General features: G+C 37.8%; 5 protein-coding genes and 1 pseudogene across 14 annotated transcripts; 2 read left to right on the top strand and 4 right to left on the bottom strand.

Annotated features, from left to right (window-relative positions):
• The first annotated feature begins 9,473 nt into the window (after positions 1–9,473).
• Positions 9,474–14,985, top strand: LOC122057829 (annotated as a pseudogene).
• Positions 14,986–26,219: 11,234 nt separating this feature from the next.
• Positions 26,220–33,683, top strand: LOC122072254 (ABC transporter B family member 15-like). Its single transcript, XM_042636840.1, has 7 exons — positions 26,220–26,608; positions 26,695–26,749; positions 26,834–27,012; positions 27,706–28,163; positions 30,392–30,932; positions 31,029–31,952; positions 32,052–33,683. Exons 1-7 carry the CDS (start codon positions 26,381–26,383, stop codon positions 33,438–33,440), a joined length of 3,774 nt encoding a protein of 1,257 aa, XP_042492774.1. The 5' UTR covers positions 26,220–26,380; the 3' UTR covers positions 33,441–33,683.
• A 6,539-nt stretch (positions 33,684–40,222) lies between these two features.
• Positions 40,223–43,265, bottom strand: LOC122057754 (disease resistance protein Roq1-like). Its single transcript, XM_042620001.1, has 5 exons — positions 42,817–43,265; positions 42,478–42,589; positions 41,598–41,922; positions 40,961–41,013; positions 40,223–40,870 (listed from the first exon to the last, which is right to left on the bottom strand). Exons 1-5 carry the CDS (start codon positions 43,263–43,265, stop codon positions 40,223–40,225), a joined length of 1,587 nt encoding a protein of 528 aa, XP_042475935.1.
• Positions 43,266–50,091: 6,826 nt separating this feature from the next.
• On the bottom strand, positions 50,092–51,926 carry LOC122057725 (disease resistance protein Roq1-like). Its single transcript, XM_042619952.1, has 3 exons — positions 51,784–51,926; positions 51,238–51,645; positions 50,092–51,004 (listed from the first exon to the last, which is right to left on the bottom strand). Exons 1-3 carry the CDS (start codon positions 51,924–51,926, stop codon positions 50,092–50,094), a joined length of 1,464 nt encoding a protein of 487 aa, XP_042475886.1.
• A 2,328-nt stretch (positions 51,927–54,254) lies between these two features.
• On the bottom strand, positions 54,255–60,081 carry LOC122090048 (disease resistance protein L6-like). Of its 7 annotated transcripts, none has more exons than XR_006143398.1 (4): positions 58,071–58,615; positions 57,668–57,962; positions 56,709–57,569; positions 54,632–55,186 (listed from the first exon to the last, which is right to left on the bottom strand). XR_006143398.1 is itself a non-coding variant. In XM_042659901.1 (3 exons), the coding sequence occupies exons 1-3, from the start codon at positions 59,822–59,824 to the stop codon at positions 54,301–54,303; spliced, it is 807 nt and encodes a 268-aa protein (XP_042515835.1). In that variant the 5' UTR covers positions 59,825–60,081; the 3' UTR covers positions 54,255–54,300. The 7 variants fall into 7 exon arrangements, 3 of the variants coding, with proteins under 3 accessions (XP_042515835.1, XP_042515842.1, XP_042515819.1); XR_006143403.1 differs by having other exon boundaries at positions 54,638–54,773; XM_042659901.1 differs by lacking the exons at positions 56,709–57,569; positions 57,668–57,962; positions 58,071–58,615 and adding exons at positions 54,255–54,545; positions 59,343–60,081 and having other exon boundaries at positions 54,694–54,773.
• Positions 60,082–64,577: 4,496 nt separating this feature from the next.
• On the bottom strand, positions 64,578–69,667 carry LOC122090024 (disease resistance protein RUN1-like). Of its 4 annotated transcripts, none has more exons than XM_042659863.1 (7): positions 69,012–69,667; positions 67,783–68,893; positions 67,296–67,583; positions 66,481–67,205; positions 66,317–66,411; positions 66,079–66,154; positions 64,578–65,030 (listed from the first exon to the last, which is right to left on the bottom strand). In XM_042659863.1, exons 1-5 carry the CDS (start codon positions 69,470–69,472, stop codon positions 66,318–66,320), a joined length of 2,679 nt encoding a protein of 892 aa, XP_042515797.1. In that variant the 5' UTR covers positions 69,473–69,667; the 3' UTR covers positions 64,578–65,030; positions 66,079–66,154; position 66,317. The 4 variants fall into 4 exon arrangements, with proteins under 4 accessions (XP_042515797.1, XP_042515788.1, XP_042515809.1 ...); XM_042659854.1 differs by lacking the exon at positions 64,578–65,030 and adding an exon at positions 65,517–65,862; XM_042659875.1 differs by lacking the exon at positions 64,578–65,030 and adding an exon at positions 65,571–65,862 and having other exon boundaries at positions 66,317–66,393; positions 69,012–69,665.
• Between the last annotated feature and the right edge of the window lie 1,573 nt (positions 69,668–71,240).

Below are 71,240 nucleotides of genomic sequence, written 5' to 3'. Positions count from 1 at the left end.
CCAGTATACCATGTTACGTCTTGTGGAGGTAAACTTTTGATATTCAACTCGGGGTGTGACCCGAATTTAATTCCTTTATACGTTTCTCTATTGGCTAATATGTTCTCATGAGAAACAGGAAGAGAATCAAGATGGGACCCATAAGATATCCATCATAACACGAGGCTGCTCTACCCATCCTCGGCCGCGTTGTCTAACCTTCTCCATTGTGTTCCCATTGTCTCGCTTCTATATTAAGTCACCGTTGAAATGATTTTCGTGGACAGGATTATCTATGAGGACTTTTCACAACCGTTGGATTAATGTGATTTACTTATTTCTCCTTAGTTGTACCAATCCGAAGGGTGAGGAACGTGAAGTGACACATGCCAGATCAGTATGCCATGTGATCTTTTAGAAAATCTATTGTGGTCCCGGTGTGACCACTCATGGAGAAAGACCTTTTGATCCTAACAAATAGATTAAAGGGCAAAGAATGTGGCATGGTGCGTGAAATTACCAATCACCCCCAGTTAAATAAAAAAATTATATTCATGTTGATGCCTTTGTCCACATTCTTATTGGCTCTCGCATTGGTGCAGGTGCCATGCAACCAAGCAGCAATCGTTTACCCTAAATTAAATAAGGTGAGGAGGATCGACAACTGTGAGTATAACCTATGTTTCCCAATAACACAAATGAGAAACCTCGACATCTATATTAGAAAGACTATATTAGAAAGAGAAGGACATGGGAGAGAAAGAGAGAGAGAATGTGAGAGGCATGTGTACAATATTTTTCATTGAGAAAAAAAAAATTACCTGAGACATCGGGCAGGGTACAATATCTCCTCCTAACATGAAATGATCTTGTTGTCCTCCAATGTATGATGTTGTTTTGTTGTCTCTCATTAAGGTACTTCTCTATGCCACTTCATCATAGAACCATATCCATTTTTCATTAAATATTGAATGGCCATAAACCTAAAATTTTTCCCATGTAGCATTTAAAATGGGATTTCTACAAGGCATGCATAATTTTGTTATATGCAGGAGTGATGTGGTAAATCTCACCATTGGATTTAAGGAAGGGTTTAATAAACCATATGTCAAATTTCAATCTCAAATTCAATCATTAATATTCTCATGTATATACATGCGATAGTTTAATGACTTTCTTAGTTGTCCCAAATTTCTCAATTTTTATATTATCATATGGTTAACTCAAGTTGGCTTGAACCTCAGGGTCTACGTGTTAACCCCATTTGGCCTAGGTGCCCATTAGAACAATCTAATACTTGAATTCGATTTAAGAAAACCAAGTCATTAGTGTAAAATCAAAACAAATAGGTTGACATTTTTTTGTCAAAAGAAGGTGGAGAAATGCCTCCACTAGGCGAATTTATTTAAAAAATGAGAAGAACGACTTTCTACCCGACATAAGGGTATGATTAACAATAAAATAGGCGGATGCACCCACCACACCTTAGAGATCTTACAAAGAAGAACGAAAGAAAGAATATCATTACTAATAAGCCTAATTCCGCATAGCAATAAACCCATTCAAGTAGAAAATTACACTCTTAGAATTAGAAAATATAGCTATATGATCCAAATCCAAAAAATCTTGATTAAGCCCAATATTTGAAAAAAGTTTGCCCACTCCTTTTTTTTTCCCTGTAAATTGAGCAAGATTTTTTTTTCATGAAAGGTTTATAGTCAACCCTTTAATAAAAGGGAGAACAAATAGATAATAATATCCCATACACACAATAAATGTACCACATACAAATCTCATCTCTGCCAAGATATAAAAAATAACAAGTTGACTTAATTCACTAATTAATTAGAAGTTCAAAAATAAATAGTAGGTTCATCCAATTTAAAAAAATAAATTGATGTTAAAATAGAGGATATCTATGCTAATCAACTTTGATTTCTCTTTATTGCGAATCTATCTTCCTTTAATCCAATTTGATCAAATAGTCTCGCATTAAATAAATAGACTCACATGTTACATGAATGGAACTATGAACAAGTATTAAATGCATTTGTTTGTTAAATTTAAATTATACCTAAGAGAGCCTAAGTCATTGGACCATAAAGGTAATATTTTAATACAAAAGTTGATAGAATTAATTGTTTACAAAAATAATAGACATAGTATATACACTTGTGCTTCAAATTCAATTAGGAAGCAATAAAAACGAGTATATATTATTTGCTTGATTGAATGTTTAAATTAATACCTTTTAAAATACCAATATATCCTCAAGTTAAAGGTTATCATTTATAAAACTATTAATTAATAGAATATACTACCCAAAAAAGAGTATAAACTAACAGAGTAAGACAGTATGGCAAGGGTTGCATGGGTATCCCATGGGATTCTCTTCCCATATGCTCCTTCTCTTTAATACTTCCCAAAAATCCTCTTCCGCGGTTCCCTGTTGACTTAGCGTTGGCCATCAATTGTGACACAAACCAATCAAAAAATAAGTCAAATGGGGTGTTGATTTTTTTGTTGGGGTAAAAATACGATTCATAAAAACCAGAGGTCGATATCTACGCTAAGAGAGATTTAATGTGAGTTAAGATGATTTTAGACTCATACATCTTATAAGTCATTTTATAAGGTTGATTTTTTCAAATGGTCATGTCAAAGCAATCAATCATCAATCCAAACTCTCGAAGGGCAACCTTGTGAGGGAGTAATACTGTTTGATAAGGGATAATTTCTCTAATTTGAGTTTGATAGTCATTTAGTTTCAGAAACAACGTTTTGTGTTAAAAATATAATTTTTAGTTTATGTTTCAAAATGTTTTTAAAACAAAAAAAATAGTGTTTGATGGACCTATTTCAAGAACAATTGCCCATATTATTCACTTTTTTGTATTTAGAACAAAACTGAAATGATAGAATAAGGTTTTGTCGTTCTATCATTTAGCGTTTCTAGCATTTTTTTTTTTCCTTTTTCGTTTCAAAATAATCGAAAAACACCAAGTTGACACGAAACGCTTTATTCCATTTTTTTGTTCCTATAAAACAAAAAAACATCAGAAACATTTTTCTGGATTACTACTAAACGCAACCTAAGTAGAGAGACCTTGGACCTAGAGCAAGTGAAGCCACCTCTTAAAAATGGCTACTTGATCCATAGTAGACCATTGTAGACATTGATTTGAAAGCATAGTGGTTTGTTATGATCGATCATGGTTTAAGATTATAGAATCAGTCATGGGATCGGGTAGGGTAGATACTGATTCGATTCTGATTATGATTTTGATTCTGATCGGCTTGTATTGGATAGAAATAATATTGGTTTTAATTATTATTATTATTATTAATGTTTTCTTTTTTAACACTCTCTTACCCTTTGTTCGTACTAATCCAACGATATGAGATTGACCAAAAAATCAAGATTTGACCAAATCAAAATCTATTCAATCTGATCAATTCAAGCTAATTCAATCCGATTCCTCCAACCATGGTTATGACTCATGATTCCATATTAGTCATACTGAGAACTGAGATCAAGGCCATGGCCCACAAGAGAGTGCACAAGAGAGTATTTATCAAAATAGCCACATCATCTATCCATATAGTAGGTGCATAGAAAAGATTCCTACAACCTAATTTTATATTTACAAAATCAGTAAATTACGATCCATATGACCCTTTATAATCAGCTACAGTTGTTATTACCTTTTAGGATTCAGAAGGGTTGAAGGTTGGGAAAAGAGAAAGAATGAAATAGAAAATCCATACCACGAGACCAACTAACAGATTACTTTCTTTCCAATAAAGAAAAAGAAAGAAATAAAGTAAACCTTCCAAGATCCTTCTCCGGCCATTGGGATCTCTATTTTGGAAGGATCCCAATCAACAAAGAGAAGATATCAATCACTAATTAAAAAGAAACTTCTAATCCTTCCACCTCTAGCCATTAAAAATAAAGAATAACTCCTGATGCTTAAGATGGGTGGCGAATCAACCTTATAAAGATACAAAATCGTAATCTGTGATTGAGGAGTGGGAATCAGCATAAGATCAAGAATGATGGGATTCGTCCATTAATCCAGTTCTACAAATTTGTGAGTCCCGTATTGTATGAACCGGTTTGACCCAGATCTGATCCACCCATCACTCGGACATCAAGGCGGATGTATTCGACCAGCATAGAATCGGTCATAGTTGGAATTAGAACCGATTGATTTGGATTCAAATCGGTTGATTTTACTGAATCGATTTGATTTTTTAAACCACGAGTAAATAGTGGTCAAACCATTTGACTCAAACCAGGTTCGTGGTTGATAGATTTGAAGTTTATCTATATATGGTGGACATATGATAGTGATACGCCCTAGGATTTAGTTATTGCTTTCCGTCTGGATTGGATTGATCATTTTATTCTTATTTTTCAAAAAAAGTATATTTTTATGGTTTTACCATTGAAACGATACTAGTAATCTTTCTGAACCAATCAGGTATCAATATTGGTCTCGGCCAATTAATACATATATATATATATATATATATATATGATACAGCCCATCTAATACACATACTTAGAATCATGGATATGCCAGCTCTCCTAGTGAGTGTAATTGAAGTAGAACTGAACCGATGTGATTCCAAGATCTTAAATAAGTGATAGAGAATGTTACCTGTCACATGAGCATGGTTCAAGTAAGGGGAATCGGCAATGGAATTAGTGAATAACTGATTCTAATTCAATCAGGAATTTGGTGGGACTTGACTTAAACCTTAAAGTTTCAATATGGATGGATCGGAATCATGATTTTCTCTAGATCTAGTGGAACAGTCTTGAACCCTTATTTGTTGGTTTTTTAGGTGGATCAATCACAAAAAATGCATCTCAAATGAATTCTCAAACAAAATCCTTGCCAACTTATTGTTAAGTCATGGGAGAAGAAAAGTGCACAACCACAAAGTCTGGGATAAAAATCGTCTGCAATTCCTTATCCGTGCAATACCGTGCAATACCCTCTTCAAATGGTGACACGTGGATAAAGTGATTTGAACGGCTCAGATTAATCCTACATTGATCCAACTTCAACTCACTGGTTTGGAGTTGGATCAATATAGGATTAATCTGAGTCGTTCAAACCCCTTTGTCCATGTGTCACCCTTTCAAGGGAATATTGTACAGAATTGTACAAGATTATAATTGCAGACGATTTTTATCCCAGAGTCTGCTCACATAATGAGACATGAATCCACGTTGACACTCCTACACATCCATTGATGTGGTATGCATATTCTTTCCTTCTTTCTCACTTAAGCATCGTAGGAAATCCTCACTCATAGATTATATATGCACTATGTCTAAATACTAAACAATCTAGATCCACGGTGTGAAATTGTTATGAATTCATATTAGTCATATAGAAATTGATCTCATGCCGATACAAAAAGGGTCTTGATGTGGATTGATATAATCTTCCCTCACGTCATAAGTTGATTTATAAAGGTAATGTTCACATCTAATAACCAATCCAAACCATGGACAGGAGAACTAATCCCCACGTCATATGTCTATATGATAGGTGTTTAGGAAAAGTTCCTACAACCTAATAGATGCAAATGACACTTTATAATCAGCTACAGTTGTTATTGCCTTTTAGGATTCAGAAGGGGTGGAGGTTGGGAAAAGAGAAAGAATCAAATAGAAAATCAATCCTGCGAGGCCAAACGACAGATTTCTTTCTTTCTTTCCAATAAAGAAAAAGAGAAAAAGAGAAAAAGAGAAAAAGAGAAAAATAAATAAAATACAGCCTTCTATGATCCTTTCCCGGCGATTGGGATCCCTGTTTTGGAAAGTTCTCTCAATCAAACAAAGTGAAGATATTAATCATTAATTAATAACAACTTTCTATTTAAAATAAACAATTCCATCAACTTGTAAAGATATAAAAATCGTATCGGTGGATCAGGAATTGGGAATCAAAGATTAGATTATTAATGATGTGATTTGTTCATAAATTCAGTTCCGTAATTGTATGAACCAGCCCGAACCACGAAAGATTTAGTTGATTCCACCAATTCAAATCAAACTCCTAAAGCCATCCACACCATTGTAGATCTAGTGGAACAATCTCGAACCCTTATTGGTTCAAAGACCCATCAAATGATTTCTAATGGAAATCATATTAATGTTTGGTTTTAAGTTTGATTCCTTTTATTTTTTTGGAGCCACTTACATGGGGAGTGTTGAAAGTTGAATAATTCATATCCAATATTGATATGACTCGATCATGCGGTTGTAGGGTTCGTATGAACCTGCGGGACTAGTCAAGCTTGGATATCCGTCATTAGCAAAATAAATAATAAACATTGAAAAATCCTATTGAATTATATGGTGGATAAATCGTCAAAAAATGCATCTCAATACATAATCCTTACGGAATCTAATATTAGGTTATGGAAAAAAGTAATGCACGAGTTGAAGTGTCGATTCCAACATGGACCCTCACATAATGAGATCCGGCTCCATGTTGACACTCTCTTTCTTGTTTTGACCTATGTGGTTTTCATGTTGATGATATTAACTCTGCACAGTTATTGATGTACTGTGCAGATTCCTCCCTAGTTATTAATGTATTGTGCAGATTCCTCCCTTCACTAACTTTTCCCCTAAACCCACTCTTAGGGGTGTAAGTTTGGCCTTAACGGCTTGAATAAAGGCATGGACTAAGATTTTTGACCAGAGGGTAGGTTAGGTTTGAAAAACACTGACCTAGTTTATTTTGAACATCAAAATATGCGTCATTAATTCTTATGGTGAGGTGCCCCAAACATCTATTATTGTGTTGTACTTCATAATTTTAATTGTGTATTGATCAATTTATCTATTGGTATTCTTTACATCCTAATGAACTACCCAAGGGACTTTACTTACGCACACTAGGGGGGAGGGAAGGGGAAGGGAATGCATGTGACAGGAGTCGATCCTTAGGCCTTCCACACTCCTGGCGCCTGCTCTACAAGTAAAGTCTGCAACCAGTGCGTTATGCACTGGATCCATGATAAGACACAAATGACAAAACTATGGTCAATCAGAATTAGCCCTACCCTAGCAAAAGTCAAGGACGATCTGGCCCAATCAAGGTCAATTAGGATAAGGTTGAGTTGTCATGAGCCCGATAAAGTTGGGCCTAAGTATGAGTCTGACAAGATTAAATTGGGCATCAGTTGAGTTTTAGGGGCATAGGATTGGGCTGGGTTTTCAAGAAACCGAGTCAATCAAAACACCAGCTCAACCACCCCTAGCCATTATGGTCTAAACTCTAAACGTTAAACTAGTTAAAGGAAAACACCCACCCCGGGGTATTAAACTGTTTGATTGAGAATTTATCTTCTACCATTAGGGTAAAACGGCCTAATCGCATTATTTGTTTCTTTCTCTGGATCTAAGCTCATTTTACCTTTTACACATGGCACCTTGATATGATAATGCATTACTATAGGTAACTACTACATCTAGTTAGAGTTAAGGAATTGTCCCATAAACTAATCCGAAAGCTGGGATTACCCACTTAGCCAGTGAGACAAGTTGGCCAGATTTTGGGATGGGCCAAAAAAAGCCCAGCTCAAGCTGCGGGAATATCGCAATCCTTGGGCCTAATTTTTTTTTGGAGACGAGTCTGAGAAGATTGAATCGGGGTCAGGATTGGAGTCATCGTATTAGGCTGATACCGATCCAATCCTGATCAACATGGATCGGATAAAAATACTCGTGAATTCAATTCATTTTTTTAACTGTTTTATACTTTGTCTGTAGTCTGTACCGATCCTTCAATATGGTATTAACCAAAAACATATTGATCTAATCCGACAGATTTAGGCTGATCCAATCCGATTCAATTCCTTAAACGATGGTTGGAGATGCCAATCAAGTCACCCCTTAACTCTTCGCTTTTGCTTACTACATCATCGATGGTTAGGTACAGGTAAGCCCAACAGGAAAGCCCATCTCATATTAAGACTATTACACTAGCACACTATCAACATCCCATATGTACTTCATTCGAGGCATATTTCACTAGCACATCGTAGATAAATTGCAATGTATACTTGATCTCTATTCTTGGTCCAAGGGGTGCCAAATGCTAGCCCGCAGTGGTAGGCCCATGAGACCCAATCGGTTAAAACTCGATACTTGACTGATCAATCAATAAATGGCCCGGCCCCTGGTCTAGTCCCATTATGGAAAAGGTCGGTAACAATGTTTGGTTGTATACAGATGGATCTGACTGACTGTTTATAGTCTGATTAACCCGTGTAAGCCCATTTATGTCCCGTTTGAAGCCTTAGAAGCTTGTTCAAAAGATCTAGCTCCTCTCTTGAGCTGTGATCGCCCAAGTCAACTGATAGTTACCTGGGCAAGTGACACGTATTCAAGCAGTGATCTAACAACTATGATTCTACCAACTAGAACAGAGACGCCATGCCAAGAGCCTTTGGAGCACTCCTTGGATATTTATATAGCTATGGGCAAGACCTGAGCGATCATCAGTCAGGATATGAACGAATCATGTTTAAAATGAGTCTGGATTCTCTGCCCACGTAGGTACCTTTCCGCATGGGTAGGTACCAATGAAATGGAATCTCCCTTATTTATAATTATGAACTTTTCTCGTGTTCTTAATTCTTAGGGAAAATTACATCCCCCTCCCCTATAGTTTGCCGAAATTACGCGTGGATCCAAGGGTTTGAACGAATTACTCCCCCTCCCCTGAAGTTGACGCTGTGAGGATTCTGTTAAGTTCAAAAATATAAAGACTTAAATACCCTTTAATTAATCTAAGTCTTTTGCTGAGACTGAGAGTAGGGGTGTCAACCGGTCGGGCCGGTTCGGTTTCGGTCGGGCTTAATCGGGCTTGAAGACTTTCAAAGGCTACACCATGTCCGCCCATTTAATTAATCGGGCTTAGTTATTGAGGGCATGGTACACTTTATATTCGGTCGGTCGGTCTCGGGTTATAATTGGGCCACCTTAATCGGGCTTTAGTCGGGCCTTAACCGGGCTATGGACATGTTTAATGTTAAACGGGCTTTAACCGGTTTTTAAACGGGCCCTCTTTAAAATGTGCTATTATATTCCGGCCCACTTATGCAAGCCCAAAAAAATTACAATAAATCAATAAATGATACAAAATATAACCATTATTTAAAATGTGAACATGTCTTTACTTTTTAGTTTTTATTCTTTAATTTGGGGGGTAAAATAGGTATTCTACAATCATTAAAGGGTCGGGCCAAGTCGGTGCACAATAGGCCGGTCTCGGTCGGGCATTATTCGGTCGGTCTCGATCGGGCGTCCGACGGTCCAAGTAGCAAAACCGAGACCGACCATTTATAAATGGGCCGGGCTCAAGCCCAACACGTTTAATAAATGGTCCAGATAGGACCGGTCTATAAACGGTCGATCCCGATCGATTTAATCGGGTCGGGCCACTAATTGACACCCCTACTCCTCTGTTTGGTCTATCTTGTTTAGGTATGGAAGCAAATTAGTGATGTACCATGGTGGGCGTGGAGGAACAGTATTCACTGTTGGAGCCTGCATCATCATTGGTGGCATGTAAGTCTCTATCCCCCTTAATCATGTGTCCCTGCATCAACAGGGTTGTTGGATTAAATAATATTTATCAAAAAAAAAAAAAAGGAAAAATTATATGATTATTTACTTCTAGGTTTCCTCTTACAAAATTATCCAACAAAAGTTTTAGTTAACAAAAATACCTAAAATTAAATTTTTCTTTATAAAATTATCCACTTAAAGCTTAAGTTAACAAAAATACACAAAATTAAGTTTGAGTTTACAAAACTACCCACTTAAAGTTTCAGTAATAAAAAAATACATGATTATATGTGAAGTGGGTAGTTTCGTAAACCCAAACCTAATTTTGGATATTTTTATTAACTGAAACTTTGGGTAATAAAAAAATACATGATTATATGTGAAGTGGGTAGTTTCGCAAACCCAAATCTGATTTTGAGTATTTTTGTTAACTGAAACTTTGGATGAGTAGTTTTGTAAACCCAAACCTAATTTTGGGTATTTTTGTTAACCAAAACTTTTTGTGGGTAATTTTATAAAGAAAACCAAAAAGTGAATAATCATGTAATTTTTCAAAAAAAATCTTAAGTAATAATCTGATATTAGATTCTGTTTCTGAGGCCATGATTGGTTGTCAATCAAAGACTGAACCGAACTTTTGAAAAATTTGGACCATTGTGAATGGTTCCCACTTTTAACTTGCAATTAAACAACTCAAAATAGTGTAAAACGACCCACCACTTTAAAGTGGTTTCCACATCTTACGTTATTTTGTCATGATTCCATTTATCATGGCTCTTTCCTAATTTGTCTTTTTTTTTTTTTTTCAAAATAAAAAAATTACATTATTTGTAAGGAAATCTACCCATGTGGGGGTGTCATCCCACTTGCTAAGGGCCAATCAAATGGAATTACTCCACCTTTCACATGGGATGTTCCCAATAAACCGCAAAGTAAAAGAGAAAGCATGAAAATAAAAAGAAAAGGGTGAAGGTTATTAGCCCTCTCCTTTATGAGATTTTGGCATTTCTCTTTTGGAAAGATTGAAGGATGTATATTTTCGATTCTTTTTGCTTTTTTGATAACATTTCTGATTCCTCTACCCTTATTTAACAATTGATTTTGGATCGTATAATTCTATACATATACAAAAACTAGTAAGGGTGCCAAATTAAAAAAAAAAAAAGTTAAGCTGTCTAAGGTTGATTCCTGTTGATTCTATACTGATTTGGATATGATTTAGATCAAAATCAGTAAGAATTGTCCTAGATCATCGGTGCTCGTATTATTTTAGAGGTAAAATAATAAAAAAAATTATATATTTTTTTAAAAACAAGGACAAAAGTGATCAATACAGAAATAAATCCTTTCCCTCATAGTCATCCTAATTTTTTTTTTTCTAATAATCAGCCCTCGGTGCTACATGTGACTTCAGGAAAGTCTAAGGTGATGATGAAACTTTGGAAATTTGTTTTTGAGTGTCATCCCACTTTATGGTAGGGTCGGTACCCTATGGGGTTGGAAATACAAGTGCTTTAATTCTTTTGTTGAATGTATTAGGGCTTGGGCTTACGTCATTGGGTCTTCCTCATGGAGACGTCATCTATTAGGTGATGTGTTTTTATGTTGAAAATCTTGGTAGGAATGAAGATTGGTGATAAATAATAATAAAAAAAAATCGTAAAGTTACTATTCTTTCTCTAACTATTTTGGGTAAAATAACATAATGATAAGTCCTTTTCAAATTATTTTGGAACCCTTTTCATCTCTATATTAAATAAATCTTGAGAATTAAATAAAAAACAACAAAAATAAGGTTACAATTTTAGTGACAATGAGATGCACCCAAAAATGCTTACCAAGGTTCTCTGAGCAAGCAACATAGAGGAGTGCATCAATGAGGTGTGAAAAAATGATATCATACATTAGAGGGCAACAATTTCATTTCAAGGGAGGTAAAGAGAGATCAATATAAAGGTGCTCCTGAGTGGCTCAAAAACCTTTTTTTTTTTTTTTTTTCTATTAACCAAGGTGCCTGGAACCGTGTGCCTATCCACATAATTTTCAATTTGTTCTAATCATTTAAGCAACCCATGGATCCTTTTTAGAAGAAAAAAATCCAAAATCCCACACATACTGGAAGAGTAGGTAAATTCACTGTAAGGCAGAGGGCTGGACCTATGGTACGTAGGGATTCAATTGGGAAGGAATCCACTTATTTTCCACTAAAATTCACGAAAACCCCCTCCAGCCGTTGGGAAAATTAAGGCATGGACTGAATGCATGGATTTGTCAACGGAAATCCATGGGAAAATGAACTTTCAAGTGAAAATTAAAAAACTGAGATAAGTGAATGTTTACTTATTCTGATATCGTTTCTTAATTCCTGTGAACCAGATCAATGGGCAGTGGGTTTATGAACTTGAAGAACCTCTCTGAAGCCCGTGCTGCCGGAGAACGTATAATGCAGATAGTAAAGAGGGTACCAAAAATAGATCCAGCTAATACTGAAGGCGATATTCTACAGAGCATTTCAGGAGAGGTTGAATTCAAACACGTGGAATTCGCGTATCCATCTAGGCCAGAGAATGCAATTCTCAGAGATTTCTCACTCAAAGTACCAGTAGGAAGGAAAGTTGCATTAGTTGGAGGGAGTGGTTCTGGGAAGTCTACAATTATCTCTTTGTTGCAGAGGTTTTATGACCCACCTAGTGGAGAGATACTTCTTGATGGGTTCAACATTGTTGAACTTCAGCTCAAATGGCTTCGATCTCAAATGGGTTTAGTGAGCCAAGAACCAGCTTTATTTACCATCTCCATTAAAGAAAACATACTCTTGGGCAAAGAGGACGCCACCATGAATGAGGTAGTTGAAGCAGCAAAATCTGCGAATGCTCACAGCTTCATATCCCAACTGCCACAAGGATATGATACCCAGGTTTGTTTTTATCAATGCTTAGCTTGAACCATTAATGTCAATAAACACCAATGAAGCAATTTAAATAAACAGAAGCTCACAAATTGAATTTGCACATGTTGGTGAGGGAGGCACTCAGTTATCAGGAGGACAAAAACAGAGGATAGCAATAGCAAGAGCAGTGATTAGAGCCCCAAAGATCCTTCTATTAGACGAGGCGACAAGTGCATTAGACTCAGAATCTGAGAGAATTGTTCAAGAAGCCCTTGACAAGGCTGTGGTAGGCCGAACCACGATTGTTATGGCTCACCATCTTTCGACAATTCACAATGCTGAGATGATCGCTGTAGTTCAGAATGGGCACGTCATGGAATCAGGATCACATGAAGAGTTGATCCAATATGAGAATGGACTGTACTCTTCATTAGTTAGACACCAACAACATCAAGAAGCTGAGGAGAAAACCAAAGAGGAAGAGAGTCCATTTCCCCATCATCATTTCCCCTCACAAAATATGATAAGATCAATGTCACCAAGCACAAACTCTCTTCAAAAAGTAGATCCAACTCTGCAAACTCAACAGCAGCATCAAGTAAAGTATCACAAGGGGGAGAAGGCAATGCTGAACAAGAGTTACCAGTGCCATCATTTGGAAGATTATTGCTTCCAGAATGGAAACAAGCAATATTGGGATGCGTAAGCGCAGTATTGGTGGGCGCAGTGCAGCCCTTGGTCTCATTCCTGATGGGTAGTATGATATCAGTCTATTTCTTGCCTAGTCATGAGGAGATTAAGTCGAAGACGAGGATGTACTCCTTCTTATTGCTTGGCTTGACTCTATTCTCATTCATCGTAAGCTTATGTGAACACTACTACTTCGCTGTAATGGGTGAATCCCTCACGAGGAGGATCAGAGAAAGGATGTTATCTAAGATTCTTACTTTCGAAGTAGGGTGGTTCGATCAAGAAAGCAACTCTACGGGAGCAGTCTGTTCTAGACTCGCAAAGGATGCCAATATGGTAAGCATTAAGAAACCCTCTCTCTCACACACAAATACAAACACATGGTGAACAATAAAAGCTTTAATCATAATTTTGGCAAATTCTGTAGGTCAGGTCACTTGTTGGGGATCGAATGGCGCTTCTCATACAAACCTTCTCAGCAGTAACCATTGCATGCACCATTGGTATAATCATTGCATGGAGGCTTGCGATTGTAATGATGGCCAGTCAACCCCTTTTCATCCTCTGCAACTACTCCCGACTTGTTCTGATCAAGAAAATGTCAAACAAAGCCATCAAAGCCCAAGAAGAAAGTAGCAAACTTGCGGCAGATGCAACCTTAAACATCCGAACAGTCACAGTTTTCTCCTCCCACGGTCGAGTACTAGATTTGCTAGCCAAAGCTCAAGAAGGTCCACGAAGAGATAGCATTTGTCAAGCATGGCTTGCAGGAATTGTCCTCGGCATCAGCCAAGGCCTCATATACTGCAGCCGAGCCTTCGAGTTCTGGTATGGTGGAAAGCTCATCTCTGAGGGTTACATTACAGTTAAGGCCTTCTTTGAAACTTTCTTTACCTTAATTATCACCGGCCGTATCATCGTCGAAGCCGCCAGCACGACCGCCGACCTGGCGAAAGGTGCTGACGCCGTTCACTCTGTATTTGCAGTGTTGGATCGGAACACTCGGATTAAACCCGAGGACCACAAAGGATATCAGCCCGAAGGGTTGATTGGTCAGGTGGAGCTCCGAGACGTTCACTTTTCATATCCAGAAAGACCCAATGTCGTCATCTTCCAAGGGTTCTCACTTCGCATTAAAGCCGCAAAGTCAACGGCGTTGATGGGCCAAAGTGGTTCGGGGAAGTCAACAGTCATTGGCCTGATAGAGAGATTCTATGATGCTTCGGAAGGAACGGTGGAGATCGATGGAAGGGATATAAAGGCGCACCATCTTCGGTCTTTTAGGAAACACATTGGCCTAGTGAGTCAAGAACCAACTTTATTCGCTGGGACAATCTAAGATAAGCCTACGGCGCCTTTGATGGAGGTAACGTTGATGAGGCAGAAATCATAGAAGCAGCAAAGATAGCGAACGCTCATGATTTCATCGCGGAACTTAGAGATGGATACGATACATTGTGTGGAGATAGAGGAGTGCAGTTCTCTGGAGGACAGAGGCAGCGGATTGCGATAGCCCAAGCCATACTAAAAAATCCGGCGGTGCTGTTGTTGGACGAAGCGACGAGCGCGTTAGACAGCACGTCGGAGGAGGTGGTGAGGGAAGCACTGGAGCTTGTGATGATGGGGAGGACGAGCGTGGTGGTGGCACATCAGTTGAGTACCATACAGAAATGCGATGAGATTGTGGTTATGGAAGGAGGGAAGGTGGTGGAGAAAGGGACCCACTTAGCTCTTTTGGCTGTGGGTCCCACTGGTGCTTAGTGCTTACTACTCCCTTGTTATGCTCCAAAAGACGCCTAATACTGAGAAACATCTTTGATTAATTTATGGGCTTGTTTATTTGGGGTTTCCCTTTTTTCTCTAGTTGATCCCTTTGTTTTGTAGTTGTGACGGTCAACACCAACGTTGAAGAGGAACTCTATTATAATTAATTGTCTCTTTTTTTTTCCACTTCCTTTCTAATAAATTTACCAATATAAAATCTTTGACTAATAATAGATGAACGTTGTTTCATATTCCAAGAGTGTAAGCTGTTCTTTCTATTGAAAAGAAATAAAAAATATGAACTAGAAAATCCGATATAAGCATTGCCACCTAGGAGTCACTGGCTTGAGTCAAGAAATAACCTCTACTCAATGTGATGGTAATTAATATTTTCTCTGTTATAATCCTCTCCAAACCTCACTCCTTTTGAGGAAAAAAAAGACATTTAATAAGAAGATGGGATTGCTTTCTTGCCTTAACTTTAAAATTTTGGTTTGAATGAACAAATTAATGAAGTGGAGGATAATTGCTCCTGCACCCAGAATGAAGAGATCACCAATGGTGATGGGACAATTAACCCTAGATTAATACTGTGTATAGAGAAGAAACTAGGTTCTTGTGTGGATTTCAGCTTACATTACTAATATAAATGCTCCATTGATTTGATATTAGGCAAGGAGATCGCTTGTGTCCTCTTATCAGTTTTGTGATGAATTTTCTTACGTAAACAGTCAAACACATGTCACTTGCCGGTTTAGAGCAACGAACACCCATGCCAACTCGACTACCCCTTGGGGTTGAAATCGTCTGCAATTCCGATCTTGTACAATTCCGTGCAATACCACCTTCAGACGGTGACACGTGTATTAATACCAATACAATGGTCCAGATCTGGTACAACTAATAAAACATTAAATCAGTGAAGAGGCATTTAAATCAAATCTGGACCATTGCATTGGTATCAATACACGTGTCACCCCCTGAAGGTGGTATTTCACGGAATTGTACGAGAACGGAATTGCAGATGATTTTTTTCCCTACCCCTTGAGGTTCAAACTATGGTATTTAGTATTTAAGCAATGTTTGAAGGAATGTGAGGAAATTTTTTGATTTTGTTTTTATCTTCAGAGTGGAGAGTTTGGGCTCCTCTCGAATTTTTATTTTGTTATTTTATTTAAAATCTTCAGAATGGAGAGTTTGGGTTCCTCTGAACAAAGCCCAATATGATTAATTAGGTTGTATTCCTCTGGAATTGAATCTAACAACCAAAATTTGGAGGACCATAGCAAAATAAAATTTTTGTTTTTGCAATTTGCAAACATTTTTTTTTTCCATTTATATATTCATAATCATCAAATAAATAATCTCATAAACTGGTATTAAATTTATGGAATATTCAAATAATAACAAAAGCATATGTTAATTACTATATATTTCTCAACGTAATAAAAGTAAATTAAATAAAAAAAAAAGCATCCAATAATATTCATGAGATGCAAAGGACAGCATTTATGACCACAGTAATAACAATTTAAAGCTATTTATGAATTGATGATTTGATTGTAATAGAAATGGCGAAATTGGTCCAAGAACCTTAAGAGAATCGGCCATCAAATCTGAAAACTCACCGAATCTTTAAAGCTTCTTGACATGAATCAGTCCTATCAAATCAGTCGAAATTGAGATTGGCCAGAGGTGTGAAATTGGGATCGACCACGGCTCTTCTTCGATCTGATTTCCAATTTTCGAAACCGTGGAAGAATCTCCTAATTAGGTCCCTCTTTTAGTAGAAAGAGATTTAGGTCTGTAACAGCATATCTCATAGATCTATTTTCATGGACATATTCATCAACATGATTTTGGTCTACCTGTAATATCTCAATGACATCTCCCCATTCCAGCTGAAATCCAAACCAATCAAATTCTTTGAATTTGTGAACTTGTTCTGTAGCTCCATTTATCAATGCCATGTCCTCAATTATCAGCTTAGTTTCACAATAGCTTGTTTTTGGGTCTTTGTTTCTATGGAGAAAGGTCTTAAAATTGAGAGTGGTATCCACTGGTACACTCCCTGACTCAATGAGTACATTCTCCGATTCCATAACTACATTTTCCTCCACCACTAGTCTGTCAAGTATTGGATCAAATCTGCAGATCCTCAGAGAAATGTGCATAATTAATCTGCTACAGATCTCATAATCAGGAACCAGGTATTTACCTCTCGGACCTTCATGTATCTTTAGCAAAGGTACCCAAGTTTGTCTCATAACTGTGTCACCTGGTCTAAATGTACCTGGTTCATATGTTCCCTGTAGTAGGAGGAAAGGAAATTAAAGAACTGTCCATGATCATCAATTTAAGAAAAAAAAAATCCAGACAACCTTTGCTGCTACCAAGGTTGCAGGGACTTTCCTGCTACTCAGACTCTGCAGCCAAAAAATGGAATTTCGAAGGGTAGCTTGAAAAATTTATGAACCCAAAAGGGAAGTGAATTATTCCATTCTTTGGCTGCGAGCCTAGTTAACTGCAAAATTTCATTTAGGTGGAGCTAGCTAGCTAGACAGAAAAATAAATTAAGGGCATCTCACCTGGCCATGTGTGAACCATGAATAATGAACAGAGATCTCATCCACTTCACCCAGTGGTGTTAGCAAACTGAATTCCCTGTCACTTGTCTTTACGACGCCTAATATGAACTGCTCCGCCTTTACCCACAAATATTTAAGGCACAGTAACTCCAACTTTTTCATTATTCCAAATGATTTCAAGTGAGTATGGAGAACAAGAAGTTCAATTAAACTAGAGGGCAGCTTTGGTATGTTTTGAAGCTTAGCACAATCACTAAGGTGAATGCAACGCAATGACATCATATTTTCCAATGACCTTGGCATATCCACTAGCCCATCGTAGTGTGAAAGATCAAATACCTCTAGCTTCTTTAACAGTCGAATACTACTAGGCAATGCTTTAATAGTTGCGTAGTCTAGGGAAAACTCAACCAAAGATTCTTTTAGATCACCAATGGACTCAGGTAAATCTTTGAGTGAACAACATCTAGTGAGAATGAGCTTCTGGAGAGAACTCAACCCACATCTATTGTTTGGGAGTTTCTTGAGAGAATGACAATCTTGCAAGTTCAAGTAAAAGAGTTGTTGGAGCTGCCCAATGGATTCATGCAAGTTAACCAAAGATTTGCAAGAAATCTCTCTTAGTGAGGAACTCCTGAGAAGTCGGGAGACTCATACAAATGCAAACACTTACTGAGTTTAAGAACTTTCAAATGTTTAAAAACCTATCAAAAACAAAGATATGAATATAAAATTTTATTAACGTCCAATAATAAATCAAGTTAAAATGATAGAAGAGAAAACAAATACTACACACCTTATTTTCAAGCCAGTTATTCCAAGCTTGTCTAAACAAGCCACGACTTAAGTTGAGGATAACTAATTCTTCATGATAAAAATTGGTAGTTATTTCTTTCAATGGACATCCGCATTATCTGAGAAATTTTAATTCAGAAGGAAGACACTGAAAGCTCCCCTCCAAGGTTGCGCGGTCAACTAGTAGTAATCTTAGTTTGGGCATCTTCTCAAAGACTTTAGTATGCAAACAAATGTTTTCATATTGATGCCAGAAGTTAAGGAAGAGACCTTGAACCATTTCATTACCCTATAATAGAAAAATAGTCCAAGTCAATAAAAATTGATAGATAAACAAAATCTAGAGACTTTGTCAGTGTACTCATACTTATTCTGTTTGGTCCTAATGCACTTTATTTTAATATCAATTTATTTATATATTAGGATCACATGCATATCTAGATTAAGAGTAGAGAAAGAAAAAAAAAATCATGTAATTAGCTCCTTTACCTTATCACCATTTAATACCATCATGCTATTGTTAGTAGACCATAACCTCGTGTGATAACAAGGTTCCATAGGCATCTGATTATAGGAAATTCTCTTTCCCATGTCTCGAATTTGGTCATGCATCTACAATACTTTTGATTTGCTCCTCCATGACTCTTTCGACTCAATAATCTTTAAGATGGATTTTATTTTGAGAACTTTCATACGGTATCTCGGTTCAAAGCCACAAGCTTCCAATATAGAAATTACAATTTTTTTTCCATCCTATGAAAAAGTATGCAACATCAAGAAACATAGTTTTCTCAATTTCATTTTGTAGATTATCATAGTTATTTTTAACTTTTCATAGACATCATCATGAGGAATTTGTTTCAACATCCGATGCATGCTTTTCCATACTTGTTTATCTTTGTTGATAGATAAATCAGAACCCAAAACCTCCAAGGCTATGGGCAACCCTCCAGTAGTATGTACTATATCAATTGAAAGCTGCATATAATCATCAGGAGGTTTGTCCATTGAAAAAGCATAAAAACTGAAGAGTTGAAGGCTTTCTTTCTCATTCAATTCTATAGGCTCGTATATTTTTCTATTATTTTCAGGTTACTCTACCTGGAACACTCAGATCTCTTGTTGTTACGATTATTCTACTTTTAGGACCAAACCAATTGAGATCACTAGCCAATGCGTCAAGTTGGGTACGATTGCCCACATCGTCGAGAACGAGAAGAATATCTATTTTTCTAAGTCTTTCTTTTATCAATCTTAATCCTTCTCTAGGACTGCATATTTTTATTTCCTCTTGAAAGATGCTATAAAGAAGTTTCTCTTGCAAAAGAACTATGCCATCCGGTTGTGATGCTTTCTCCCTAACATCGTCGAGAAAACAACTCTTGCAAAAGTTTCTAAAGATGCGATTGTATACAACTGTCGGAGTGGTTGTCTTCCCAATACCACCCAAACCACATAAACCTAGAGACTGAACATCCTTAGAATTGGTATTTGATAGTAGAGAACATAGATACTAAACGGGATTCTAATCCCACAGGAGGCCTAACATCGATCAAGGGGACCATATTCAATCGGATCCAAGCTTGTTGAACGACTGACTGTACTAACTAACACCGGTCAACATCAAGATAGGTCAGGGGTGCGTCGGAATGGTCGGTAGCTGCTTAGTCTCACCCGAGAGTCCAATCTCTTTGTACTGCTTTTGTGTTTTTGAGTAAAAAGAAAGAAGGGGGTCGATTTAGGCTCCTTCCCTTCCACTGCATAGCTGCGCTAGCAAGTACTACGAGCCCTCTGTCCCACGCATCTAACTGGCTCACGTGGTTCATTGGTTCCACCGAAAACTCTCATTTGTTGAAGCGGAGCATAGTGTGCTTTAGGTGTCGAGCGAGAAACGTCTCTTCTTTCGTTTCAGTTTATTCACTGATCTGAAACGGAGCACTTGTTTTCTTTTTGATTCCAGAGGCGGCGGCGTTCTTGAATTCAGTCTATCCGAATCGAATTAGCACTTCTCAGATCAGGCTAGGCCTCTCCAGCTGAGCTGGGTGCGGGGGCCCTGGATGCGCTAGATCGAAGATTTGTGATTCGGTCAGTTCACTCGAATCCACTGACTTCATGCACGGAGACTCGACCATCAATCCTTTCTTCTCGTGGTGAGCTTGACTGGCGCGCCCCAAGGCCGTCTGTTTTTCTAAGTTGAGTACTCAGTGGAAGGGCATAGCGATTCCTCACCGATGTAAGTGGACACACCACATATTGACCAGTTCGTGCCTACAAAGCGAACACTCCTCTGAATGAAAGTTCTGAAAGGTGACAGAATGATTTGATGTTAGTTCATCGAAAAAAGGGAAATCACAACTCAAAATACAATTAGAAGTGAAACTCAAATCCTATCCTAAAAAGGAAAACTGATACTTACTCATAATCAAAAACCCATCCATTCTTATCTCCTACCACTCGCAAAGCTTCCTACCATCTTCGCAGAGTTTCACATTTCTCCTTGCCATGCCTCTGAGGCGAAATCTCAAAATATCCAGTTTGATTCTTAATATCTGATGTTTTAACATTGAAGAAAATAGGAAAAATGATTTGACCGTTGATTCTGTGACATTCCAGCATCTGAGTGAGCTCCCAGAGACACTATTTGCTTTCTGCGTATCGTCCACTGAAGACAGCAATCGGGAGCTTAGAGCCTTTTATTGCTCCAAGAAGCTCCCCAATATCTTCTCCTTTCCATAGATTTTTTCTGTGCATGAAAGCATGGATTCCACGATCCTTTAGTGCTCTATATAGGTGGCCGATGAAGGTATTGCGAGTGTCTTCACCTCTGAAGTTGATAAATAAATCATAGCTTGAATATCCAACCTGTGGATCCATGAAGATTGCAGTTTCAGATAAGAGAGATGACTAATAACGGAGAAATTGATGAGGAAACCACACTAGGCTGAAGGGTAGTCAAGCATGGTGGCTGCATGGCTCACAGAGGAACATCACAGTCAATGGCGAACAACGGAAACATATATGCAGAGACGACGAGAGGCGGAACGAAAGTGAAATTAATTAAAGAAATATTTTTTGTACAGAAGAACTGGGAAGCTTTAGTGGTTTTGACCGACGGTTGGTTTTCACTTGTTTGGCATGAAGGTCCACAGCCTTTTAAAAATTTCTCTTGTTGGGTATGAAGGTCCACAGCCTGACAGCGCCTGAGCCGGTTGGAATATGTACACATGCAGCAAATAAGAGAGGTTGGGGTGTCTTTCCAAGGCATCCTGTGTCAACCCGGTGGTGGGTAGTGTTTTTTTATAATGTTCTATTTGAGTCAGTATCGTAATTAGAGTACAGCTGTCTATAATTAACAATAAGTGAGGAAAAACTAAAAGGCACAGTTGACAACGTTCTTACACGCGTGTTTCTACGTTTTTCTATTCATAGAAAGAGAGTAAGAGGATAAAAACGTTTGATAATCTTGTTTTGTTTCATTTATTTTTAGAAACATAAATAAGAATTTATGAAAATTTATATTCCAAGAAACGGTTATGACAAAATAAGTTATACTTGTTTCATTATTTTTAGAAACAAGTGAAAGCAACAAATTATGAATTTATGCCCCATAAAAAAAGTAAAAGTGAGAAGCATGATTCTTTTCAAGCTCAAAAGTAATTGAATTTTTTAACATCAAAAGTGAGGAACATGTTATTAAACAACAATGTGTGCACAAGTTGATCTAAGAAACAGGTTTATCAAATACTCAAAAATCTGTTTATATTCCTAGAAATGTGAAAATTCGTTTCTGCTGTTTCTGAACACATAAATGGCAAAAACATTGTCAAACGGTGCCAAATTTATGTAAAAATCATCTACAGTCATTGCACCAATGTAGTGAGCATCGAGTAACTGGAAGTCTTTTGGGGTGTGTGCCTAGATGCTCTCAATTGCTTGATGTTCATTGTATCTCACTACAGACATTGAATCTATTAAATTTGGGTCTACTTCTATGATCACCTGATTGTATATGCGAGCATTTAAAACCTCTTATCTATGTTTTCAAATTTATCATTCACCCTTATAATGACAGAAAGTAGGATATGTATTTAGATGTTCACACGTATGATACCTAATAGAACTATGGATTCCTAGACTATTTAATATTAATTTGAGTTCAAATTAGGTTTTCGACCAATATCTGATTCATACATGGAATCCACTCAATCTCTCTCTTCTTATAATAGGTTCTTATAATGAATTTTAACTACGAAGTCGTGATCCAAACTCTATTAATTTGGAGAAAAAAAAAATTCAGAATAAACATTTCCCACCTTGTTAGCATCTATCCACTACCCATGTACTCTTACAGTACTGTACATTTGGATCTGTGTAGACCTACTGAAGGGATCTGGCTGGTCTGTAGAGTGGGGCCCAAATCGTAGTGAGGATCCCAAGAACGAGGAGTTGGTCAAGTTTGAGATTCTCTGATCGTCTCCTCTTGTCCCTTCTTAATCAATATCGTTGAGGATAGGAGATTAGAAGAAAAAAAATGAAGAGATTCGATTGCGCAAATTCACAAGATATGGGAGAGAGACGCTCGTTTGGTGTGGTATCAAACAAGTTTTTTCTGCCCTTTTCCAGATGGGGGGGGGTTTTCGGGAGTGAGCTCGAACACTAAGAAATTGTAGGAGTTAGAGGGGCAGCTGTGGAGGGCTTCCAGATGGATTTCAGCTTGGCGGAGTGGGAGAAGCGCTTCGCCACTCCAATCGACATTGCGAAAGGTCTAGAGTTGCTCCATGCCACCTACAATCCCCTTTGATGGGAAGATGGGGTGATAGGGCAGCCGATTAGGGGCATAGTTTGGGAAAGCGGATTGAATGGGAATGGTCTGAATCGGTTGGGTTGGATCGGATTGGATTAACATCAATTTTGATCAATCCTAATTCTTAGTTGATACCATATCCGTGGATTGTTATGGGAAAAAGGTAAAACAGAAAAAATAATGTTTTTTGATTCAACTCGGGGGAATTTTTATCCAATCTGAACCGATCGAGATTGGGATTAGATTGGTATCAATATTGACCAATCTCAACCCAATTATGTCTTCTCAAACTTGAATATATAGGGGTAGTGTAACGAGGGGTATTTACAATAAAATGTGGTGAGTTTAATCACCAAACATGTGAAAGCATGAGCTTTACCGCTTTAGAGACTAAGAAGTCTGTCATAGAGCTCTTTTGATGTAGCGAAACATTACAGAAGTAATAGGCAGAGATAGATGAAGGACTAAGGGAAGCTATTTTTGTAGCTAACTTGAATAAGTCATTTTGGAAGAAAAGTGAAAATTTTAAACTTAAAAGAAAAACTTTTATAATCATTATCCTATGTGAATATATTTTTAAGTCAAAATCATTTCATATTTGGTGATAAAATTTCATTTTACTTTGCATCAAAAGCCCTTTGCTATAAAACATAAAACTAATAATTACATGTAAAAATTTTATTAGTTTATACAATAATATGGGGCAATGAATTCAAAAATTTCCTTTTAAGTTCGAAAAATGTCACTTTCCTTCCCTTTAATTTTCCCATGTAAACAAATTTTTTTTTTTTTAATTAAATTGCAACCAAATATGCCCATAATTGCAATTAAAAAAAAAAAAAGGCAATTTACCACACCACCCCTTGGAGAATGCCACAATTATAAGACCATCCTCTCTGTTTCACCAAATTATACTCAGACCCCCTACCGTTAGTCATTGTTAAGGAATATACCTTATTTGCTGATGTCAGTAATCATATTTTATTTTAAATACCAAAATGCCCTTATTAAATACGAAGTACCAAAACTACCCTTACAATAAGTTAATATTTCTTTACTCAAATCGATAGGTTACCTTGCTCTCAAATCACCACTGCTGGACCATCGGTGATCGTTCATTGCAATGGCATCAGAGGCGAACGACGACCTGCAGGACTTCACACCGGCGATCGTTCATTGTAGCGGCATCAATGACCGACGGCGACCTTGCGATGACTTGCAGGACCTCACACCGGCGATCGTTCATTGCAGCGGCAGTGGCATCAGCATCAGCATCAGCATCAGCGACGGACGGCGACCTGCAGAACCTCACGGTGACCTGGCAAAACAACTTGCATATAAGAGTGCAGGTAATCAAGCTCAGTCTCTTCCGCTTTGCAACCCAAAAGTAATAGCTTCTAAGAAGTTGTTGAATCCCAATGGTAGCATCCAAGAATGCCGGTTTTGCCTTTTCTTTGTCTTCTTCAAGTTCGAGTTCTGAAGTGTTCTTGAGCTTTCATGGAGAAGACACTCGCACTAACTTCACCGTCACCTCTACCATGCCTAGGTTGATGCTGGGGTTAACACTTTTAGAGACCACAAATAACTCCCAATGAGAAAGAAGATTGGGCAGGAGCAAATCACTGCGGTCAAGCAGTCGAGAATCTCTATCCCCATCTTCTCGAAGAATTTTGATTCCAGTAAATGGTATCTCATTGAGATCACTAAGATCTTTGAATGCAAAAACACAATGGATCAGGTCGTTCTGCCTATTTTACAATATCGAACCCTCGGCGGTGCGGAACTAGACCGGGAGCTATGCAAAGGCCTTTGAGAAACACTAGATCTGTTTTGACTGCAGCAATTCTTTGAGGAAAACCACAAAATAAAAATTACCTTTGCAAAAGCTTTTTGTACCTTTGTCGGCATCAGTGGGCGTATTCCCAAGATACAAAACTGGTTTCTCTGTACATGGGTCGAGATTGCATATCTTAGCAGCCACAAGGACTGAAGTAGCAGTAGAGGAGTTGGATCCTGCCGTTGCAGGTGAAGATGCTGATGGCATTTCTGAAGTTAAATCTAATAATTTGGAGACAAGTGAAACACCTTCCTTGAGTGCCAATGCCAGTGCTACTCCAACTGTTAAATCAAAACGCTCAAGACCAGCTAGGAAGAGTGAGATGCCACCTGTGAAGGATGAGGATTTGGTTCTTGGTGCAACTTTTACGGGGAAAGTAAGATCAATCCAGCCATTTGGTGCTTTTATTGATTTTGGAGCTTTCACAAATGTGTTGATACATGTTTCTAGGTTGAGTGATAGTTTTGTTAAGGATGTTGGAAGCGTTGTCTCCATAGGCCAAAGAGATGAAGGTGTGGTTGGTAGAAGCAAATACTGAGACTGGACGAATTTCTCTATCAGTAAGGGAGAATGATGACGTTAGTAAGCCCAGCAACGGAAAGATGCTACTGCTATTGGGGATAAGCCAAGAACTACGAGAAGGAATGGCACAAAGTCAAACCAAAAACAATATATGGTACGAAGAAGTGGAAGGAAGCTCTGAGAGACGTTGGATCATTGAAGGGATGGTAAGGGTATAACGGTCATTTTAAGTCGACACTTAACAGTGATTGATGGTAAGGGGTCTGAGTATAATTTGGTGAAACAGATGTGATGGTCTTATAATTGTGGCATTCTCTAAGCGGTGGCACGGTTAATTTTCATTAAAAAAAAAAAAAAGGGAATTGCTCATTTATCCTATACACACTGTTGCAACTACCAACTATCAAACACCACATCTATAGTGCTGATATACAATCTCTTGATGATGATAAGTGGAGCCAAGTAAATGTAACTCTATAATGGCCCCACTGTACATGTTAATGGAGCTTGACCCAGGGTCAACTCAATGCTTTAAAATATTTTATTGATGGAATGGTATATAAAATGGATTCAGATCGTTTTCAATACATCAACAGCATAACGTTTATCTTACGGCTGGGAATACCCAGCATGCATCCCAGGTCTACCCAACCATTTCACGTGTATTGGGATGAATAGTGGATCAGATTCTCATAAAAGAATCATGTATAAGATTGATCTATACAGATGGAATTCACCTAATGTCCACACTCAATGAGGCGTTGGAGAGGACCCTAATGCTTATAAATCAACGATGATATGGCCTAGCTGTCACCCTTCCGGGCAAACTGAGTAGCAACCAAGAGAGAGATAGTTCTCTTCCCTTGGATCTTTCTCTCTCCTAAGTCCCAATATTGAAGCTGAGATGACCGGTAAGGCCAAGAGTAGCAGTAAGAGTAAGACCAACTCCATTCTTACCATCTTCAGGCACGCCGACTGTAAAGATGTATGGTTGATGGTTCTAGGATTCATCGGAGCCGTCGGTGATGGGTTCTCTACGCCTACCTTACTCTACTTCAATGGCATCGTCTTCAACAAATTCGGTAGTTTCTCCTCCATTAATTCTCGGGACATAGTTAGAAAAACCAACCAGGTCTCTCCCTCTTCACTCTTCTCTCTCTCTCTCTCTCTACCAAGTAACCTAGTGACAAACTGACTTCAATTAATCATTGATTACAGACTTCCTTGTATTTACTGTATGTGGCTTGTGGGTCTTTGGTTGCTGCTTTCATGGGTGAGCTTCTAATTCCTTTTCTAGATTCATTAATATTGAAATATGGAAAAGTTATACTCAATGGGTGTAATTTGGATCCTAAAGAGGGATATTGCTGGACAAGAACGGGAGAGAGACAAGCCACAAGGATGAGAGCAAGATACTTGAAAGCTGTCTTAAGGCAAGACATTGGTTACTTCGACCTGCAAGTGGCCAGCACCACCCAAGTGGTCACCAGTGTCTCCAACGACACCCTTGTCATTCAAGTCTTCCTTAGTGAGAAGGTGAACACTGTAACTCACAATATTCTGATCTGGGTTTCCTTTATGGAAAAAAGGACTCTGTCTGGAAGTGAGGTGCGAGCCTCGATCCCCTCCCCTATGGGTAACCATCCCACCCTTTCGCATAGTGTCCATTGAGTGTGGGGATCACCTTTGAGTTGTGGTGATTGCACCTTATGGCTGGTGTGAAATGGGGTGGTGTGATTACTTGCAGGGTAGAGGAACCATATCTGGTGGCACCTACGGCTAGCCCAGTATGGGGCATATGAGTGCCCTATCCCATGAAAATCTCATTCCAATTAATGCTTTTGTGACAAAATATTTTGCTGCTGTCAGGGTTGTAGAGACTTTCTTGAAATCAAGATCATCTACTATGGCGACCTCCCCACCCATCTCCCACCCCCAATCCTTGTGCTAGTTAGAGCAATGCCAGAGGGGGGGATGGGATGGAGGGTGGGAGATGGCAGTCACCACTATATTCACTTTTCCTGCTCATGGCCGAGAAGATGGAATAATTCACTTCTCTTTTGGGTTCACAGTTACGCTCCTAGGAAGCAGCAAAATTTCATCTACATTTTACAACGCTCCCATTAGCCCCTATGTTGGGCCACGCTTCTCCCCTTTCTTTATTTAACCCTTTTTTTCTTCCTTTTTTTCAGTAGAATTTAACTGTTATTCAATCTTTATAATTATCAGTTGCCCAACTTCATAATGAACGCGACGACCTTTGTTGGGTGCTACGTGATAGCGTTTTTGTTGATGTGGAGGCTGGCCCTGGTAGCCCTACCATTTGTAATGCTTGTGATAGCTCCAGGCTTGATATGTGGAAGGATTCTCATGGGTATGGGAAAGAAAGTGGGAGAAGAGTATGGTAAAGCTGGTAGTATAGTGGAGCAGGCTGTGTCGTCGATTAGGACAGTATACTCTTTCGTTGGAGAAAGCAGGATCATGAGTGAGTTCTCAACAGCACTACAAGGGTGTGTAAGGCTTGGGTTGAAGCAGGGTTTGGTGAAGGGTATGGCGATTGGAAGCAATAGCATTGTCTACTCTATTTGGTCTTTCATGTTTTGGTATGGAAGCAAATTAGTGATGTACCATGGTGGGCGAGGAGGAACCATATTCACTGTTGCAGCCTGCATCGCCATTGGTGGCATGTAAGCCTCTCTCTCTCTCTCTAGAACTATTGAACATTTTGGACCAATGTGCATGCATGGTTTCCAACTCCAACTCCAACTCCAACTCCAACTTAGAAACAAATGAAAATGGTGTACAATGACTACCACTTTCAAGTGCTTTTTATCACATCCCACTTTATCTCGTGGAATGGCACTTTGAGACCTCATATAGTGCCATGGCTCTTTTCTGTCCTATCTTGTCTCTCAATTTTTTTCCAAGAGCAAAAACTGCTTTATTTTATAAGAAAAATCTATGATGGTGACCTAAAGTTAAGTGCGAGGTGGCTTTTGTTTGTGAATAGACCTTTCAACTCATCATACTTCTTCAAAGATAATGATGTAAATGCTGATCTCACGGCGACCATCATCGAAATGGGATAACGGGGATGCCTTTTCTGTGCTTGTTGTTGGAGGAGTAGTGTGGCAATTTAAAAACACCATAATAGAAGGAGAGGTAAAATGTAAGGGAGTATAAGAAACAAAATTTAACGTAGTGAAATATCATGAAAAAAAGATTATGTAGGGGAGTGATATATACTAAGGGTAGCCAACTACACGCATAGAAATTGCATAGGCCACAACATTATCAGTCTTATAAAAATGAACAAAGCAACAAACCTACATCTACTTGGGGTTTAATTTGGTGGTAACCCAACCAATTCTATTTTTTAACTATTTCTTTTCAAATCATATAAGAAAGAAGCTCAGTGAGTGCTATATCTTTTGCATTTCTTGTATCTGGATTGCGGCGTGATGACGTTTTCTCTGTAAAGAGAAGAAAGATTTGTAGTTTTAATAGTATATGTCATGTTAAGTATTGAGGTGAGATTATGGTATATTTAAGGATCCACCTATTTTGATGAATTACTTATTATCCAAGTACGTTCATTGATCTAGATGTTTGATAGCCTCTAACATTGAGCAGATAAAGATTATAATCTTATTATTGATTATAGTAGCAGATTTACCTGAATTAAGTCAAGTAGTTTTTCGCTTTCACATGTGAAATTGATGTATTATTTTGTGATTTTCTTGATTTGATTTGTTGCATTATTAAATTGGCATACTTGAATGTTGTGTATCTCCCTCGAGATGATTTAAATTTCGCAACACCTGTTAGGCCCTCTTCATGAAAATTTAAGTGCGACTATACTTGATTAACTCAATAATTTAACGAAATTAAGGCATAAGATATAGAATTTTTTAATTTGTTTCAACCTTCAAAAAAATAGGTACAATCTTTGACAGGTGTCCATTGCAAGACTTTTTCTTACATGTCTTGCCACATGGACAGATGATGTGGCTGTTCTAACCTTTGGATAGCTAGAGAGGCCATGGTCTAAATTATCTATGTGCCAAATTTCATAGTTTAATTTAATCGAATACCATATATTTCATATATTTACACTCCGATAACCATTGTAGTCTTTCATAGCCCTAGATTTTCAAATATGTTTGCCACGTGGAAAACTTTGGTGAAGATGAAATCTATCATATGATTAGAAAACATAGTGTTCTATCCATCTGCAAAATTTGGATCTCAAATGATCTTTCAAATCGCAATTATGTAATTATTTCCTTTTATAGTGGTCGTGTAGGAAAGGTTCGTAGATGTAAAAAGACTCCCTCAAAAAAACTTTTGATACACAAAGATAATCTTCAATTTTGTTGGTGATCATCCCCTACCCCCGTTTCTGCTCTCCCAGGGTCATATCCAATGGCAATACAGGCAGTAAGGAATCTCTTCACCTTATGTGAAGAAAACTCGATTTTTTTTTTTTTTTTTAATTCCATAAATACTGGAAGACTATGCAAATTCACTGTAAGGCAGGGACCTGGATCTATGGTAGGGATTCAATTAGGATGGCAGCAATGTTTCCTTTAAAAATCATGGAAAACCCACTTTCTATTCACCTCAGACTATAGGGGAAATGAATGGGTTTAAATCCTCTGCGGCGCTGAGCAATGATTGACAGTGAGGATCCAATGGCTGGGAGGACTCCGGCATGCACCCAGCCCTTGGATCCTCACTGCCGCTTACTGGCTCACCACAGAGAATTTTTTTGTGGAATTAAGGTAGGGAACTGGATACATGAAAATTTTTATGGAAAACCATGGGAAAACGAACTTCCCACTGAAAATTTGATAATCTAGGTTTAGCGAATGTTTACTTCTTTTGATATCCTTTCTTACTTCCTGTCAATCAGATCACTAGGCAGTGGGTTTGTGAACTTGAAGCACCTCTCTGAAGCTAGTGCTGCTGGAGAACGTATAATGCAGATAGTAAAGAGGGTACCAAAAATAGATTCAGACAATAATGAAGGCCAGGTTCTACAAAACATTTCAGGGGAGGTTGAATTCAAACACATAGAATTCGGGTACCCATCCAGACCAGAGAATGCAATTCTCAGAGATTTCTCACTCATTGTACCAGCAGGAAGGACAGTTGCTTTAGTTGGAGGGAGTGGTTCTGGAAAGTCTACAATAATCTCTTTGTTGCAGAGGTTTTATGACCCACTTAGTGGAGAAATACTTCTTGATGGGTTCAACATTGTTAAACTTCAGCTCAAATGGCTTCGATCTCAAATGGGTTTAGTGAGCCAAGAACCAGCTTTATTTACTACCTCCATTAAAGAAAACATACTCTTTGGCAAAGAAGACGCAACCATGGATGAGGTAGTTGAAGCAGCAAAATCTGCAAATGCTCACAGTTTCATTTCTCTACTACCACAAGGATATGATACCCAGGTTTGTTTTTGTCACTGTTTAGATTGACCATTAAAGTCATTAAACATCAATGAAACAATTTAAACAAGCAGAAGCTCACAATTTGAATTTGCACAGGTTGGTGAAGGAGGCACTCAGTTATCAGGAGGACAAAAACAGAGGATAGCAATTGCAAGAGCGGTGATTAGAGCCCCAAAGATCCTTCTATTGGATGAGGCGACAAGTGCATTAGATTCAGAATCAGAGAGAATTGTTCAAGAAGCACTTGACAAGGCTGTGGTAGGCCGAACGACAATTGTTATTGCTCACCGTCTTTCAACAATTCACAATGCTGAGATGATCGCTGTAGTTCAGAATGGGCACATCATGGAATCAGGGTCACATGAAGAGTTGATCCAATATGAGAACGGATTGTACACTTCATTAGTTAGACACCACCACCACCACCAACAACAACAAACAGAGGAGAAAACCAAAGAGGAAGAGAGCCCATTGACACACCTATCATCATTTCCCCTCTCAAAATATGATAAGATCAACGTCACCAAGCGCAAGCTCTCCTCACAAAGTAGATCCAACTCTGCAATCTCAGCAGCAACATCAAATCAAATATCAGAAGGAGGAGAAATCAATGCTGAACAAGAATTTCCAGTGCCCTCTTTTCGAAGATTATTGCTTCTTAATCTTCCAGAGTGGAAACAAGCAATCTTGGGATGCATTAGCGCAGTGTTGGTGGGCTTAGTGCAGCCCGTGTTCTCATTCCTGATGGGTAGTATGATATCAGTCTATTTCTTGCCCAGTCATGAGGAGATCAAGTCGAAGGTGAGGATGTACTCGTTCTTATTCCTTGGCTTGACTCTATTCTCATTCGTCGTATACACATGCGAACACTACCACTTCGCTGTGATGGGTGAATCCCTAACAAGGAGGATCAGAGAAAGAATGTTGTCTAAGGTTCTTACTTTCGAAGTAGGGTGGTTCGATCAAGATAGCAACTCTACTGGGGCAGTTTGTTCTAGACTCGCAAAGGATGCTAACATGGTAAGCATTAAGAAACTCCATCCCACCAGTCTCTCTTAGACACAAACACAAACACATGGTGAGCACTATAGTCTTATCATTTTTTGGCAAATTCCGTAGGTCAGGTCACTCGTTGGGGATCGAATGGCTCTTCTCGTACAAACCTTCTCAGCAGTAACCATTGCATGCACCATTGGTATAATCATTGCATGGAGGCTTGCGATTGTAATGATGGCCAGTCAACCCCTTTTCATCCTCTGCAACTACTTCCAACTGGTTCTGCTCAAGAAAATGTCAAACAAAGCCATCAAAGCCCAAGAAGAAAGTAGCAAACTTGCGGCAGATGCAACCTTAAACATCCGAACAGTCACAGTTTTCTCCTCCCAACGTCGAGTACTCGATTTGCTAGCCAAAGCTCAAGAAGGTCCACGAAGAGATAGCATTTGTCAAGCATGGCTTGCAGGAATTGTCCTCGGCATCAGCCAAGGCCTCATATACTGCAGCCGAGCCTTCGAGTTCTGGTATGGTGGAAAGCTCATCTCTGAGGGTTACATTACAGTTAAGGCCTTCCTTGAAACTTTCTTTACCTTAATTATCACCGGCCGTATCATCGTCGAAGCCGCCAGCATGACCGCCGACTTGGCGAAAGGAGCTGACGCCGTTAGCTCTGTATTTGCCGTGTTGGATCGGAACACTCGGATTGAAACCGAAAACCCGAAAGGATATCAGCCCGAAATGTTGATCGGTCAGGTGGAGCTCCGAGACGTTCACTTTTCATATCCAGAAAGACCCAACGTCGTCATCTTCCAAGGGTTCTCACTTAGCATTGAAGCAAGAAAGTCAACGGCGTTGGTGGGCCAAAGTGGTTCAGGGAAATCAACAATCATTGGCCTGATAGAGAGATTCTATGATGCATCGGAAGGAACGGTGGAGATCGATGGAAGGGATATAAAGGCGTACCATCTCCGGTCTTTGAGGAAACGCATTGGCCTGGTGAATCAAGAGCCAACTTTATTCGCAGCCACAATCAGAGATAATATAGCCTATGGCGCCTTTGATGGAGGTAAGGTTGACGAGGTTGAAATTATAGAAGCAGCAAAGACAGCCAACGCTCATGATTTCATCACGTCACTTAAAGATGGATACGATACATGGTGTGGCGATAGAGGGGTGCAGTTATCTGGAGGACAGAAGCAGCGGATTGCGATAGCCCGAGCTATACTAAAAAATCCTGCGGTGTTGCTGTTGGATGAAGCCACGAGCGCGTTAGACAGCGCGTCGGAGAAGGTGGTGCAGGAAGCATTAGAGCGAGTGATGGTGGGGAGGACGAGCGTGGTCGTGGCACATCGATTGAGTACCATACAGAAATGTGATGAGATTGTGGTAATGGAAGGAGGGAAGGTGGTGGAGAAAGGGACCCACTCAGCTCTTTTGGCTGCGGGACCGACTGGTGCTTACTACTCCCTTCTTAAGCTCCAAAAGGCGCCTAATACTGAGAAACATCATTGATTAATAGGTAGATTATAAATCTGAACTCCTAAATCCTAATTAAGCATTGTATGATGATGGAATATGTATAGTGTCTTGAGAGGCAATTCATGAGGGGTGGGTGGTTCAAGTAAAACCGGTTCACCCACTGTTGGATATATGTATGTGGTTATGATTGAGAGTGCATGTAAGGAGCTTATTAATTATTAAATTTAAGGTCTTGAAAGACTTATTTTATATGAACTTACAGGCAACCTTTAAGAATTACATGAGCTTCTTTTGTCTCCATAATAATTTATTAAGTAACCAATAAAATTTTCGAAAAATTATGTATTAAAGACTTTTTATTACTATGTTTGTATTTCTCATTGATTGCCATTTGGCTACTTAGATAGTTGTAGGATGGATCAATATGATAAAGGGAGACTCATTGCATCAACTCCCAACTTCAAAGCGGAGAGGTCCTTTCGAAGTCATAAGCCTAAAATTTTACACTACCCAACCAAAATTGGACTGAGCTCTCCTTCTATTCTTGACCATGAAGTGAAAACCTTTCTCTAATGGCCTAAATATGAAATATCTTCCACATAGCATCTCTATTGGGGCTTAAATTTCATGGTTGTGTGACCCTTGTCATCGTCTCTCTTTAACAAATTTCAACCTAGTCCTATGCATTCCCATATATGGGGAGATAATTAGATAAAGCTTTAAAAATTTATTGAAAATTAATTTTACCTATCTCAGGCAACCCTGCAATTCAAACCAAGAGGACAATATGATATTGTTAAGGGACAATTTCCTAAATCTACAGAATAAAAAAAAAAAAAAAAAAACTAATTACAAAACAAAATGACTCAAAATAAATAATTAGATAGGTCTTCAGGAAACAAGCTTGTTTAAAATACATGAGGGAAATTCTTCTCCTATGTTTTAACTTATATAGTAAATTTAAAAGAAAAAAAAAATGCAATTAGATATACTATTTTTCTCAATATCTCTATTTCTTTATTTTCTTCTGTTTTATGTTTCAAAGACTCAAATCCTTATCTTTATTTTTTTATTTTTCTTGTTTCTTCATAAATATGATTCATTTTCTTCATTCGGTGGGTGAAAGCAATTTAGCATCCAAAACATGGAATCCACAGTGTGACACCTCAAAGCATTCCGTCAGATGAAATAAAATTGTAGTATTTTTATGCTCCTAATGAGATTTTGGTAGTGCTGTTAAGATGAAAAATTGTAGTCTTCTATGATCCTAATGAGAATTTGGTAGTGTTGAGATGAATAATAGTACAGATTAATTGTAGTCACCACTAAGGCCAAACCTTCAACTGGGTGCCATATAAATATTCAATGTGATTGCTATAAATGACAGGTCCAAGCCAGTATCATGCTGAGGGAGGTCCAATGGATGGTGAAAGAGAATGAAGCATCACCATCCAACTACATTTATTCAAGCAATTTAATGGATCACACCAATGGCAGGAACTACTTTGAATAGGACGTGGTAGATCAGTCTGTAGTATTTTCTGAGGTATTGAATTCATGCAGGTCAAGTTTTCAGCTTGTAAATGTCAGCCAGGAGCATGTTAAAACAGCTTAATCCACAAATACGAATCACTGAGGGATGCTCTGCAATGGGCAGCAAAAGAGAATGGAGCAACATCACCAACTGCAGTTTGATTCAATCAATCTAGTAGAGCAAATCAATGGCAAAAACTACTGCTCCAAATAAGACTGACAGATCATTGAGAATTTGCTAGATATTGAATTTAAACAGGCCAAGTTTTCAGTTTGTAATGGTCAGTACATTAGTAGAAACTGGAACAATTACACATACACCCTAGCTAATGAGTTATGGCAAATAAAGTATTTCAATATGTCCCCCCTCCACCCCACTTTTTTGGGTTTAGCAATGATTTTTCTTATGTGTGTCCAAGTAGTTTAGGATGATCATACAGCCTACCCTGAATGTTAGTTCACTTTTTTTTTTTTTTAGGTGCGAAAAACCCCGCAAGTGGCGCAAATTTATAAGGCCTCATCAGCCAAGTGGAGATCATTGGGGTAGGAGTTCCTCCACATATGTGAGCTGGTCAACAATGACAGGACCTGGAACATGTCTTTGTTGATTTCTCTTTTTTCCCTTGATGTTGTTAAAGGTATAAGTAATTTTGTATTATCAACAAAACCTGTCGAAGACAGATAACAGTGTCTGATTACTCATTGCTGTTTATTTGAAACCTAAAGATGAGGCCAAAATTCGAATCTTTCTCTGGAAATGTATCTATGAGGTAATACCTACCCAATCAAGGATCCAAAGACCCCTAAAAAACCAATCTCCATTATGTCCCATTTGTCACAAAGACCAATAAACAACCTGGAACGCTCTCCTCTCATGTCCAGTTTCAAAGAGAGTTTGGAATGCTTCTGTTAGATCAAACACCAAGAAACATGAATAATAAAGAGACAATAGATCAGTACGACAGAGATTTAACGAGGTTCATACACCAGGGTGGTGTGCTACGTCCTCAGGCGAAGAAAAAGATGATTCACTATGCAGAAGAGAAATTACATCCTAACAGCGGTGAGTAAAAACTCACCCTGAAACCCTAGCTGCGTGAAAACTCTGGAATACAATGACTTTCTCAACAAGCAACAGTACATTATACATACTCCAAATCGCGGGTCGACCCATCGGGTCACAGTTGATCCGGTCGAACCATACCGCGGGGGCATAGCCCTCTCATCCCATACGAGATCAGTGATGGGCTCCGGGCTTGGGCCTATCGGCCCAACCCCTCTGCTTCCATCACAGATCTCAAAAAAATTTCCATTCGGGTCGTCACCAAAATATGTCGGATCGGGTCAATCTTCAAAATGAGTCAAGAATTCGAGACAAACTTAACAAATCTCCACCTTGGTTTGCATTCTCCTCCAACAGATAAACAAATAGCTAATATCTTCATCTTCTCCAATAGCCCTCCAAAGGGCTGAACTCAAACACGACAAACACCAAGTTCAAGCAATGCTCGAACTTACCAACACATAAAGGCTTAATCAACATATCAACTGGATTGTCTTCAGTACCAATCTTCAACACTTGAATATAACCTTGAACAATTATCTCTTTTATGAAATGATACCGAACATCAATGTGTTTTGTCCTCTCATGATACATTGGATCTTTAGTCAAGTGAATAGCACTCTGGCTATCACAATGGACAACAGTCACCCCATGATCCATGCTGAGTTCTCCCAACAAACCTCTAAGCCAAATAGCTTCCTTAATTGCCTCAGTCACTATCATATACTCTGCTTCAGTAGTAAATAATGTAACTGTAGCCTGTAAAGTAGCTTTCCAACTAACCGTATTTCCTCCAAGAGTAAATACATAGCCTATGAATGACCTCCTCTTGTCAAGATCACCTGCGTAATCTGAATCAACATAACCAGCTAAATTATCACCATTCCTCCCAAACTCCAAACAAACACCAGAGGCCCCTTTCAAGTACCTAAGTATCAACTTCACTGCTTCCCAATGAGCTTTACCTGGACATGACAAATATCTGCTCACCACACTGACATCTTGTGAAATGTCAGGACGAGTGCAAACCATAGCATACATAATGGAGCCAACTGCACTAGAGTATGGAACATGTGACATGTACTCCACCTCTTCATCTGTCTTAGGTGATAGAGCAGTTGAAAGTTTAAAATGAGATGCAAGAGGAGTAGTTACAGGTTTGGCATCTTTCATGCCAAAACGATTCAATACCTTCTCAGTGTACTTTTGTTGAGATAGCCACAGTTTTCCTGCTTTTCTATCCCTCTTGATCTCCATACCAAAGATCTTCCTTGCTGCCCCCAAATCTTTCATCTCAAATTCAGAACCTAATTGTTCCTTCAACCTATTGACCTCATTCCTATCTTTTGCTGCAATCAACATAAAGCAACAAATATATGAATGACCCATCAGAGAGCTTTCTGAAATAAACACAACAGTCATATTGACACCTGGAGTATCCAAAACTAGCCATAACTGAATCAAACCTTTTATACCACTGTCTAGGAGATTGTTTCAAACCATATAGGGACTTCTTCAACAAGCATACATGGTCCTCCTTACCTTCAATAACAAACCCTTCAGGTTGATGCATATAAATCTGTTATTCTAGTTCACCATGCAAGAATGATGTTTTCACATCAAGTTGCTTCAACTCCAAATCATGCATAGCAACTAAAGCAAGTAGGACACAAATAGAACTATGCTTAACAACAGGTGAGAAAACATCATTAAAATCAATTCCTTGTACCTGACTATAGCCCTTTGCAACTAAACGTGCCGTGTACCTAGCATCTTCAACACCTGAGGCAGATTCATTCTTCTTGAAGACCCATTTGCAGCCAATAATTTTCTTCTCTGTTCTCGGCTTCACAAGCTCCCAAGTCTGATTTTTATGAAGAGATTCCATCTCCTCATTCATGGCAATCAACCATTTTGTAGAATCAATTGAAGCAATAGCTTCAGAATATGTTGCAGGCTCACTATTTTCAATTGTATCTGCAACAGACAATGCATAAGCAACAAATTCAATATGCCCATACTTTTGTGGTTGTCTAATATTCCTCCTTGGTCTATCATTGGCAATGTTGTACCGCTCTTCTTCTTGATTCTCTTGAGCATCATCTCCTTCAGTAAAAGTAGGCAGCTGGACTAAAATAGATTGTGTTTTGTTGAAGATGAACTACTAATTTCAAACTCCACCTTCTCTCTAGATTTTTCTTGACTTTCATCACAATGAATATGAACTTCTTTCCTAGAATGCAACATAGCAGATTTATCAAAAGTAACATCTCTGCTAATAAGAAATTTTGGAGACTTTGGATCAGGACACCACAACCTGTATCCTTTCACTCCAGATCCATACCCAAGAAAAATGCATTTCTTAGCCCTGGGTTCCAACTTCCCTTCATTTACATGTGCATAAGCAGGACATCTAAATACTTTCAAATTTGAATAGTCTGTAGGTTTACCTGATCAAACTTCTTCTGGAGTCTTGCACTCAATAGCTGTGCAAGGAGATCGATTCACCAACAAGGTTGCTGTGTTAACTGCTTCTGCCCAGAACTCCTTGCCCAATCCTGCATTTGATAACATACACCTTGCCTTTTCTAACAAGGTTCTATTCATACACTCTGCCACTCCATTCTGCTGGGGTGTTTTAACAACTGTATGGTGTCTTGCAATACCTTCATTTTTGCAGAACTCATTAAAGTCACATTCACAAAACTCTAGGCCATTATCGGTTTTCAACCTTTTAATTTGTTTCCCAGCCTGCTTCTCAGCACTCGAAGTTGAAGTTTTAAGGGATTGCAACAGCACTAAGAATAGTTACCCGTATGAAGGGGCACAACTGCAAAAAGTGGTGAACTGGTGATTGCATCAGACTATCCAAAAGTCGTGTTTTCTCAAGAATGCTGAGTTTGATAACTGGCCATCATGGTTTCGGGAAATCCAAACATATTTCTATTCCTTACCATAAAAAGAAAGAAAAAGAAAAACCATACCCAATATTAAGATGCAGAGGATAGCATTATTACAATACAAATTACATTGAGTTCCATGCATTTATCAAATAACCCTTCTCTGTCTTGCCATGCTAGTGTATATACAGCATGTTCTTCATTATTAAGTGGTCTCTGGCCACAAAAATAAATGGATTAGCCATTGATTTATCATACTGAGGACACACAGAAATTAAAACAGATTAAGGGATCAGATTATAATGCTGTAGATTCTGAGTTGCTTTATCTTGTCAAATGTAAGGCCTCATGTAACACTCACCAGCAAAGCATAGTCTCTAATCACTTCAGTATTCACAATATTAACTCGTTGAGCAACAGAAAAGAAGGAACTCTGCCTTATCATCATTGTCAAGAGGATGCTTATTTGTAGTCTTCTCAACTCTCAAGTCTGCCTCCATGCATTAGTCCTCTCCTCTTCTTCCTCAGCAAGTTGGTTCTGATATATCCTCCATCGTCAATATCTTATAAACTCAAAAAATCTCTTACCATAATCGCACGCACTGAAATGATTGTAAAGCATGTCCAAGTTAGGCTCCTCTTTTATTAGGAAGAGATTCAGTGTTCATCAACAGAAACTGGGTCTACATGTGATATCTCAATTACATCTCTGCCTTCCAGCAGAAACCCAAACCAATCAAACCCTTCGAATTAGTGAATGTATTCTATGCATGTTTGATTCATCAATTTGATGCCTTCAATTCTCAGCCTAGTTTCACAATTGATTTTTTTTCTCTTTCCTATGGATACAAGCTTCAAAATTCAGAGAGATATTTATTGGTGAATTCTCCTCTAGAATTTCCTCATCTATGAGGAAAAAGAAAGAAATGTGCATAATTAATCTGCTGCAGATCTCAAAATCAAGATTCAGGTAAGGGCTTGGACCTTCATATGTATTTTGCAAACCTATCCAAATTTGTCTCCAGCCTTTTCTGTCACCCAACAGAAATGTTTCCTGTAAGAGGAAAGTAAAGGATCTGTCAATCAAAAAAATTTAGGAAACTATAATTGTTTTGTAGGTTTTTGCATACCCCAAGAAAGCAAAAGAAACTAATTAATTGGTAATTTTCCAGTTATTTTGGCAGTTGCTAACTAAGGTTCCAAGTTCCGACAAGATAGGGAGAGTTAGACAGATAAAGGACCTGGCCATCCTTCAGCCACTAATGATTTGTTATGACGCAGCATGGATCCACTTTGAGATCTCATCCACTTTCTTGTAATCAGAGTGAATTGTCCTCTTGAATCCTCTGAACAGCTTCGCCCTTTACACAAAAATCTTTAAGGCATAATAACTGCAACTTTCTCATATTTCGCATGTCTGGGAAACTTACCAATGATTTGCAACGAAAACGAAGTTCAATTAAACTCGAGGGCAGCATTGATATGTATGGAAGCTTGTCACGTCCACTAAGGTCAATGTAACGCAAAGATGTCATATTCTCTAGAGACCTTGGCAGACCCACTAGCCCATGGCAGAGCGAAAGATCCAATACCTCCAGCTTTTTTAATAGTCCAACACTGTTAGACAATGCTTTAATATTTGTCCTGTCCAAGGAAAGCTCAACTAAAGATTCTTTTAGATCACCAATAGATCCAGGCAACTCATTGAGAGAAGTGCAGTGAGTGAGAATAAGCTTCTCGAGAGAACTCAACCTACATACACTGTTTGGGAGTGTTTTAAGAGAATAGCACCATCCCAAGTTCAAGTAAGCGAGCTGTTGGAGCCCCCCAATAGATTCATCTAAACTAATCAAATATGAGCAATCATCAAGATACAACCTCTCTAAGTGAGGAACACATGAGAAGTTGGGAGACTCAGACAGAGGGAAACAACAACTGAGTTTAAGAATTTTCAATTGTTGAAACATCTGCCAAACAAAGAGATGAATGTAAAACATTGTTAATGTCCAATAATACTGAGTCATAAAATGAGACAACAAAAGATAAATACCACACACCTTATTTTCAAGCCCATTGTTCCAAGCTTTTCTAAACAAGCCATATCTTAAATCTAGCATAATTAATTCATCATGATAAAAATTAGCAGATAGATTTTGCAACGGACATTTCCACCATCTGAGCCATCTTAACCTAAAAGGAAGACACTGAAAGCTCCACTCCAATGATGCTCCATCGACTTGTAGTCATCTTAGTTTGGGTATCCTCTCAAAGCCTTTGGTATGTAAACAAACATTGTCATTTGAGTTCAAGTTAAGGAGGAGACCCTAAACGATTTCATTCCCCTACAGTAGAAAAATAATCCAAATAAATAAAATTTGGCAGAAAAAAAAAATATGTTGAGCCTTTGTCAGGGAACTCCATACTTATTGCTTGTGGTCCTAATGCAATTTATTTCAATATCTATTTATATATTAGGATCACAAGATTTCCTAGAGTAAGCATAGAGGAAAAATAAAAAGAAAAACAATAACAATTCATGCAATTAGTTCCTACCTCACCACCATTTAATACCTTCATGATTACGTCACGAGACCACAACTCTCAGTTTACAAGGTTCCATGGGGTTTTATTTAAATACAATTCCCCTTCCCATGTCACGGACCTGATCATGCATCCACAATTCTTTCGACTCACCAGTCTTTAAGAGGGATTTTCTATTGAGAACTTCTATACGGTATTTCGGTTCAAAGCCACAAGCTTCCCATATTGAAATTACTGTTTCTTCCTCCCATCCTATGAAAAAGCAGGCAGCATCAAGAAACATAGCTTTCTCAATATCATCTTGCAGATTATCGTAGCTTATCTTTAACTTTCCATAGACATTATTATGAGGAATTTGTTCCAATATATGATGCATGCTTTTCCATACTTCTTTATCTTTTTTGATAGATAGACCAGAACCCAAAACCTCCAAGGGTAAGGGTAGTCCTCCTGTAGTGCGTGCTATGTCAATTGAAAGCTGCATAAAATCATCAGGAAGTTGATCCGTTGAAAAAGCATACAAGCTGAAGAGTTGAAGACTCTGTTTCTCATTCAATTCTTTAGGGTCATATATTTTTTTATTATTTTCAGTAACTCCACATAGAACGTCTTGATCTCTAATTGTTATAATTATCCTACTTCCAGGACCAAGCCAATTGAGATCACCAACCAATGCATTTAATTGGATACAATCATCCACATCATCAAGAATTATAAGAGTATCTATTTTGTGAAGTCTTTTTTTTTTTTTTTTTTTTTTTTTTTTTTTTATCAATTTTGATCCTTCTCTAGAACTGCATATTTTTATTTCCACTCGAAAGATGCTGTAAAGAAGTTTCTCTTGCAAAGAAACTTTACCATTAGGTTGGAATGCTTGCTCTCTTATGTCTTCAAGAAAACAACTCTTGCTGAAGTTTTTAAAGATGCAGTTATATACAGCCGTTGCAATGGTTGTCTTCCCTATGCCACCAATACCACATATCCCTAGAAACTAAACATCCGTAGAATTGGTTTTTATTACAAGGGATAATACAGAATCTATGCGGGCTTCCAATCCAATAGGGTGTTTAACACCAATTAAGGGGATCATATTCAATCGGATCCATGCATTTTGAACAACTGACCTCACTAACTCTGATTCATCCCTGCAAAATGTTCGTAGAAAAAAGGATTTCATGACTCACAACTAAACAAAATTGGAAGTGAAGCTCAAACCCTAGAAGTAAATATGAAATCGATAAAGTTTCCCGATGGAAGAAAGCTTATAATTAAGTTAACATTTATTTTTCACTTTAGCAAAAAACTATAAGATACGACACTGGAACATATATAGTGTACTTCAAAGAAGTACTTTTGAGAGACTGCTACTTACCCATCTTCAAAAACCCATCCATTTTTATCTCCTATCGCTCGTAAAGAGTCCTTCCATCTCCGCAAAGTTTCGGGCACCTCGTTGCCATATCTCTGCGGTGAAATCTCAAAACTTCCAGTCTGATTCTTAACGTCTGATGTCTTAATCTTGAAGAAAATGGGGAAAATGATTTGACTGTATTCCAGTATGTGAGCGAGGTCCCAAAGGCACCATTTGCTTTCTGCGTATCTTTCACTGAAGATAGCAATTGAGAGCTTGGAGCCTTCTATAGCTCTGAGAAGATCCAGCCCAATATCATCTCCTTTCCACAGACCTTTGCTGTCAATGAAAGCATGGATTCCACGATACTTTAGAGCTCCGTGAAGGTGGCCAACAAATTTATTGCGGGTGTCTTCCCCTCTAAAATTGATAAACACGTCATAGCTTGAAAATCCAACATGTGGCTCCATGAAGATTGCAGTTGCAAATAAAGAGATCTGATTGTGAATTTGTAAAGGAGCTCTCTATTCGTGTGCGAATTGATTTGCGTTGAAGAGGATAGAAGATTGATGGAGGAATTGGCGGTTCTGTTTCTGCTTTTCTGTAAGCCGCGAAGAGGAGCAAAGTGGAGAACAGGGGAATTCGTTTGGGATATGATTTTGGGTAAGTAGAATGAGTCAAACTCAAAAGCATGGTTCAAGGAATCGATTGGATTGGATCGGTATTAACCTGGACCATAATTCTTTTTTCGATATTTCATGAATTGATATGGATAAAAGGTAAAATGGATAAAAATAATAATTTTAAAAGCAAAATTAGTGATATTTCTAAGGAAAATTATATTATTACCCATTTTTGGATTTCTCTCTACAAAATTACCCACAAAAAGTTTTGGTTAACAAAAATACCCAAAATCAAGTTTGGATATACAAAACTATCCACCCAAAGTTTTAGTTAACAAAAATACCCTAAATCAGGTTTGGATTTACAAAATTATCCAAAATAGTGATTCTTCATCTTCCACATATAATCATGTATTTTTTTTTGAAAAAATTACATAATTACCCACTTATGGGTTTCCCTTTATAAAATTACCCACCACAAGTTTCAGTTAACAAAAATACCCAAAATTAGGTTTCCCTTTACAAAATTACCCACTTAAAGTTTGAGTTAACAAAAATATCCAAAATTGAGTTTGGGTTTACAAAACCACTCACTCAAAGTTTTAGTAATAAAAAAATACATGATTATATGTGGAAGATGAAAAATCACTATTTTTGGTAGTTTTGTAAACCCAAACCTGATTTTACGTATTTTTGTTAAATGAAACTTTGGGTGGATAGTTTTGTAAACCCAAACCTAATTTTGAGTATTTTTGTTAACCAAAATTTTTTGTGGGTAATTTTGTAAAGGGAAACCTAAAAATGGGTAATTTTATAATTTTCCTTGTTTTTTTTATCACTAAAAGATAATGATTCTTTATCTTCCACATATAATCATGTATTTTTTTAGGGAGAGGGATAGGTATGCTAATAGGTTACCCAAGAAAATGGAATGCTAGCATTTGCTGACCATTGGATGTTGTCAATTTGATTTAAATCATTGGATTCATATTTATTATTTTAATATTTTATACATTAAGAGAGAGAAATACTCAACATATACTTTACCAAAAAGAGAAATACTCAACAGATATAGTACAATTTCCCTTTCCCCTCCGCCGTGAACCTGCTGCACCATCGCTCTCTCTCTCTCTCTCCACACCCTTGTGCACCATCGTACCTGTCCTTGGCCAACGTTGCAAACACTGCCCTCCCCTACCATACAATCTGCAATGCACAACGGTTGCCTCAGTTGCTCAGTCGCCCCCTTTCACTTTGTTGGTTCCACCCTCTGCATCTCACACACATCCCTTTGTAGTTTCTTCCCCCTGCAACTCGACACTAAACCCTCTCTAACTGTCCCTTGCCACATATTGCTCCCCTATCCTACCCCACCCCACCTCCTCCCCCATTGGAAACGTCCATTCTGATTTTCTTTCAAGAAAGCCCCAAATTTGCTCCCCACCTTCGAACTGTTCCACTTTGCCTCCTATGTTGCAATCTCTTGCCTCTCCTCCCGCATGTTCGATCATTCTAAATTCCATCAAGAGGGCAATAAAGGTCACTCTCATCAATGCTACCCCGTTCTGGTTCTCCATTCAAACCAAACCCAAAAATCACAGTATTCCATGAGATCACTCCCTAGATTCTACTAGAATTCCTCCAAGCATTACACTACATTCATTGCTCCAAATTCAGAATACATAATTCATTTATGTGCAAGAGAATCTTACAATCGAATGTCCAACTTAAACCCATATTTATTTAGAGGCAATTATATGTACAGCTCAACCATGGTGTAAGTAACTCAAATCATGAGTGATAGTGCAAACCGATGTAAGGGCATATATACAAGAATGCACACTGAGTGCAGTGGCGGTGGATGCAAAGATGTAGCATCGTTTGATTGCAGCCTTTTCTGCCAAGAGAAAAGGTGAATGAGAGGGAGGAGGCATCAATGGAGAGTGCGACTAGACCTCTTCAAGCAATCGTTGAGTTGCAACCATAAGGAGAGATGCAACCACCGGTTCTAGCAGCGGTTTAGGCAGTGCAGTCGTCATGGGTTCCAATTGAATAGAATCGCTGAGAAGTCCTCGAGATCCATGGAGCTAAAAAATCCACTATGTGTGAAAGATGTAATTGGCAGTGAAGAAGAAAAAGACGACGAGCCAGTAGCAAAATTTAATAAAAAAAAAAAAAATTAGTATGTGCAGTAGATGTCAGGTATTTGGTATACAAATATACTAATTCATTAATGACATAGATTTAAAGTATTTGATCTAACGACCACTATTCGTTAGCATACCTAATTCCTAGGTACTGTGCTAGCATATCTGTCATTTTTCCATTTTTTTATTACTAAAACTTTGAGTGAGTAGTTTTGTAAATCCAAACTCAATTTTGGGTATTTTTGTTAACTTAAACTTTAAGTGGATAATTTTGTAAAGAGAAACCCAATTTTGGGTAATTTTGTTAACTGAAGCTTTTGGTGGGTACTTTTGTAAAGGAAAACCCATAAGTGGGTAATCATGTAATTTTCCCATATTCCTATCCAATTTAAAGTGATCTGAATTAATATCATATCAATATCAACCTTGACCGATTCTTATTCCAATATCAAGTTCTCAAACCGTGTTCACAAGTCAAGGTTGAAACTGTGAGGAAATCACCGCAAAGTTGCAGGGGTGCAAATGAGTTGGGTTCTTTGTTGATATGTTGATGCCAATTACCAATCATGCATTTGTATTTGGAATATCAACGAACAACACTTACATGTTAAGTTGGTCGATGGCCCAATATACAATCAACTTTTTACAATGATAACTCATTTTCAAATTATTGTATTGAAAAATAAACTATTTTAAAAAACCTTTTATCCATAAACCACTTCCAAATTATTTTTAAAAACTTTGTACAACTTATAATGGTATCAAGAGAAGTTGTCAAAACCTATAATGGTGTCAATTAACCAGTCTCATCAAGTAATTTCATATTACATGAAGAAACAAAACAATTTAATTTTTGTTTTCTCCCTTGTTAGAACATTAGGTTTTGCCAAGCTTCTCTCTTGCAGCTGCAAGCTTGATTCAACTATATCCATTTGTGACTAGACCAGATTGAAGGACAAATATATAAGAACACATCTCTAGGAAAATGAATAAAATTCCGTTTCACATCCAACCTGAATCATTCAAGGCAAATGAATAGGACACATAATAATATCATATAATCCCCAAAAAACTCAAATATCAACCATACTATGAGAATATTAGAATGGAAAAATTTTCAATCACGCCAATCCCCTTCTCTTCGTGAGAAAGAAACTTATTTAAATAAAAAAGAGTCTACATCATAATTCACCAGCCAAGAAACCCTATCCACCATAACCTTCTTAAGAACATTTTTTTTTTTTTATTAGAAGAAAATAAGAAGAAGAGAATTACATAGTGTTCAGGGTTTGATATAAATTGTTCGTATCCTTTATTAGTATTTTCCCTGTCATGGCCTTATAGTCTATAAATTTGATCATACGGACTGTATTGTTGTTAGCATTTTTTACACCAAAATTGGGTTTAAACAAAAATGTCTCCATTTCAATTTGAAGATCTTAAGAATATTAGAACCAACAAAATTAAGTTTTTATCTTTACAGATCATAGATACATAAATGTATGACATAAAACGAGAAATCTGCAAGAGAAGATAAAAAAATCTCTAGTTGTCAGCCCTTTGGTTCCTTGCATCTGTGAACTGCATAGCTTATCATCATCCACCCATACCTCTAGCTCTAGGATCGCTTGTTCCATGAAATGATACTCCTAGGTTGCGGAACCACCAAGAATAATTTTCCAAAATAATGGGCATCTGAAAATAAATTAATGCCAAATATTTCAATTCATGGAAAGAAAAATAATAAAATGCATTATATTTGATGCACTCCAAAATCTCAATCTTTCCTGACTAAAGCATGGAATTACTCAAAATGAGTAAATCTTAGGGCCCATTTGATTTTGTTTCTTCTGTTTGTTTCTATGTCCATAAATAGCAAAAATGATTTTTGCGATTATTGTGTTAAGAAATGATTTTTGGAATTGCAAAAAGGTGTTTGATTTTTCTGTTTATCAAAACATTTTCAACAGTGTAGTCGAGGTTTAGACATGAGTGAAGGCACGACATTGTAGGAATGCAACTCATAAGTGAAGGCATGACGTTGGAGTTGAAGGTATGCTTCATGGATATGAGCTTCAGAAGGATGAAGGCAATCCGAAACTGTGAGCTTCACACATCCAGGTTGGAATCGTTGCATTTGGATAGCAAGAAGTTTCAACAATGGGTTGGGGTTTGGGTAGGTCAAGTGAATTATTAGGTTTTTACAATTTTTGTCACTCCCACTTGTTTTTAGAAACAGAAAAACAAGTCTAACTTGTTTCTCCATTCCTGTTTCTATACATAGAAATAGGCATAATTTCTATATCTATTTCAAAAAACAAGTGAAACGAAACAGAAAAATCAAACGATTTTTGGGGTGTTTTTCCATTTTTGAGCACAAAAAAAGGGAAAAGCCATTTCTAGAAACAAAATCAAACGGGCCCTTAGTCCATCCAATGAATAAATTCTAAGAGCAAAACCTAAGGAAAATACACTAGCATTTGTACAAGGTCAGGCGTGCAACAACTACCGGGCAACACAAGGCAAGCAATTTCCAAACAGATATCAATTCCCTTTCTAAGTTAAGGTTGATTGCATGAAATCTTACCAGATTTAAGCCGTTTGTTCAAGTATAGTGCCACTCCACCGTTGAAGTGTCAATGCAGTTAGTCTCCATGGCAGTGTCATTGCTTTTCTTTGAGATGTTGAGAGCAATAGAGGTATAGTCTCATATCGGTCAGTTATATGCCTTTATGTACTTAAGGAGCTCTCTTCACCTAATGCCTTGAGGTTTCGGGGTTGGATCCTCAACATGGTAGATGTTGTGTTTCTCTCTTTATCTACACACTGAGATTTTGGGTTCCTCTCTTTGTCTAACCATTGAGATGTCGAAGATATTGATCTTATGCTGAATATTCTTTCTTTATCCGGTCAAATACATCGAAGATGAGATGTTGAGAGGTATTAAATAAATTTGTGAATATTTCTCTCTTGCTTCCACCTCTTACTCTCTTTGGTGGCAGAGGACCAAGAAGAGAAACTTTCACCAAATCTTTTGGAAACAATAACAACCTTTCAATGTTTTGCAAGTCTTGTGATGATTCCGATGTCTCACAATGAACGCAAAGTTGATTCAAAGTAGATGGCAGCTTTGGTATGAATTGAAGCTTGTTACGTCCACTAAGTACAATGTGACGCAGAGACAACATATTCTCCATTGACATTGGCAGATTCACAAGCTCATCGCAAAGTGAAATATCCAATTCCTCTAGTTTCTCTAACAGTCCAACACTGTTAGGCAATGCTTTAATCTTTGTTTCGTTCAAGAGAAGCTCAATCAAAGATTCTCTTAGGTAACCAATGGATTCAGGCAACTTTTTGAGTGAGATGCAGTGACTAAGAACTAATTTTTGGAGAGAACTCAGCCAACAAATATTTATTGGGAGTACCTGAAGAGAACTACAACTTTCCAAGTTCAAGTAAGTCAGCCCTTGGAGCTGCCCAATGGATTCATGTGAATTGACCAAAGAATAGCAATTATTAAGATACAACATCTCCAAGCGAGGAAATCCTGAGAAGTCGAGAGACTAAGACAGAGACTGGCAATAACTGAGTTTAAGAACTTTCAATTGTTGAAATTGTTGTCAAAACAAAGAGATAAATGCAAAACATTAATGTCCATTAATGGTTAGTTTATAAAGTGAGAAACGAAAACAGAAATATCACTCACCTTATTTGCATGCCATTTATTCCAAGTTTTGCTAAATAAACTATAACTTAAGTCCAGCATTACTAATTCTTCATGATAAAAATTGTCATGTAGTTCTTTAAATGGACAAAACTGCCAACTCAGCCATTTTAACCCCAAAGGACGACAGTTGAAGCTTCCCTTCAAGGTTGCTCCATCAACTTGTAGTAATCTTAGTTTGGGCATCTTCTCAAAGTCTTGGGTATTTAAACACGTGTTGTTGTCAATTAAACTGAATCCAAAAAGGATACCTTCAACCATTTCATTCCCCTGTAGTTAAAAAACCAAAAAGAAGAAAGGAAAAAAAAAACAAGTAAATAAATATTGATAGGATGGACATAAAATAAAATAAAATAAAAAAAGAAAAAAAAAAGGTGGAAGCTTTGTCAATGTACTTCATACTTATGTGTTTGGTCCTAATATACTTAATTTTAATATCTCTCTCTCTCTCTCTCTCTCTCTCTCTCTCTCTCTCTCTCTCTCTCTCTCTCTCTCTCTCTCTCTCTATATATATATATATATATATATATATATATGGATCACATGCTTACCTAGAGTAAGAGGAAAGGAAAAGAAAAGAGATTCACGTTATTAACTCTGATCTTAGCACCATGTAATACTTTCATGATATAATCACAAGACCATAATCTACTATGTTTACTAGGTTCCATTGGTCTTTGATTGTAGACAAGTCCCCTTCCCATGGCTTGAATCTGATCGTTCATCCATAACTCGTCCGCCTCATTAATCTTTAAGAGAGATTTTTTATTGAGAGCTTCTATATGGTATCTCGCTTCAATTAAGCCACAAGCTTCCCATATAGAAAAGATTCTTTCTTCCATCCTATGAAAAAGCATGCAACATCGAGAAATATGGTTCTTTCAATATCATCTTGCATATCATCATAGCTTATTTTCAACTTTGCATAGACATTATTATGAGGATATTTTTTCAATGTCTGATACCTATTTTTCCATACTTCTTTGTCCTTGATGATAGATAAATTAGAACCCAAAATCTTCAAGGCTAATGGCAACCCTCCTGTGGTGCTTACCATATCAACTGAAAGTTTCTTGTAATCATTGGGAGGCTGGTCCTTTGAAAAAGCATATGAACTAAAGAGTTGAAGACTCTTTTCCACATCCAATTCTTCTGGCTCGTATATATGTATATTATTTTCAGGAACTCCACGTAAAATGCTCTCATCTCTAATTATTATAATTATCCTACTTCCAGGACCAAACCAATTGAGATCACCTACCAATGCTTCTAATTGGTCATCATTGCTCACATCATCAAGAATGAAAAGAGTGTCTGTTTTTCCAATTCTTTCTTTTATCAAACTCGAACCTTCTCTAGAATTGGAAATTTTTATTTCTTCCCCAAATATTTTTTCAAAAAGTATCTTTTGTAAATAAACTATACCATGTTGTGATGCTTCCTCTTGAATGTTTTCAAGAAAACAAGTCTTACTAAATTTTCTGAAGCTGTGGTTGGATATGGCTATTGCAATGGTTGTCTTTCCAATACCGCCCAAGCCACATATCCCTAGAAACTGAACATCATCCTTAGAACCAGCATTTGATAGTAGAGATAATACAGATTCTACCCGAGATTCTAATGCAACGGGATGTTTAACATCAACCAACGGGACTACATTCAATCGGAGCGAAACCTTGTGAACAATTGATTTCACTAACATCCATTGATCCCTGCAAATTGTTCATAGAAAATGGGCTTTAATCATGAGTCACAACACAATTGGAAAGTGAAACTCAAATCCTACAAGAAGATATGAATTAGATAAAGTTTCTTGAAGAAATTAGAAAGCTTATGATTACCAAGACATTTTTTTTTTTTTCATTGTAATGAAGATATGAAACATATATAGTGATCTTAGAAGAATAAGCAGTTTTGAATTTTTGAGTGATGGAGGGAGACTTACTCATCCTTGAAAACCCATCCACTCTTATGGCCTAGTGCTTGCAAAGCATCCTTCCATCTTTGTAGAGTTTCAGGCACCTCTTTGTCATATTTCTGAGGTGAAATCTCAAAAGATCCAATCTGATTCTTAACATCAGTTGTCTTAACTTTGAAGAAAATAGGAAAAATGATTTGATTGTGAGTTCTATGACATTCCAGCATCTGAGCAAGCTCTTGGAGGCCCCATTCGCTTTGTACATTACTTTCACTGAAGACAGCAATGGAGAGATTGGAGCATTTAATTGCTTGGAGAAGCTCCCCAATATCTTCTCCTTTCCACAGATCTTCACTATCAATGAAAGCATGAATTCCACGATCTTTTAGAGCACTATAAAGATGACCAATAAAAGGATTACGGGTATCTTCGCCTCTGAAGTTGATAAAAACGTCATAGCTTGAAGTTCCAACGGCGTGATACCATTATGATTGCAGTTGAAGATAGAGAGAGATGCGAGTGAAAATGATAGATGATGACTAGCAATTTTGTTTCTTTCTTTCTCTGTAAAACAGCGGATGAGGGAAATGGCTGGGGATCCTTCCTGTTAGAAAATTTGGGTTTCTGGGTTTCCCTTTTTTAAACTGATTTCCAACAACTCTAATTGAACGAACAAAGCACACAGATTCAACAACGATAAAGTCGTCGCAGACCATTTCACAGAAGCGTACAAGAATGTTTTGTTTTTTGGTTGAGTACAAGAATGATTCTTAAATTTTTATATTATTTATTTATTTTTTTTTTATAAAGGTTTCCCACAATGACATGTCAAACGAAAGGTATTTAATTCACAACTGGCAATCCACTCTTCAATATTTTGAAGAGGTGACATGATTCTGGGGAAATAAAATGAGTTGAACTCAGAAGTCAAAAGAGGTGGCTGAGAAGACGAAACCACCACCCAACTGCATGGAAGCAAATGATGAGTTGATTTTTTTTTGGTGGTAAAATGATGAGATTTTTTTTTTTTTTTTTTTTTTTTTGGGTTTAATTATAAAGATGAGTTGGGTTGTATATAGCTGATGTGAGACGTTGGCATTTAGCTTTTGTAAGGGCAGAAGAAACTTTCATTTCCACTTGGTGATGTATGGAGTCTTGTATTTCGTCAGTAGTTTAATTTAAGGAGCATAAGGATTTGTTTATTGAAGATAATTTTATAATTTCTAATATTAGGGTTTTCATTATATATTTATAGCGAGGTTCTTTTTCTCCGTAAGCAATTCTGAGAGATGTGAGGACAAACACTGTAACTCTATTCTCCATTGATAGTGAGGTGAGATCTCATCTCACTGAAGACATAAGTAATCTGGGTGAAACTTGTGAATTTATGTGTATTACTTGTTCTTATTTATCTATTACTATTTTCATCATTTTTAGGGTTACGTTTCTACACCCCTATCCTTCTTCACATAAAGTTGAACCCATTATGCTATTTCTCGCTGAGGAAAGATTGGTGTTACTGTACTAGTAGGATAGAAAGAGCTACTGAATCATTCAACTATTTATTTCATAATTTCATTACTTGGCCTACACCGGAGAAAACTACATCACAAGTAACTACATATCTACACTATGGCGTGTGAAAATATTCAACCCAAAAGCTGAAACTATTAGGTGAAAAGCCCAACGGGTTTATGAAAATCCAAGGACCCAAAGTCAGTCAATGTGGAATTGGTCCATGAAAATTCAAGGGCCCAAATTTAGTCAATGTGGAAGAATATGTTGGTATTTATAGGTCAGAACAGGGAAGGAGGTGGGTGTGAAGGGTGACCCTAAAAAAGGTTCATTTTGAAGATACAGTGACCCTTAAAAATTTCTCTTTCAAGGTTCATTGTGCATCATTCATCTCAATAATCGTTGGGAAGAATTCAGAATAGTTATACAGTGATTGGGATAGGTTTAGGTTGTGCATCTTTACACCGACGTTACGCTAGTCTGCATGTGGTTTGTGGTTGCTGTTCATTGCTTTAGGAATCTCAATTGTTATACTTCTGGTTTGCTAACCTACCTGAGTTGTAAATTCTGATTCTAGCTTTACATAACTCCACTGAATCCTCAGATATTCAGTTTTCATATTTGGTTCCCAGGTTATGTGGGGAAAGCTGCTTATCCAAGAGGTTTCTATGAGCTCCCTGGTTACACATACTCCGTAGCAGTCACCTTTCTCTCCCTATATGAACTGAGATGTTCTTAATAATATAGAGCGACAAAGTCATCTGCTTATGCTTCTAGCAGTCCCAGGCCTAGATAAAAGTTTAGGTTCATCAGATCACAACTTGCTGGCCAGCATTCCAAAAACTTCCGACAAGACACTTTAGCATGGAATATGGATATTACATGGAACAAGATTCATGTAAACGATCCCAAGTAGATGGGACAGGGCCAAGTTAGTTGAGTCCACTTGCCAGATGCAGAAACAGAGCACAAATAAGATGCACCTAAAGCAGAAACCAAGCAGGAGACCTCAGACAATATGAAACAAAAATTAAAATGCAAGGAATTGCTATCCACATACACAGTATAATCAAATAAGAACTCAAGGCTTAGCAGGAATGCAGGAGAATAAACAATGGAGATGACTGACCTAGAACCAAAATGCAAGCAATTTGATGAATGTGTAAATATCTAATGACACCATGAGAGAACTAGCTTCAAACTCACCAAACCTAAGAGTATGCAAACCTGAGACTTAAAGACCAACCTCCCAAGGGAAAGACCACTGGCCAACAACCATTAATGAAGAAGTGAACTCTAATATAGGTTAATAAGTATGCCTCTGAAAATCTGTCTAGCCAAAAAGGACAAGATCAAACACCAGTTGGCCCAGTAATATTCACAGTAATTGCTTATTAGACTTCATACAAGCATGGCTTCTAGAATTGCGAGAAGTATCCTTAGCACTCCCACCTTCTGCTTTTGTAATTAAATTTCTTTTGTTAAATTAAATAATTAAAAAATGCAACAAATTTTATGTGCTACAGATAAAAAAAAGTAAGTTATATATGTAATCCTAGAGTTAAAGTTCACCAGTCAACTTCCGAAAAAAATATGAAAAGAAAGATTAGCCACATATGATTTCCAAAACAAATGTCTTCTAACATCAATTTTATCAATCTGATTTGAACAAGACCAAACCAAGAAATGAAAAAAAACATTAATCTGGGTCAATCTCCCCATTGCAAAGGCTGACAGTTCCCTAAGTTGTAAATCTGGAGACTGGAGTATCTCAATCAAAGGTCGGATAACACCTCTCTGTACAACTGTACAATGTGCACCTGCAAGAACCTGATTATTAAGAAAAAAAAAATTCCTTTTAAGGCCAGAAGCAAGAGGTTGGCCAGAAATAAACTCACCGTTAGCAATGAAAAATTAAACTACAGAAGCAGAAACCTCCCTTGAAATTTAGGAAGGAATGCTGATTACCGAATCCTTGCAAAATGAATCTGTCGTAGAAAATCCCAAGTAACAAAGCTGCTTCCCTTTGGCTCTCCGAACAGCAGGAGCTGTCATCAAACATATAAATTTAGAATCTCTGAAAGAAGGAAATCATTGTTCACAGCAACTTAAGTAATAGCAGCTATACAGCAACAATAATTGGACCATGTCTCGCTGAACCAACTTGAGAACACACAAAGATGATAAATCCTCCAAAAATTAGAAATACCTAAGTCCAATTACAGGTTGTAAGGCCCCAGCTAGGAGAACTTCTTTCTTAATGTTGGGGGGAAAGTGGACCAGATTACCAATGACACCACATGTTAAAGACACAAAAACTTACTGTAGAAACCGAAGTCTAACACTGATTCAGCCCCATACGTAAGATATCAGATAGAAGTTATACCACCTCATAATATATAGCAGCATCCTCAGACCGAAGCATTAGAATCAGTGTAGAAAGTGCATTACATTCTACAATCTGCAAAGTCATGGAAAATATACGCACTTGAAAATTAGATATTCTTTCAAGTAATTTCATGTTGCAAGGAGAAACCAAACAGCCTAATTTTTGTTTTCAGCTTTGTTAAGCCACAGAATTGATTCATCCCAATGAAAAATGAGTGAGGATCCAACTCTATCCATCTGGGACTCGACTGATTTGAAGGTAAAAGATAGAGAAGAACTTCACAACCAGCCTAAGCCATTCAAGGCAAATGAATATAATACATAAAAATGTGATCTCACACCATTCACGAATAAGAATCGTTCCCTCTTTGCACTAGCAATCCCAGAAAAATCATATTCTAGCCACACCAGGAGAATGGAAAACTTTCCAATCGTGTCAACCCATTTTAATCTATATCAAGCAAAGATTGAATAGTACCCCCAAGATGTGGAATCACCAAGAATAAGATTTTTCAACAAGATTTTCCAATGCATCTTATATATGGGCAATCTGAAAATAAATTAATGCCAAAGACTTCAATTCATGAAAATAAAATTAATAAAATGCATGCAGTCCATGCATTCCAAATTCCAACCCGTTCCAAACCAAAGCATGGCTAGTAGGGTAAATTATGTCTTAGACTTGCTTAGATCATAAACACAAATAAAAACCTCTTTACTAAACCTTTTAGAAGTTTCTACATATTGACCATGTAACGAAAATAACATAAGTTTCAGTCATTTCAAACATGAACAGTCAACCAAGACTTTTGGGTTATATCAGAATCACCCAACAAGGACTACCTGACCAATAGAATCATCACATATGTGAAAGAAAATCAAACCATAATTCAGTCAACGACCCCAGGCCACACAGGAATCACTCAAAATGAGTAAATCTTAGTCCATTCAATGAATAAAATCTATCTAAGAACAAAAACTTGGAAAATTCACAAGAGTACAAACTCATAAAGTAGCGCAGGAATTTACTGTGCAAATATGGGGGATCTTTTGGGATCAATTAACTCTGAATCTAATCTAAGAAAAAAAACAACTGGAATACATACATCAAGAAAGTAAATCCAGCAAGATGAAGTAAGGAATAAAACATGATTGAATGGAATACCCAAAAAAAAAAATACAGGTGGCCTATTCCTAATTCATCTGAAAAGAAAAAAAGGCAGTGGACTGGGGGACACTGACACTGATTTCAACTCATTCTAACCCCCAGTTGAGTAACCACAAGTGGTACGGCCGTGAGAGCCATAGGACTCAGCTGCCCGAAGCCCCACAAGGGCCAACACCGAAACGAAAATCCCCACCAAGCCTCTGCCTCCAAGAGCCGAAACAGGGGATTACATTCCCCTTTTGGAAACTGAACTGAGCTCCACGCACACATTCATGAAAGATCCCCACACTTCAATGATGAGGAAGCCATTGGGCTTTTGAATGAGCACATCACGCCCACATCAACTAGCCAACAACACAAGGCAAGCAATTTCCAAACAGAGATCACATCCATCTTAAAGTTTAAGATTGACGGCCTAAAATCTTACCGGATTCAAGCCCTTTGTCATCCAAGTATGGCTCGAGCGATGGTGGAGGAGTTAACCCGGCAGACACTGATACGGTATCGACTAGAAAACATGTTCAGTAGACACCGATATTGCGCAGTATCGACCTCCTTTCTGTGTAGTATTGGCCGATACCTTGAAGCATGATATTAGGTCTCTCTTTACTTTTTTTTTCCTCTTTGTCATGCCTCCAACTGTTGGAAGCAGACGAATGTAGTGTGACTTGTACCTAATAAAAGAATAATCTCCAGGACTCTCTAACTTTTCCATGTATGTCAACTTTAGTGTGTCATAATCCCTTGGCTTTTGGAGTTGATAATGAATACGAAATTCAATTAAAGAAGAAGGTAGCTTTGGTATGCGTTGAAGCTTGTTACTCTCACCAAGATGAATGCAACGCAGAGACGTCATATTCTCCATTGAACTTGGCAACTTCACAAGCTCATTCCAGTGGTAAAGATTCAATACCTCTAACTTCTTTAACTCTCCAACACTCTCTGGCAATGCTTTAATATTGGTTCCATCCAATAAAGGCTCAATCAAAGACTCTTTAAGATCACCAATGGATCGAGGCAATTTCTTGAAGGAGATGCAATGACTGAGAATTAATATTTGGAGAGATCTCAACCTACCTATACTGTTTGGGAGTTTCTTAAGAGAAGTGCAATATTCCAAGTTCAAGTAAACGAGCTCCTCGAGCTGCCCAATGGAGTCATGTAAATTAACCAAAGACTTGCAATGATTAAGATACAACCTCTGCAAGCGAGGAAATCTTGAGAAGGTGGGAGACTCAGACAGATACGAACAACTACTAAGTTGAAGAACTTTCAATTGTTGAAACACCTGTCAAACAAAGAGATGAATATAAAATATATTAATGTCCAATAATACTCTCTCTCGATTGTAAAATAAGAGAGAAGAAAACAATAAATACCAATCACCTTATTTCCACCAAGCCAATTGCTCCAAGGCCAGTTATTCCAAGCTTGTCTAAACAAGCCATATGTTAAGTCGAGCATGACTAAGTCTTCATGATAAAAATTGGTGGGTATTTTTCAATGGACATCTCCATTGGAGCCATCTTAACCCAGAAGGAAGACACTGAAAGCTCCCCTTCAAGTTTGCTCCATCAAGTCCTAGTAATCTTAGTTTGGGCATCTTCTCAAAGCCTTTGGTATGGAAACAAGTTTTGTCATCTGGACTGAATTTGAGGAGACCTTCAACCATTTCATTCCCCTACGATAGAAAAATAGTCCAAGTAAATTGATACTTATGCATGTGATCCTAATGCACTGTATATCAATTAAAGAAAAAAGGAAAAAGATCCATGTAGTTAGCTCTTACCTTACCACTCTTTAATGACTTCATGCTATCCTCACGAGACCACAATCTACTACGTTTACCAAGTTCCAAAGGGCTTTGATGGTAAACAATTCCCCTTCCCATGTCTCGAACTTGATCGTGCATCCACAACGTATTCGACTGAGTAATTTTTAAGAGGGAATTTTTTTTTAAAACTTCTATGCGGTATCGCGGTTCAAAGCCACAAGCTTCCCATATGTGAATTACAGTTTCTTTCTCCCATCCAATGAAAAAGCATGCAACATCAAGAAACATGGCTTTCTCGATATCATCTTGCAAATCATCATAACTTATCTTTAATTTTCCATAGACATCACTATGAGGAATTTGTTTCAATATAAGATACATGCTTTTCCATACTTCTTTAACTTTTTTCATAGATAAATCAGTACCCAAAACCTCCAAGGCTAGAGGCAAGCCTCCTATAGTGTGCACTATATCAATTGAAAGTTGCATGTAATCAATGGGAGGATGGTCTGTTGAGAAAGCATACGAGCTAAAGAGCCGAAGGCTTTCTCCCTCATTCAATTCTCGCGGCTTCTATATATTTCTATTATATTCAGGAACTCCACTTAGAACGCTTTTATCTCTAGTTGTTATGATAATCCTACTTCTAGGACCAAACCAATTGAGATCACCAACCAATGTATCTAACTGGATACGATTGCCCACATCATCAAGAATGAGAAGAGTATCAATTTTTCCAAGCATTTTTTCTATCAATCTGGATCCTTCCCTAGAGCTGCATATCGTTATATGCTTACGTGAGATACTGTAAATAAGTTTCTCTTGCAAACGAACTATACCATTAGATTGTGATGCTTGCTCTCTAACGTCTTCAAGAAAACAACTCTTGCTAAACATTTTAGAGATGCGATTGTATACAGCCGTTGCAATGGTTGTCTTCCCAATGCCACCAAGGCCACATATCCCTAGAAATTGAACATCAGTATTTGATAGTATAGATAATACCGATTCTACACGGGATTCTAATGCAATAGGATGTTTAACACGAATCAAGGGCACCCTACTCAATCGGATCCAAGCACTTTGAACAACTTTCTCGACTAACCCCGACTGATCATCTCTGCAATTAGTACATAAAAAAAGGGAAGACACAAATCACAACACAATATGAATGAGATAATGTTTCTTGAGGGAAGAAAGCTTGTTATCTAATGGTAGAAACTTGAACAGATAGAAAAAAGACTATAAGATACGACATGGAAAGCTTTTGAGGGGACTGAGACTTACCCATCTTCAAAAACCCATCCATTCTTATCTCCCACCGCTCGCAGAGCGTTCCTCCATCTCTGAAGAGTTTGAGGTTCCTCCTTGTCATGTCTCTGAGGAGAAATCTCAAAACTTCCAGTCTGGTTCTTAACGTCCGATGGCTTAACCTTGAAGAAAATGGGGAAAATTGTTTGACCGGTGGTTCTATAAGATCCCAGCATCTGATCAAGCTCCCAGAGGCACCATTTGCTTTCTGCATATCTTTCACTGAAGATGGCTACCGAGAGCTTGCAGACTTTTATTACTCTTAAAAGCTCCGGCCCAATGTCTTCTCCTTTCCACAGATCTTTGCTGTCAATGAAAGCATGGATTCCATGATCCTTCAGTGCTCTGTAAAGGTGGCCAACGAAGGTATTGCGGGTGTCTTCGCCTCTGAAGTTGATAAACACATCATAGCTTATGGATCCAACATCATAGCTTGTAGATCCAACATGTGATTCCATGAAGATTGCAGTTTCAGATAGAGAGATGCGATTGTGAATTTGTGTAAGAGCGGATTGATTTGCGTTGATTGAAGAGGGTTAGATGATTTAGACAGAAAGTGACCGCTCTGTTTCTTACTTCCTTCTGAAGTGTGGATAATGGGCATGGGATTGAGGAGGGAAAAAGTGGGGAACAGAAAATTCATTTGCATACATTATTGGAGTATTGGACTGACGATTGAGTTTTACACAAAAGAAGGGGCTGACAAGTGAGGATTGGGTGGGGACTGACGAGGCGATAATGTAAAGAAGAAAAGAATGCTGACAAGTTCTCGCCCCTCGCAGAAGAAAAGGTTAAATAAAATTTTCTCTTTTTGGACAGAAGTTAAATAATTCAATAATGATGCCGACACGCTTGGAATACATCCTCGTATCTTCTGCAGAAGGCATTGAACGGCAGTGAGCGGTGATGAGGATGAAAGATGGGATTCATGCTGAGTCATTCTAGCCGTTTGATCTCATTGCCACTCACTCACAAAGAATTTGAACCTTTTATCTTCTCGCACAGCTGGGTGTACCGGGTGTTCTTTGGGGTGTGCACTTATGTGTTGGAGTGCATACATTTAATATATGCAAATTGCTTGAGTGAGATTCAAATCGTCTGGTATTCTTTATTTTATTATTCTCGTGTTATTCTAGGAGCAAAAGACGTAGACAATATTAGTGGACCTCGTGAATTTGTATGTATTACTATTCTTGTTTATTTATTATTTTTTACATCGATTTTAAGATTACATTTCTACACCTTTACCCTTTTCACATAAAGTTGAACCCATTATGCTATTTATCCATTAAGGAAAGATTAGTGTTACTGTATTAGTAGGATAGAAAGAGCTATTGAATCATTTTCAACTATTTATTTCATAAATTTATTACTTGGCCTACACGGGAAAAAACTGCATCACAAGTAACTACATATCTACGCTATGGCGTGTGGAAATATTCAATCCAAAAGTATTAGGGCTCGTTTGTTTGGAGAGGAGTTGGGTGTGGGAATATGATACCCGTTGGTTGGGAAAAAGACAAGGGAAGTACAAATATGGTGAAATCTATCTTTTCCGCCCAGCAACCTTTGGATGGATGAGAGAAATGGAGAGAAGGAAAGAGATTACCGAAGTTTAGGGGTCCAATCAAGATCCGATACTGAGTCCATGAGACCACCATCTCGATGTGGCAGTGTATCAGGACAGTTAGCGTCTTACTCGAACTCAACCTCTAGAGTCATACTCACACTCAACAATCTCTCCTACATTATAGGCATTTTCAGTGAGCACAAACTCTAGAGACTACTTGCAGTCCAAGACTATCTCATGAGACAGCAGAGTTAGAATAGGACTCTCACATGTGATAATAGACTTTCTGTCCATTATTCACAGATGTTAACTGAGTCCTACCCCATTACTATTAGAGTTTGAGTCTCCCACATGTGATCATAGAGTTTGTCTATAACTCAATAATTGTAATCTCTATATAAGAGCACCATTGTACACTCATTAAAGCTAATGCCAATATACAATTTCAACACAGTGACATTCAGGGCTGCAGCAACGTTTGCAGCAGTGATATTAATCTCATCTGTTTCTATGGCTTGGGTTGTTCTAGTTTTAGGGTTTTCTGGTAACTGGTTCAGAGATTTTGGGGTTCTTTTTTATTTTGGGTGCAGGTAATCCTTTCTGTTGAGACTTGTGAATCTGTCCCTACCGAGATGGCTGGTGCGAATGACAATTCGTCTTGGTCTTCGTCTTCATCTTCAACTATTGATTCCACGGTTTCAGTTTCTGTTGATGTTTGTGGTAGGGACAACGATGGGGGTTTATGACACGGACGATGATGAAAGTTTGCAGCAGGGACATTGCCCAATGTCTGCGGCGATCAAGGGGATGTGAAATCGTCTGCAATTTCGATCTCGTACAATTCCGTGCAATACCACCTTCACGCGGTGACACGTGTATTGATACCAATACAATGGCCCATATCTGATTTAAATGTCTTTTCACTTAATGTTTTATTAGTTGTACCAGATATGGGCCATTGTATTGGTATCAATACACATGTCGCTGCCTGAAGGTGGTATTGCACGGTATTGTAAGAGATCGGAATTGCAGACCATTTTTTTTCCAGAGGATGGAGGTTTGTGGCAAGGACAATGATGCCCGATGGTTCAGGGGTCCCTCCGAGATTTTTGCCGAACTCCCCATCAATGTCTCACCGATTTGGTGAGACTTTGGTGATGGCTGAGGTGGGAGAAAAGGACATCCACGTGGGCTGTCCAATAAAGTTATCATTTGGGGTGAAACCGGCCGGGTTTCTTAAAACCCTAATCCAACCTTAGGTTCTCAAAATTCAATCCAGGCCCAATCTAATCCTATTGGATTCATGTTTTGGTCCAACTTTATCGGGTTCATACCAACCCAACCCAACCCAACCCTAATTGACCCTATCATGCCGGGTTGGGTTGGGTTGGATTGGCCTAGGTTGGATTGACCTTGGTTTTCATAATGGTTAGATTAACCTTGATTGACATGTTTTTTCCATTCATGTTGCATATATTAAAAAATTATAGATAAATAAAATACCTATTGGAGCTCTAATTTCTATTATAAAGATGCAAGGTTAAATTTCGAGTTGGGTTGGGCTGGGTTGAGGCCTCAACCCTAACCCAACCCAACCCAACCCTGACCTAGGGTTGGGGTTTTTCAACCCTAACCTGCCCTCAAGATCAAAAAACTTGGTCCAAACTCTGATCAGGCTTAGGGTGGGCAAGGGTGGGTTCGGTTTGTCGGGCCAAACTTTCATCCCTAGTTATCATGTTTCTCCATAATCCCACGTCATTTAAACAAACGAATTATCCCACCCCAGCAAAACCCCTCTAAACAAACAGGCCTTAGGTGAAAAGCCTACGGCTATGAAAATCTAAGGACCCAAAGTCAGTCAATGTGGAATTGGTCTATGAAAATTCAAGGACCCAAATTTAGTCAATGTGGAAGAATATGTTTATGGCATTTAGAGGTCAGAACAGGGAAGGAGGGTGGGTGTGAAGGGTGACCCTTAAAATTTTCTCTTTCAAGGTTCATTGTGCATCATTCATGTCAATAATCGTTGGGAAGAATTCAGAACGGTTATAAAGTGATAAGGATAGGTTTTGTTTGTGGATTTTGATTATGAATAGACTCAATGGATGGGTGGATGACTAGTTCATCCCTTCTCTACGAGGTTATTTCTATATCTAATGAGCTTGTGGCTCTTTTCTCCCAAATTTAGTCATTCAGATTTTCCAAGTTTTTAAACCTTGTTTCGTAGAAAGTATAAAGTATATACTGTATGAAACTCTGGCTTCCCTACATCAAAAGTGATCATCTAATAACATTGACATTTGAGCTACTTCTATTAATTCTCCACTGTGTTTCTGAATTCAAATCCCATTACATTCTTAATAGAATAATAAGCTTGTCAAATGATTAATTCAGGCATTAATTGCTCTCCAAATAGTTATTAGAGATTCCAGGATGAGGGCATCAAATAAAGGAGAACATTTCATATGCATTTTGCTTTCCATCTCTCAAATCCATGAAACACTCAGATTGTAGCCAGAGACTCGAGTCATTGATGATCATGCAGTTTCTTTTCCACAAGCTGCTTCAAGAAACTTTTCAGACTTCCTTTACGCACGAGCATATCTCTGTATCAATAAATTCCTTTTCATTGATGTGAATCCTGGAGAAAAAATAAATAAATAAAGCCAGAGGCATAACTCCCAACTACAAACGTGGGTCCCAATGAGGCCAAATTTGATTAAAAAAATGGATGTTATACACTGGGAGTAGTTACACTAGTCTGCATTTGGTTTGTGGTTGCTGTTCATTGCTTTAGGAATCTCAACTGTTTTACTTTTGGTTTGCTAACATTCCTAAGTAGTAAATTCTGATTATTGTGGCTTTGTTTGATTGTAAGGGGAATACAAATTTTTTATGTAAAATAAAATTTTTTTCTCAGAAAAAATAAAGTTAGATGTTTGATTGCAAGGGAATTATATTTTACATGTGAAAAAAAAAAATTCACTTAACCGTTAAAATTTCCCTTTATACATCCCCACCAAAATAGGAAGAAAAAAAAAAAACCCTACTCTCACGATCTCTCCCACTCTCGCGACTCTCACCCCGTTCATGACACTCAACAATCTCTCTCTCTCTCTCTCTCTTTCTCTCTCTCTCTCTCTCTCACGACTCAATTGGATTTATTTTGACCAAAAAACTTTGGGTTTGAGCCAGATGGAGCATTACTAACTTATTGGGTTTGTTTTGACCAAAAGACTTTTGGAATGGGCCTTTCACTTGTTATCACTTGTGATCTATTACTATTTTCTTTGTGATTATCTTTTATAATATTTTAAATATTTGTTTATGCTGCATTCATTTGATATATAGAATGAAATGGTTTATTTTGATTGGTGAGAAAACATAGTATCTGATGACATTTGGTTTGAGTTGGTACAGACCTTGAATGACCTAATTCACATAACCAATATAAATTTTGAGGAGCTAAGTGGGTTCTGGATTGAAAAGTACTCCCCACCCCCCCCCCCAAAAATCTATTTTGAGGAGTTTGGTTTGATTATTAGTTTTTTAAAATTTTACATCTATTTTACATCCAACCAAACAACTCTGGTAAATTAATTTCACTTCACTTTTATTGCAACCAAATGACTCAAAAGAGAAAAAAAATTCGCTTCACTTCCCTTCCCTTCCCTTCCCTTCCCATTTCCCTTGCAACCAAACGCAGCCTGTGTGATTCTTATTTCCACTCTAGGAATTGGTTCCCACGTTCTGTAGGGAAAGCTGCACATCCAAGAGGTCTCTATGAGCTCCCCAGTTACACATACTCCATTGCTTTCCCCTTTCTTTCTACTTGTGCCTCAGATCACGACTTTTGCTTCTAGCAGTCTCAGACCTATACACAGGTTTAGATGCCTCAGATCACAACTTGCGAGCCAGGATTCCAAGAACTTCAGGCAAGACACTAGCGCGTATACCACGTGGAACAAGATCCATGTAAACGATCCCAAGTAGCTGGGACAAGGCCTAGTTAGTTGATTTCAGTTGCCAGATGCAGAAACAGAGCACAGAGAACATGCGACCAAGAGCAGAAACTAAGGCAGGAGCACCTCAGACTAGACGAAACAAACGGCGTCATCAGTGTACAAGAAAGAGTTTATCTAATAAGAACTCAAGGCTTAGCAAGAATGCAGCAGAACAAACAAAAGTTAACTGATCTAGAACCAAAAAGCAAACATGTAGATGAATGAGCAGCAAATATCTAACAACCATGAGAGAACTAGCTTCAATATCACCAAAACATGAGTGGGTACACTTGAGACTTGAAGACCAACCTCCTGAGGGGGAGACCACAAGCCAACAACCATTAATGAAAACCCTGATAGATCACTCCTAATATTGATCCAATCTATTATATACTCAACTAAGAGATACATCCTCCTATTTGCCCCCATGAAACACCATAATCTACATACTTCCAAAGAGGACAAGATCAAACACCAGTAGGACCAATAATGTTTGCAGGAAAAACTTAATAGATTTCAAACAAACAATGCTTCTAGAAGTGCAAGCAGCATCTTTACCACTCCCACTTTCTGCTCTTGAAATTAACTTTCTATTGTAAAATAAAATAATTAAAATAAAATGCAACAAAATTTTGTCTGCAATATGTCCCAAAATATAAGTTATGTTATCCCAGAATTAAGTACACCAGTGACCAGTCAACTTCCAAAAACAATGAAAAGAAAGACTAGTCACCAATATGATTGCCCCAAAACTTCTAACATCAATTTTATCAATCAAATCTGAACAAGACCAAACCAAGAAATGAAAAAACTAGCCAATTAATCTCTCTATTGCAAAGGCTGACATTTCCCTAAGTTATACATCTGGAGACTGAAGCATCTCAATCAAACGTCGGACAACACCTCTCTGTACAATGTATACCTGCAAGAACCTGATTATTAAGAACCTACATTTTTTTAGGGGGGCTGGGAGGATACAAACTAATAACATCAACCCCTTAAAAGGCAAGAAGCAAGAGATTGGCCAGAAATAAACTCATTGTTAAAAATGGAAAACTAAAATATCGAAGCAGAAGCCTCCCTTCAAATTTAGGAAGGGTCTAGAGGAAAAAAAAAGGAAATGACGATTGCTATCCACCTTGCAATCTGAATCCCTTGCAGAAAATTATCCAAGTAACAAAGCTGTCTCCCTTTGGCTCTTCAAACAGCAGGAGCTGTCATCAAACACATAAATTTAGAATCTCTGGAAGAAGGAAATCATTATTCACAGCAACTTACAGTAATAACAGCTATACATCAACAATAGTAAGACCATCTCTGGCTGAACCAACTTGGAGAACACATAAAGATGATATAGAGTCCAAAATTAGAAATACCTTAGTCCAATGACAGGTTGTAAAGCCCCAGCAACTCAGCAAGGAGAACGAAGGACCAGATTATCATTGACACCAACCTGTTAAAAACACAAAAACTAAACCAGAGTATGACACTGATGCAGGCCCTATATGTAAAAAATTGGATAGAAGTTATACTGCCTCACAATATATAGCAGCATCCTTGGACCAAAGCATTAGAACCAGTGCAGGAAGTCCATCTCAGATCTCTCATTATATTTGTCTTTATAATGCCTCTGTTTTGCGGCTGACGAATGCTAGGTGACTTGTGTCTGAAAAAAGTAAGTTTCCGTGGCAACCGATAAAACAACAACCGGTCTTGTGAGTCTGGTAAGAATTCCCATGATTGGCGATGAACACAAAATTGGACTAAAGTAGAGGGCAGCGGTTTGCATCGAAGGTTGTACATACTAAGTTCAACGTAATGCAGAGACGTCATATTCTCCATTGACCTTGGCATATACATGAGATCATCCCAATGTGAAAGATGCAATACCTCTAGCTTTTTTAACAGTCCAACACCATCAGGCAGTGTTTTAATATTTGTTTCATTCAAGAAAAGATCAACCAAAGATTCTTTTAAGTCACCAATGGATTCAGGCAACTTATCCAGTGAGGTGCAATGACTGAGAATTAATTTTTGAAGAGAACTCAATCTGCATATACTGTTTGGGAGTGTCTTGAGAGATCTGCATTTTTTCAAGTTCAAGTAAACGAGCTCCCGAAGATGCCCAATAGATTCATGTAAATCAACCAAAGAATGGCAATCATCAAGATACAAACTCTCCAAGAGAGGAAATCCTGAGAAGTCGGGGGACTTAGACAGAGACTGACAGTGACTGAGTTTAAGAACTTTCAATTGTTGAAACACCTGTCAAACAAAGAGATGAATTCAAAACATTAATGTAAATTAATACTTAGGTTATAAAATGAGAGAAAAGTAAAGACAAATATAACTCACCTTATTTTCATGCCAATTATTCCAACCTCGTCTAACTGAGCCAAAACTTAAGTCAAGTGTAACTAATTCTTCATGATAAAAACTGGCAGATAGTTTTTTTAATGGACAATTCTGCCAACTCAGCCATCTTAACCTAGAAGGAAGAAATTGAAAGCTCCCCTTCAAGGTTGCTCCATCCACTTGTAGTATTCTTAGTCTAGGCATCTTCTCAAAGGCTTTAGTATATAAGCAAGGGGGGCTGTCATTTGAATTGAATCTATGGAGGAGACCTTCAACCATATCATTCCCCTATGGTAGAAAAATAGTCCATGTAAATAGGTATTGATAAAACATAAAAATGTAGAAGCTTTGTCAATGTACTCCATGCTTATGCGTTTGGTCCTAATGCAATTTATTTCAATATCTATTTATATATTAAAATTGTATGCTTACCTAGAGTAACAGCAAAGGAAAAATAAATAAATAGATTCATGTAATTGAATCTTACCTTTCCACCACTCAATACTCTGTTGATTTTGTCACGGGACCATAGCCTGCTATGTTTACCAGGTTCCACAGGACTTTGATTGTAGGCAATTCTCCTTCCCATATCTCGAATCTGATCGTGCATCTCCAACTTCTTCGATTCATTAATCTTTAAAAGGGATTTTCTACAGAGAACTTCTATGCGGTAATTCGGTTCAAAGCCACAAGCTTCCCATATGGAAATTACAGTTTCTTCATCCCATCCTATAAAAAAACATGCAGCATCCAGAAACATGGCTTTCTCAATATCATCTTGCAGATTATCGAAGCTTATCTTTAATTTTCCATAGACATCATTATGAGGAATTTGTTTCAACATCCGATGCATGCTTTTCCATACTTCTTTGTCTTTGGTAATAGATAAATCGGAACCCGAAACCTCCAGGGCTAAGGGTAGCCCTCCTGTAGTGCATACTATATCAACTGAAAGCTGCATGTAATCAATGGGAGGTTGTTCTAGAGAAAAAGCATATGAACTGAAGAGTTGAAGACTCTGTTCATCAGTCAATCCTTTTGGCTCGTATATTTTACGATTACTGTGAGGAATTCCACTTAGAACACTCCTATCTCTGGATGTAACGATTATCCTACTTTTAGGACCAAACCAATTGAGATCACCAGCCAATGTGTCTAATTGAATACAATTGTACACATCATCAAGAACGAGAAGAATATCTGTTTTTCCAAGTCTTTCTCTTATCAATCTTGATCCTTCTCCAGGACTGCATATTGTTATTTTCTTCCGAAAAATACTTTTAAAAAGTGTTTCTTGCAGAGAAACCATACCATTGGGCTGTGATGCTTTCTCTCTAATGTTATCAAGAAAACAACTTTTGCTAAAATTTCTAAAGATGCGGTTGTATACGAATGTTGCAATGGTTGTCTTCCCAATACCGCCCAAACCACAAATGCCTAGAAATTGAACATCGTTAGAATTGTTATTTGATAGTAGAGATAATAGAGATGCTATGCGGGGCTCTAATCCGACAGGGTGTTTAACTTCAATCAAGGGGACTTTATTCAATCGGTCCCAGGCTTCATTAACAACTGAAGTTACTAACTTTGATTGATCCCTGCAATTAGTTCATCGAAAAAGGGAAATCACAACTCACAATACAATTGGAAGTGAACTCAAATCCTAAAAGAAAATATGAACGAAGTATTTTTGAGGGGACTGAGAGTGAGACTTACCCAACATCAAAAACCCATCCGTTCTTATCTCCTACCACTCGCAAAGCGTCCTTCCATCTCCGTAGAGTTTCAGGTGCCTCCTTACCATGTTTCGCAGACGAAATCTCAAAACTTTCGGTCTGGTTCTTAACGTCCGTTGTCTTAACCTTGAAGAAAATGGGGAAAATGACTTGACCATTAAGTCTATGACATTCCAGCATCTGAGCGAGCTCCCAGAGGCACCATTTGCTTTCTGCATACCTTTCACTGAAGACAGCGATCGAGATCTTGGAGCCTTTTAGTGCTCTTAGAAGCTCTGGCTTAATATCTTCTCCTTTCCAAAGATTTTCGCTGTCAACGAATGCGTGGATTCCATAATTCTTTAGCTCACTGTGAAGGTGGCAAACGAAGGTATCGCGGGTGTCCTCGCCTCTGAAGTTGATAAACACATCGTAGCTTTCAGATCCATCCTGTGACTCCATGAATAATGCAGTTGCAGATACAGAGATGCGATTGTGAATTCGTCAAGAACTGCTACTCTTGTGCGAATTGGGGCACAAATTTGGACTGATGAAGTCAAGCATAGAGGAGCAATAAAGTCGGCGTCCCAATCTTCTCACGCGTTGTGGATGCTAACATTTTTTTTTTTTTTTTTTTTTTTAAATCCAATGATTGTAGAAATTTTCAAGAATTCAAATCTCTTTTAACTTTTTAAAATGCCATAAATTTCAAGCTATTCATAGTCCCACCTCTTAAAAGAATGTCATTATTAGATGGACACCGCAGTATAATATCAACAAATTATATTCAAATCCTCTACCAGTCACTATTAAGTAAAGAGTTAAAATGACTCTTGTACCATTTTAACTAAAACACATGTTTAACTCATATTTTACCCAAATCTCTCATCACTCCTACCTCCACTCACCTTCACCGTGGAGGTTCAAGAAGGTTTTTTGTGCACAATTGGGCGTGCTTCAACCCAAATGAAAATTGAATGGATTTGAAATTAGGGTTAAAGAGAAGTGAAGAACGATTTGAGGAAGAAGAACATACCTGTTTCAATTTGGGGAAGAAGTCATCACCTCTGGAAACATGAAGGATTTGGAGATGAAGAATACAGTATTGATTTGGAGATGGGGTCTTTTTCAATTTAGGGTTAGAAACTTATTAGAGGGTATAATAAGTACTTCACCTTTTGCAAGGACATTTTGGTATTTAAAATATATATATATATATATATATTTAAAAATATATATATATATATACACTAGCTGACATCATCATATAAGGTATATTTTGTAATAGTAACTGACGGCAAGGGGTCTGAGTATAATTTGGTATTATACAGGAGGTATCTCTCTAATAGTGACATTTTGCAGGGTTTGGCGTTGTAGTATATAAATATCATGTGCACATAGAGAATTGTACAATAATTACACAATTAAGAATTAGAGAGGATCAAAATCACTCGTGCGAATCTTTAAACATAAGAAAAATTTCTACTGCCACTTAAGTTCACTCCGTTGGTTTAGGAAAAAACTGTTAAGTAATGGCGTTAGAGTGTTCCATTTATTAAATATGACTTGTTAAATACTTCGTCTACTTCTCATGCTAAAATTGAGCATATCTGGCCAACTTTTACTTCTCAACCTAGAAGTAAGCCAACAGAATCTGCTTCTCAACCAAGAAGCAACCAGTCTGTCTTATTTAAACCTCCTCCAACTCTGGATATTCCAAAAAAGAAAATTGAGAAAATTGAATCTAACATTCTTGATGAGATTGTTACTCGACTCCAAAAGATCCAGGTATCCAAAGGAAAATTAAAAAGACAGTCAAGCCCTGACTCTTTCTCTTGCCAAACCTTCTGATTCTGAAATAGAATTAGCAGAGAGAGAATTTCAGTCTATACTACCTCAACAGGCAGCAGTTCCTGAGTCTCTTCCTCAACTTAATCAAGTTATGAGGAAAGCTCGAAAAGTTATGTCTACTGCTCCAACAAACTATTATTACCCTCGACCTTCTCCTGTCGACCTTCAGTTTGAAGTAGAAAGAGAACCTGCCAACTTCTCGATCAATGGTAATACTATTTTTGAGTGGAATATTGATGGTTTATCTGAGTATCAAATCATCAATCTTTTGAAATAGATGTTTATGTATGCCACAGCAGCAAAATTAAATCATTCATCTGATTCTGATGTTGCTAAAATGATAGCAACAGGGTTTTCCGACTAACTCCGTGGTTGATGG

Source organism: Macadamia integrifolia, chromosome 2 (genome assembly GCF_013358625.1).
Source record: "Macadamia integrifolia cultivar HAES 741 chromosome 2, SCU_Mint_v3, whole genome shotgun sequence".
Classification (NCBI taxonomy): domain Eukaryota; kingdom Viridiplantae; phylum Streptophyta; class Magnoliopsida; order Proteales; family Proteaceae; genus Macadamia; species Macadamia integrifolia.
Note: the sequence above shows the minus strand (reverse complement) of the source record. Positions and strands in the feature narration are given on the sequence as shown.

What these genes read in the sequence shown, in the direction of transcription:
- LOC122057754 (XM_042620001.1), bottom strand. Translation starts at nt 43,265, where the DNA reads ATGGAGCCACATGTTGGATTTTCAAGCTATGACGTGTTTATCAATTTT. An exon ending in GGATGGGTTTTTGAAGATGG is followed by an intron (nt 42,590 to 42,816) that starts GTAAGTAGCAGT and finishes AACATTTTGCAG; the next exon opens with GGATGAATCAGAGTTAGTGA. An exon ending in ACAATGGGCTTGAAAATAAG is followed by an intron (nt 40,871 to 40,960) that starts GTGTGTGGTATT and finishes TTTGTTTGGCAG; the next exon opens with ATGTTTCAACAATTGAAAAT.
- LOC122057725 (XM_042619952.1), bottom strand. Translation starts at nt 51,926, where the DNA reads ATGGTCTGCGACGACTTTATCGTTGTTGAATCTGTGTGCTTTGTTCGT. An exon ending in AGCCATTTCCCTCATCCGCT is followed by an intron (nt 51,646 to 51,783) that starts GTTTTACAGAGA and finishes TATCAACTTCAG; the next exon opens with AGGCGAAGATACCCGTAATC. An exon ending in GGATGGGTTTTCAAGGATGA is followed by an intron (nt 51,005 to 51,237) that starts GTAAGTCTCCCT and finishes AACAATTTGCAG; the next exon opens with GGATCAATGGATGTTAGTGA.
- LOC122090048 (XM_042659885.1), bottom strand. Translation starts at nt 59,824, where the DNA reads ATGGAATCACATGTTGGATCTACAAGCTATGATGTTGGATCCATAAGC. An exon ending in GGATGGGTTTTTGAAGATGG is followed by an intron (nt 59,176 to 59,342) that starts GTAAGTCTCAGT and finishes TACTAATTGCAG; the next exon opens with AGATGATCAGTCGGGGTTAG.
- LOC122090024 (XM_042659863.1), bottom strand. Translation starts at nt 69,472, where the DNA reads ATGGAGTCACAGGATGGATCTGAAAGCTACGATGTGTTTATCAACTTC. An exon ending in GAGTATTGAGTGGTGGAAAG is followed by an intron (nt 67,584 to 67,782) that starts GTAAGATTCAAT and finishes TTTCTACCATAG; the next exon opens with GGGAATGATATGGTTGAAGG. An exon ending in CAAGGATGCTGCTATATATT is followed by an intron (nt 66,412 to 66,480) that starts GTGAGGCAGTAT and finishes ACTCTGGTTTAG; the next exon opens with TTTTTGTGTTTTTAACAGGT.
- LOC122072254 (XM_042636840.1), top strand. Translation starts at nt 26,381, where the DNA reads ATGACCGGTAAGGCCAAGAGTAGCAGTAAGAGTAAGACCAACTCCATT. An exon ending in TAGTTAGAAAAACCAACCAG is followed by an intron (nt 26,609 to 26,694) that starts GTCTCTCCCTCT and finishes CATTGATTACAG; the next exon opens with ACTTCCTTGTATTTACTGTA. An exon ending in TCGCAAAGGATGCTAACATG is followed by an intron (nt 31,953 to 32,051) that starts GTAAGCATTAAG and finishes CAAATTCCGTAG; the next exon opens with GTCAGGTCACTCGTTGGGGA.